We start from the raw sequence: 71,606 nt of genomic DNA, 5'->3' as shown, positions 1-71,606 counted from the left end.
TGGGAGAGCCTGTGCACATGGTTTTGCTTGTGCATGCATCTTTGCCCTGCTACCAAGTAAAGTAAAATACGAGCCAGCTCAACAACATCCTCAAAACGTCCTGGTTCCTGAGTGCATTTTACTGTCAGAGCATTGAACATAACAGCTTGTTTGCAGCTGGGACTGGAAACTGCACTGCTGCCTTGTGAGCAAAGCCCTGGCTGGTAAATCACAGCAATGAGAGTCGCTGATGCCTCCATCCCTGATGCTTCCAGCCCTGGCCCTTGGCTTCTCTGCATCCACCCACCTGCTTCCTCCCGGGCTCTGCTCTGCTGCCTCTCTGTGCTGGCAGCTGGGGCAGGGTTTGCTGAGTGAGATTGTCCATGGGAGAGGAGAAAAGCCAAAGACTGGGTCCTACACACAGGACTGTCCGACAGGAGGGGAACTGGTCCCGGACAAAGACCTTTGGGATCTGAGCTCCTCATGCTGGGCAGGCAGTCAGGGCAGCATAAGCAGGGAACAGGGAGACCAAAGTCCTCTCCTTGTGCTACAGCTGCCACCCAAGTCTTGTGCTCAGCCTCCACTCCAGAGCAGAGCAGTGCATTTGCACGAGCGGGCTGGAGCAGCTCAGTGTAGGCAGCTTACCAGAGAGGTCGGTGTGAGTTGTTCACTGTCTGTGGAACTAAGCATTTGCTCATTAAATGCTCTGCAAACCATCAGGCATGAGAGAAACAAGACCCAGAGTGGGTGGAGCTGGGAGCAGGACCAACCTGGAGCAGGCACAAGGCACACCTTTCTATAGAGAGAGGAACTTCGTGTTTTTAACTAATGATTTATGTTTTGTGCACAGAAATTTTGGAAAAAATGCTTTGATTTAAGCTCAGACATTGCCCAGGGAGCAGCAAGGACCTCAGGGCAGTTGGAGTACCCAGAAGGTTGGAAATGATGCTCAAAATCTTCAGCCTGACCTCATTTTGGAGGAGAAACCCACACCCAGGGCAATAGCTGCTGGTCCTGTGACACTGGAGATGTGCTGGGAGCAGGCCACCCAGTTTCATGAGGTGAGGACACAACATGCAGGGCTTTTTCTCCAGCTTAGGTATAGCCACGCTGTGACTCTAGATCCTCAGGAAAGTTCCTGTCACTTCTTCTGGGATACACAGAGTTGCTAGTGATTTGGGAACCGCTGGTTAAACTTTGGCTGTGAGAGAGTGAGGCGGCAGAAACCACTGAAGCCAACATAAGTGAAACCCAGCTACCTGCCCAACCTACCCTCTCCCTCACAGCCGCCGAGTTGACGGCTCATGAACTTCAGGAGCACACTCGACACCCCTGGTGAAAACATTTCCATATGTGTGAGGACAGCATGGTCCAATTTTCCAGCACCAGCGGCCAGATCCCTGTTTAATGACAGGCACATGTTGGGGTGGTGGCTCCCAGCCGCAGGCGCTTTAGTTCACGAGGACTGCCCTGCTGCTGGACTCCTTACGCTGAGACTCGCTGTTTGTCTCTTCTAATGCCAAGATACTTCAGCCCACGGGTTGCTCTCAGCCATCTTGGTGTTAGTCCATCAATCACAGAGCTTTAAGGTAGGAAGAGATTAAATCATGTTCCTTCCTGCAACTCAGCTGCTAACTGTAGGGCTGGGAGGGAGTAGGTCCTGGGGAAGGCCCCAGCTGGCCAGGGTTCAGGACCTTTCTCCACAGGGAGTGTGGGACCTTGAGCAAACCCTCTGCATGTCTTGCTTCTCCATCTGGTAAAGGGCTGCAGTAATTTCCTGCCATTGGATTTCAGCAGTGGCTGGCTGGTAGGGGGAAACAAATCTGGTAGCTTTGGATCAAAACACCTTCTTCCAGATCTTGTGGAGAGGCTCCACAATTCCCAAAGCATTGTCCATGAATAAGGACCTCCATAGCCCCTCAAGCTCTTCCTCCTCCTCTGCAAGCTATGAAATAGAAATGACTTTGTTTACTTGCCACGTTTAAGCGTCGTTCCCCCCTTAGCTTCCTGCTTGTTCAGACTGTTCCCTCTTTATCTTCCCAGACAATCTTCATTGCCTTTGTTTCGCTTCCAGAAAATCCCTGTTCTAACTGGGCAGGAGGAAAAGCAAATTCAATGGCTTCCTCTCACAAAGGAGGAGTGCGGAGAAGGCAAAGCCGAGAGCAATGCTGCGTGTTTTGCTCACGCTGTGAGCTGCACGAGTGGGCAGTGTTCAAACCTACCTGCGCTACCACACAGACGCTGTCTTGAGTGGAAGGGGGAAGAGGAATCGGGCCAAATAAAGCCTGCTTTGCCAGTGTGTAAAAATAATGTATGGATATATTTTTTAGAAGAATAATACTTACTTTGTCAGTTCTTCTGAGGGACTCTGAGCAGCCCAGAGATGGATTCACAGGTCCCACCAAAAGCTTCCCATCTGCAGAGCCTCCACCTGCTACTCACCACATGAGCTATTGCGCTGAACACTGCATCAGGCACTTGTCACCCCTGTAGGGGAAATTCATTAGTGCCTGGGGTCAGTCCTGTATGCTGGCTCATAATTTACTGGACTGGTTAATTTGTTAGAGCTATTAGGCCATTCTGCCCCAGGGCAATGAGGTATCTCCAAACCTGTTCCAGGGCATGGCTGGGAATTTACCCAGACCAGGTACTGTTGCAGCTTAGGTGCCGTCACCTTGCTTGGGGCTAGGAAGGGTCTCGCTGCAAGGGACACTCCCAGTCATGAGCCCTCTCCTGTTACTCCATGGTCTCGGTGTCCATGTTTGTTCCTTGCCTGCATCTTGTTTCTCCTTTAAACCATGGACTCGACTCCTGCAGCCAGTGCTCTTCTCTTCATCTAAACTGTCCAGATATAGCCTATCCTTCTTAACCTTCAGCTTTCCTTGTTAGACCATCTTGTCCCCCACAATACCATCAACATTTCCTCCCATCACCACTGAAAATAGCTGAGTCAGTGGGGGGAACAGATCCTGGTTTGTGGGAAGAGGAGGGGTTGGATCTATGAGGACTGCTGTGCTGGAGGGTTGGCAGGTGATTGGGTGGCAGGAAGATGTGCAGGGGTATTCTGACATTGTAATTATTTTTTTATTTTCCTTCTAATTACTGCCATGTGTCCAGTGCTCTCACGAGACATTCATTAATGCTGTGTCTGAATCCAAATCAACAATCATCTCCATTTGCCTCTCCCTGGACCCCTACATCTTTTTATCCATTACAATTTAACAGGCAGGAGGAGCTCAAGCCCTCTGCTCTGGGGGAGGCTGCGATGTCGGAAGGCAAGGCTTTGGCTCGCCTGTTAGCCCAAAGGAAAGAATTAATGATAGAATTTAACAGAGTAAAATGTGTTGAGGGATGTGAAGTGAGATACTTTGTAATACAGAAGCAAATCGGGGCAAAATTACCATCTTAATTGTATTAATGTTGCCAATTATAGACAGAGCCCATGTTGCTCAGCAGGAGCGTTCTGGGATAGAAGGAAAGAAAAATTATCTGCAAACTCCTTATTTTGTCTTTGTAAATTACCACCCCAAGGTACTTAATTGAATCTCCAGTCCTGATCAGTGAACATTGTTCAGGGAGTGAATTAAGGAAAGGCCCTACAGGCCTGCTCTGTTTTGTCCCAATTAACAGAAACACTAGATATCTCCTTTTTTTTTTTTCTTTCTTTTTTTTTTTTTTTTTTTTTTAATTGCTGCATGGCTAGGAGTTAAATTGGAAAAGAGAAGCTGGTCTAATGCATTTAATTTCTGCCCAGAGCAAAGCTGGACAAGTGTGTTGGGTGCATGCATGGCAGTCTGCAGTTTGTGCCACCCCTCTGAGCATCACAAAAATGGGAAAAAGTAGCTGGAAGCCCTGTTCAGAGCATGGATCCTCTTTATTCCCTCCTGGTCACCCTCCCCTAGATGACACCCTGCTGTCTCCCATGCAGAGTGAAAATGATTGGAAGGAAGTGTTGTCACTTGTGTAGGACAGCATGGTGCAGGATGGGACACCCCAGACCAAGGGTGTTACTGCCACCAAAATTATCATCAGAGTGAAAACGCTGCCCTTGGCTGAGCTCTGTCAGCTGTGGAGTTTGGTGCTGGTCATGTATCAAGTATTTTAGGCGGTAAAAACCCAGAGGGGATGCAACTGTCCATTGCTCTGAGCCACGATCACAGATAAGCACCAGCCTAAGCCAGTTTGTGGATGCGCACCACATGTCCTGCATACTTCTGGGTCCCCTCGCGTCTGTTAGTTCTAGGCAATGTTTAGTTTTGAGTGATGTCTTCAGAGAAAATTCCCAAAAGGACAGCCTGTGGTGATCAGTTCTTTTGATTTTATTGCACAGATTATACTTGGTGTATTTCTAGGATTGTTGCTTTTTAAAGTCTTTAAGTCTGTTCTTTTATTTATTAAAGAAAGGAAGCAGCCACAGGTGAGGTTTCTGCATGGTACTGGATTGGACCTTCAGGTACTGAAATGCTTTAAGTTTATTGAGGGTTTTTTTCTGCTGGAGCAAAATGTAGTGTTTTGACTAATCCAAGCTGTATAATTTGGTGTTAGTCCATTCTTGTATTGCTTCAAAAATATAATGTTTGGAGTGAAAAAAAAAGAAATAAAAATAATAATTAAAAAAAACCAAACAAACAACCAAGCAAACAACTGATGTAATAAGTTTATAAAGGCTAATTACCTGTATTTTACTTTGAAAGGAGGAGCTGGTTGTGGTCCTGGTTACCCATCCTTGAAAATCAAAGAGGTGGGATTTGGGATTGAAAGGAACCGACAGTTCTGGTGTGGGCTTGGTTTTATTATGGGGGTTTTCTCCTTTTACACACAGGGTCTTGAATCTGCCTAGAAAAGAGCTGCGCGTGTGCCAGAGCTGCCGTGGTCAGAAGAAAGCCTGGCTGCTGCTGGGCTGGCAGGGGCTGTTCCTCTGGGGAGGGGCGGGGGGGGGGGCATTACAGATCATTTCCACTCCTGCCCTTCATGGTCCTTCTGTGTCCTGGCGTGCCTTGTGCATTGAGAGTGTCCGTTTTAGCAAGGATCTTTCCTCTGAGTACAGTATCCAGCACGTCACGGTCTTAGCCAGATCCTGAGGGTTCATTTATAGTAATAATAATGAAGTGTTCAGCAGCTTCTTCTGGAATGCCAAGGAAAAAGTGACCTAAAGGAGAACTCTGAAGGGGATTCCTAGAAAGGAAGGAGATGATCCGCTGGAGCTGAGCAATTTCAGCCTGGCCACAGGCACATCTGTGAACTCTGCTGAGGGAAAGGAGGCTGTGTAAACAGGCAAGGGGGGAATCGCTCAAGTCAAAATAAATGCCATGAAATTCTTTCCATTGTATCTCACTGAATGCAGAAGCTTGGATGATGAAGCCATTAATTCCAGAGCAGGGGCACCTGGAACAGTGCCTGTGAGGAAGGGGAAAAAATATTGTAAAACATAATGATCAAACAGTAGGGGAGAGCAAGGACCATGAAAACATCAAAAGTTGTGGCAATTGTTTTGGATGAGAATGTTTTTAAGAGTCCCTGTTTATGTTGGACAGGAGAGTTTGCTTTGAACAATGGATGAACTTTTGCAAAGCAGGCAAAATTCACTCTACTCACTACTAGGAGTTTCTTTTCCTTCTCTCGGAAACAAAAAAAAAAAAAAAAAAAAAAAAAAGGATATGTTTATAAAACCAGTGGAAAATGAAAAGGTGTCTTAATGTTTTGCTGTCTTCCCAAGGTCTTCCTCACACACTGCTCATGGCGGACCGTTAGAGACAGGACCAGCCGAGATGCAGGGGTCATTTGCCCTAGGAGTGCCTGTGTGTTAGTTGTGTGGACAAATTCATTGGGTCCGTGCATCTCCAGGTTCAGACAAAGGCACAAAGACATGTAACGGGGGCCCCGATACCAGGGCTTTCTGCCTGTGCTACCAGGCTTATCTAAGGCACACTTGGGCTAGCCCATCCACCTAGCCCTGGACTATTAATAGGTATGGGAGTTTGAGCCCTGGTTTTATGCTTATTTTTAACATTAGGAAGGTGTCCAGGATACCTCAGACTTACACCTGTGGATTTCATTGTGATTACAAGATACTGGCACATAGAGATTCAGCCCTGTGGGTCAGGAGTGTGGATACTGCAGGCTAAAACAGGCTAGGAGAGGCAAGCATCACTACACCAAGGTTACGGCTCTCACTCTGGACAGGCTGCTGGCCACTCCTCAGGGCACCTGATGAAGGTGTCTGCAGTCCCCCCTCCATAAGGATAGGCTGTCATGACATGAACTGGGGAATGCTCTCACCCCAAGCCTGAACTTTCACATCTCTGCGTGCATTTGGCTTTGCAAACTGGTCTCACCTGTCCTGCTTCACAGAGAACGGCTGCTGCTGCTGGGCCGTTGAAGCCCAGGTGCCTTCATCCTGGGAAGAAGTGCACAGATGGCTACTGATGCAACACAATAGAAGAGCTGCTGTTTCTCGCCCTTCTAGATCATTTCACACAGCACTGTGCAGCAGAAGTTACAGCTGCTTTTTGCAGATCCATGACTTCAATCTGGACGGCATCTTTATCACAGCCAAACTTTTAGCAACAGCAACTGCTGGGACAGGACAGGCTCTGAGAAGCCCTGCTGGGATCAGATGCAATGCTGGCAAGTTGGTTCCAGCAGGAAAACCTCTGCGCTTCTGATGTGAGTTTTACTGGAGGTGTGACCCAGGTGCCAGATGCCAGAGAGTGACCAGAGGTCTGAGAGCAAGAGAGAAGTGCCATGACCAGCCCTGCAGCAGGATTCATGCAGACAAGGAGGGCTGGGCAGGTTTCTGTGACCACAGAGCTTGGCTGACTTCCATGGAGGCTGTCCCCAGGTGCTTCCCTGCTTAGCAGGGCTCTCACGAGGCATGCTTGAGCTGCTTGGTCCTGAGCATACAGCAGGACCACATGTGGCATCTTTTGCTTTTCCCTACGAAAGAGAGGAGCCATGAGACACTCCATCAGCTAGAAAGCATTCTCTAGGTGCTGATACATGTGGAATGTTTGCAGCAGCAGCCAGCAAAGGTGGCTATACAATCTCCAGAACAAACCATGCAGAAATTTGTGATTATTCTCTTGCAGACATCAAACAGAAACACAACAGCACCATGCTGTGCTGCAGTGTATACACCCTGTGAACTGCACCTGGCTGTGACACCCCTCAGGGAAAAACACCTTCACCTTCGCCTCTGCAAGGACCTCCTCACCTCGCTGCCCCAGTGCAAACAGGGCGAGTGACTGGGGCTGCTTGGTGGCCCTGCAGGACATGGCCTAATTCAGAGGGCTCTCCCCTGTGGCCCCTGGACAATGGCTAGCTGTTCCTGGAGTGCCCCATACATTCCAGGATGCATTGGGCCTCACAAGTTAAATATTTAGTCTTTCCTGAATCCAAATACTTCCCGAGCTCCTGTTTTTGTTGTTTTCATACATTCATCTTTGTTTCGCTTGATTAGAGTGGTGGGGGTTGTAGATAGGGACTCTATTCTTGGCAGAAAGTGGAGTATTATTAACATTCCTTATTGTGGGAGCGTATATTATTGTGTGACATTGCACAGAGTAACCTCCTCTGTCATTCTGGGCATTGTTTTGGCTGCCAGATACCTCCACAGCGGTGAGCAGGGACACCGCTCCCCAGGTTATCAGCTGCAACTTCCACTCCTTTCTTAAATCTGTGCCTTTCACTCACAAAAGGATGCAGCATCCAGCATTATCTCTGCTGGCAAAGCAGCACGGTGTGATTTGGAGCCCGGTTTCTAGCAAACCAGGGGTTAAAGCCAATTTGGCTGCCTCCTCCAGCTGCAGGCTTGCTCAGGGGAAGGGGTATAAATCAAGGGCTTTGGAGAGAGATAAGCAGTTTGCATATCGATTCAGAGAGTGCACCATCCAGGGTGCCTCCTAATCCCTGTGTCACCTTTCTGACACTCGTTAACATTTTCCCTGACCAGGGCCTTTGGCAAGGGCAGAGCACGATGCTTCCAGGCTTCTCTGGAAAATTTGCATTTGTCTCTGCAGAGTCCTCTATCTAGATTAGCAAAAATATGCGTGCAGGAAAGATGGAGCAGGCCTTACGTTTTTCAAGTTTCCCCCTTGAGTTTTGGTACAATCCATAAATCATAAGCTCCACATTAAAAAAAAAAAAAAAAAAAAAGTCTATCTTTTCCTATCACAAAGTAACTGTGATGCAGCCCTGTCATCTACCCTGGCAGAAAACTGTCTCCAAGTAAAAAAAAGCAGCACAGGCAACAAACAGCTCATGCACATCTATCCCCTGCCTAATTAGGGCTATTTAAATGCTAAGATTATTAAACAAGAGTAATTTCTCTTTCTGTCTCCTTTCATAAAAAAGTAGGAAAAATAAATGTCTTAATAGGGAACTGGGAGTGTGAATGTGACAGCAGCAGAATTTGCTCAGCCATGTTAGAAGTATAAAGGATTTTCTCTTACTGTTTTTCTGGGTCAATGTGCAGCTTGACAGATTGCTATTTACATTATAAACTGGTTGTCCCAACATATGCAGGAAATGCAGCCCAGCTGAACCAGCGCTGATGTAGCTGCCTTGCTTTGTGCCCAGCCTCAGTGCTGCTGGAACAGGCTTTGCATTCAATGAATGTGCAGCTTCGCCGGGAACATTTCTACTCTGATTCTGTCCTACCTCATCCTGACAAACTAATGACAATACATGGTAGCAAAATATCTCCATCACACTGTCACCTGTCTCATCAGCCTCCCTTTTGCCGGGAACTGGGAAACTGAAAAGCTGCCTCCTCTGGATGGTAAAGGAACAGAGCCAAGAGCAGTCTGCAGCAGAAAACCCTGAAGGAAGCTAATCTCCATCATCAGATCCATCCTTTTCTGTAGAGGAATGAAGCTGGGTTAATTAGCATTGATAATATACAGCTGTGGGCTGGCTTCAGGGGTGTCGGGTTGGCCGATGTAGGTAAAGTGCAGCTGTGGCTGGTTCTGTTAAGTGTTTGGACAGCCAATGGAGAGAGAGCAGGAGAAGAAGAAGGGGAAAGAAGAGAGAATGTATGCCCTGGATGAGGTGAAGGCAGCAGGGGGACTGGCATGAAGAGTATGCTGGTGTGAGATGGTAAAAAACCTTGTTGTAGCTTGAGAGTTTGGAGAGTGCTGCAATGCTTTTCCATTGCACTGCTGTTTGTTAGTAAAGCATCAAGATGCCTTGTGTGGCAGGTGGATTTGAGAGGAGAAAAAGCCTTCTCCAGACCTTAAATCCAGCCCTAAGGGGAGATTTTTCTTTGGTTATTTTCACTGAAGCTGGTCAAAAATAGGTAAGCACTGAACCTGTCAGGATGTTTTCTCCAGCATTTCTCGTTGGAGAAGTTGAAGTATTTCAGATTTTCAGACTTTCATGGCTGACCTGTATATACAGTTGTTGTGTGTTGGTTTGTTGGTTTTGGTTTTTTTTGTCTGAATAGGATTACCAGAGTTTTCAATAGCTCCAGCCACCCTTCCCTAGATCATTGTGAATGTAGGTGCTGTAAAGCAACAACAGAGCAGAGAAATTGCCCCATATGTGCAGATCACTGCCACGTGACAGTGCATGACAGAGAGGTAGGTAAAGGAGCGTGTTGCAGCCTGCATGCTGGGAGTGTGGTTGAAGTGATCTTGAAAGAGTGTGAAGATTCTTGTGTACAGGCCTGAAAGCCACTTCCTCGGTGCAGCAGCTGGTGCAACTTGCTGCCAGATCTCCTTCATACTAATTCAGGCTCTGGAGAAGCAGCAAAAGATTTCAAGGCAGCACTACAGAGAACTCTCAGGAGCCTCAGTGATGGGTAGGTGTTCCCCCAGGAGGCATTGCCCGCCCCAGGGCAGAAAAAGTCCTGGTGAACCATCTCAGTGGGACCACCAGCAGATATTAGGAGCAATAGCACTGAAACACACACTGTTGTCAGCACTCTCCCTGGAAGGCTCCTGAACCTTATCCCATAACAAAGAAGTCCGTGCTGGCCACCCTGGCTGCCAGGCTGAAACACAAGGTAGACAACGACACCTGAAGGCAGCAAGCACCAGTGCCTTGCAATCTTGGCAATGTTTTCACTTAGTCATCAGAGTGTGTTTACAAGTCTCTCCCACTATTCTCTTCCTGCCAGCAGCTGACAAGCATGTCTAGTTAAGCTTAACAGAAGTATGTTTAATAATTAGCAGAGCTCAGGAAGACCTTGCTTGCAGCTCTGTTGCGTGTGGAGGTGTTAATAAGAGCACATGAGGAATGAGAAATGGTTGGCATTTGCAGCAGCTGGAGGATACTTCCACCCTCTTTCCATGAGCAGCATCTCTCAGTGGCTCCAGGCTGATGTCATCAGTGCCCGGAGGCTCCTCTTGGTCTCTTCTTCACCATCTGCCTTTCCACTCCTAGGGATGAGGGATGCTAGGGACAACAAAAAGGGCTGCAGCATGTGGAGGGGACAGTCCACTCCAGCTCCACCTCTGCCAGGGAGCCATCTGCCCTTGCTCATTGCTGGCTCAGCTTCACCTGCTCTGTGCAGGCAGGAGCAGGCAGCCTCCAGCCACGTCCTGACATGGATTGCCCACTGCCCTGCTCTTGTTGAAACTTTCCTAGCAGGTGCCACCTCCTCTTTTGCACAGGCGTATATGACAATTCAGGCAGGGCTGCCCTGAGACTGTCCTCCCCACCCCTGCCATGCTTCCCACCTCACGGCTGTTTCTGGCCATCATAGCTCTGGCCTTTCCCACCCCCCATCTCTCCCCCTCCTCAGTCCCACTCACTCAGCCTTCTGGAAATGTCCCTCACCTGGGCATTTTATGAGCTCCATAGCTCTGGGTTGCAGCTCTCGGTGCTGTTACCCAGCCCGTCAATCTATTTCCCAGCTTATTTTCATCTCAGCTTCATCTATTCTCCATTTCAGTCCATCCATAACCTTCCCTGCTTCTAGACTGTTCCAGGCTGTCTCCTCTTCATGTACATTTGCTGCCAACCTTCAGTCTCCTTCACACTTCCCTTTGCTTTTATGGCTTTTTATGATGTTTGTGTTACATCAAGGCTCATTCCCTTTCTGCCCCTGGATAATTATTCTTCCAACCATGGCTTTTACTGCCTGCCTTTATCATGAATGTTTCTGTGGGTGACAGGGGTGTCTGGAGCACGCTTCTGTCTGCAAGCTGATGGGCAGCTCAGGTATGGGTCAGGACTAAATCAGCTTTGCTGATGGACCCTGCCCATTACCTGCCGGACCTTTCCTGGGCAGCCTGAAACCTCTTACTTGAAGCTACTATATCCTTCCTGGCTGAATCCGGACTATATCCTCCTCTGAAAGCCAATGACTGACACCTTCATGTGCCTTCTTGGCTGTCACAGTCATGGTCTGGGAGAGGTGACTACACCCTCTGCCATCCCTGCAGCCTCAGTTTCAGAGGCAAGGAAAGTGCCAGTCCTTTGCATCTAGCAGAGGCACAAGGTTCAGCTCTGCTGCGTGTGCACGGTGTGAATGAATGGCAGCCTGTACGGGAACGCTGATTTCTCAGGGCCCCTGTGAGACTGTCTGTCTGTAGAGCTCTGGATCTCTGAGCCACATCTGGAGGTCTCTGGCTCAGTTCACGTGTGATTTAAATGTCTGCTCCTGTCACCCTCCTGAAAATGGGATAGTGGCTGATCCATGGGCCTGCAGAGATGGGGAGCAGAGAGGAGGGCTTCTCTTTAACACTTAATGTCTCAACCACCCCCACAGCTCCCTCACCCAAACCAGGAATAAGGAGATACCATCAGCACCATCAATTAATTGATGTGCTTCTAACCTCAAAGTCTTGCTGATTTGCAGAAGAATTTAGCCTGAGGAAACACTGTGTCTAGCTGATGCAGGAGCTCTAGGTTTGCCCCTCCAGGAAGGGTGGCCAAGCAATGGATTTGCCCAAGTGAAGATGAGTGGGAAATAGGTACCGTGCTCAGAGGGAGTGTGTCTGTGTGGTCAGATCAGAGTAGCTCCACTCCCCAGTCACAGCAGCCCTGGAGATGATAGAGGGAAACGATCTTGGCAGGACAAGGAGCCATGATAACCTGTGAAGAGAAGTCCAGGCATGCCACCATGAAAAGCTCTCAGCACAAAGAGTAAGTAGCCCCTGAGGTGGGACGTGTTGAGAAATCATCCCTGCACAGATATCATGACAGGGAAGAAAAACTGCCAGGGCAGAAGTGAAGTGTTTCTCAGGTTAGAGCATGTAAGTGGTCACAGAGACGCTAGAGAAGTCAGACCATACTGAATCCTGCCAGGCCACCACTGCACAGAGCTACCAACCACCTTCTCAGAAGAAATGGGACTGTCTTCTTCGCTGCTTCCAGGCCTTCCCACAAAAGCATGAACACCACCCTCCAACTTCCAGACTATTTCACTCAGCCTTGCACTAGCACTGCTTCCCATTTCAGTCTGCTTTCTTTTCTCTTTCTTTGTTGGAGTGCTGACATCCCATCTCAGTGTATCTAAAGTGTCTTTATTCCCCCACCATCCTTGCTGTTCTCATTTATTCTTCCTTCTTATAAAGAAAATCCTATTTTTCTCAATGATGCTAAAGCCTGTATGATGATTTCAGCTTGCTACACAGCTCCAGTGTCCTGGGGATCTGTGCCAGCACCAGTCAGATTTGGAGGACTCAGTCCTCCGGCTGACCTGGGGGTGAAGGACCATACAGGGATCGTCTCCTTACAACACTTGTGTCCTGAGCAGTAACGTGCCCTTTCTCCCTGGATATTTTGATAGGCACATGCAGAGAGAGCTCTTTTGGGCAGGACAAACAAAAGCAAAACTCTCCAGTCAGGAGGTGATAGCAGGGACACATAAATCTTCAACTATTTAGGAAACTCAGGGAGAACACAGAGGGATTTAGAGGAGGAAGGGAAATCAGTGGTGAGGCATGGGGCAAAGGGTCTGGTTTTATTGTGCGGTCAGCTGAGGAGCATGGAGCTGAGATGTACTGAAGAAAGGGAGAAGTCCTCAGAGGACCCTCCAGGGGCAAAAAAATAGGAGGTGGGGGTGCAGCTTTTCGGTTTTTCTCTATTTCTTTGGCTTTCTATGGCTATAGGGCACCTGCAGCTCATCCCCTTTGCACAGCAGTGGTGCCTGCTGTTCCGTGTCCCAGCAGAGCTGAGCTGTAAAGCTGCCAGTTGGTGCCAGGCTGAGATACAGGTCTCCTGGGTGGGCAGAGGGAAGCATGACAGCCTTGCCCTGGGCTTACAGAGGACTGTGAGGTCTGGGCGAGCTGAGAGAGCCTAGAAGATGTTAACCCCTCATTCTGCCCCATGGTGTGATACGGGGTACAGCCAGGAGAACCTCACAGCTTCCCCCTTCCAGAGAGTAACAGCCAAACCCTTGTTTTTCTTTTTCTCTCATGTTAAAGCTCTTTCCCTTGCAGCTGCTGGAGTAATTTAATTAAATTGTAATGCTGTGGAGCTGGCTCCTCTCCAAGGGCAGGAGCAACAGCTTGCCACCTTGAGGGCAGGCAGGCTCCTGGGGAGCCAGTCACACAGCACCAATAACACACTGCACTTGACTCATAAGTCTCCTGATGGCAGGTTTAAAAGAAACCCCATCCCGCTTGAGCATCGTGCTGCTGAGCAGCCCCAGAGGCAGCCCTCTGCAAGGGCCCTGGCAGCTTCAGGCACTGCGGAGGGCCCTGGCAACCCTGCCCCAGGTGATGCTGAGCTCTCCAGAGATGTGCTGAGCTCCCTTCTCTGTCTGGCTCCCGCCGGTAACCAGCAACCCCATGTCAGCTGCCGGGCAGCTTCTTCTGCAGGAGTAGAGCCTGGGCCCGGGCTGTGCTGGGCAGCCTGGGAGACCCCAGTACCATCTGCTCTTGCAGGAAAGATGGGGAAATGGGGGTGATTCACTGGCCCCGGCAGGGCTGGAACAGAGCCAGAAAAACTGAGCAGCAAATCCTGGAGCAGAAGAGTCCCTTTGCCCTGCCAGCCGAGTGCTCTCTTGACTTTGTGCCCTTTCTTCCTTCTCCTCCCCTCTCAGCATCTCCAGCCGGCAGCCCCATTTCTCTAGACACAGGGAGAAATCACTGTCCTTGTCCTGTCTGCAGGCTGAGACATTACCCATGCCCCTTCCAGAGCACCCACCCCTCTGCTGGGCAAAATACCCCCCTGCAATCTCTTCTTAATTGCCCATCATCCCCACCACAACCTCTCCCTCAGCCTCCTGCAAGGGACAGCTGCATGGCAGGGTACACATTGCCCTGCACCGCAGATCTGTGCATCACCGCCACTCCACACGCCCAGCGTGCAGCCGCACACCCCCACCCCCCCCCGCCCCGCCCCTGCCAGCCAGCCAGCAGGCACCCAGTGTCCCCTCCTGCCAGCTGTAGCCAAGCCATAGCGTGCCGTGTGCTCCATCTCCTTGGCACCCCCGACAGAGAGGCCTGGAGTGAGCAGAGGACACATAGCATTTCTATTCCCTCATCTCTGCTTCCCCTATCTCTGCCTCTCCCAGAGGCAACCTGTGAACAGATGCAAACCCCAAGGAAAGTCTCAGATCTTTTAAAATGAAAGAAATCCCCTCTGGAAGGGAAAGACGCACAGAGGCACAGCTGCTGCCAGCAGGGAGCTGCTCCTCACGAGCATCTCTGAAGGCAGATTGCAGCAAGAATAAATGCTGACCTTGTGAGCAGTGGGCTGCTGTTGGTGCTGGGCGCATCAGCAGCATCTTAGGTCGGGCAGGGGTGGGAGGGCAGACGAGTGAAACCTTCCTCTGCTGTCACTCTGTAAGAGCTAAACTCCTGGCTGTTTTCCATGCATTCCTTGGGAAGCATATCCTTAGCAAAGCCCATATCACCTCCAGGAAAGATAAGCTCCTGGAGGAGCTCCCAGCAATAACCAGACAAAGACAAAGCCCATGAGGGGCAAACTTCCATTCAAACCAAAATGTGAGTGTATACTGGTGGCAAACAGATTGCCGTCACCACACCGAGAATGCTGTGGCCAGGGAGAAATGAACTTGCTGAGATGCCCTGGGCACAGCTGCATGCCCCAGGCAGCTGAGTCCTGTGACTCCTGAGACTGCCTGTGCTTGAGGCAGAATACAGAAGTCATGAAAAGTCTGTCTGCAACACCAGGAACAGAGATAGGGAGAAATGTCAGGATATTTCCACAGCTCTGGAAACAATCAACCTCGTAAACCATGAGCTAATCCCTGCCAAAAGGGTAGTGTAGCCCCATGGCTACGCAGCCCGGGAGCTCTTGCTGCCAACCCCTCATAAAGAAGGTTGCCCAAAGGAAAAGCAGAGGTCTCAAGTCAGCTTGGATGAAATCCTGATGCCAGAAAGATGACAGAAGGAGGAGTGGGTCAGGATTGCTGTAAAAGTGCTGGCCTCCAACGTTAAATTAATGTCCATGTGTCCACAGGTAAGTGTGTTGCATCTGTGTGCATGGGCGGCTGTGCATGATGGGGTGGAGGAGGGTGGGGAGGGCACTTGGGGAAGGCTGGTCTTTCCCCCAGCTGTGCAGCCATCCTGCCCACAAAGCACCTCACTGCCCAAGGACATCATGCTGTCCGCTGGGTCCCGCGGGGCTGGGGGTGGGGCTGTTGAAGCAGGCTCTTTCAAAATACGCCAGGGGAATGGCTGGGAAAATCCCTTCGGCACTTTGCTCCTGGCTGCTGTTGCTGCTGTTTATTTCATGGCCTTTTTAATCTGCTGGAGAGGAGGAAAAGCAGGAGAACATGTTCTGGGGTGCAGGGCTGGTGCTGGGGTGCAGAGGTCCCTTCCATATCTGTCCCCCCACCCTGTGCCTTCTCTCCCTGTCCCATCCCATCGCCCCCCCCCACCCCCCCCCCACCCCCCCCACCCCCCCCGTACCTTCCAGCACCTTGCCGTAGCCTCAGCACTCCTGAGGACAGCCCAGGACAGGGGCATCCAGGAGGGAGCGGAGCAGGGGCTGCTCCTCTGGGGATCAGTGTGGTCTAGGGCCAATGCCAGCCAGAGGCTCCTTTGCAAATCTAATGCTAAGTGCCGCTGGGTTTTTACAGTGTGCTGAGCCCAGGCAAATCCTGGGGCAGGTGCAAGGGGCCCATCAGAGCCTACATCGAATTCCAAAGAACAAAAGTACTTTATTTTGACAAAAATCTCACCCTTTTTTATGGTGTCACAGGATTTGTGCAAGTTTCTGGACAGCTTCCATGTATTCCTGCTGGTGGAGTGACTAGGATCTGGGTGAAGCCAATTTCCTGACCCTTAGGTAATCTTTTCAGGAGCATATACTATGTAAATAACTCAATGTGAATTTCTTTCTTCTTCAAAATTCAGTGACTCTCCGAATGCAGAACACCAGATGATCTGCCCTACACTGGATATTAGTGTCTGAATGGATTTTCTTGCAGGGGATTGTGTTGATTGTACTATAGAAGAGGTATTCTTAGTTTTACACTTACTAATATATTACCTATAAGAACAAAAATATCTAAGAGATAGGCTCATTTTGAAAATTTGGAGTTAAAATTCAATGTCACCAATAAGGGATCCCCTTCACCCTCTAAGCAGGCAGAGAATAAAGCCACAAAATTAAAAAAAAAAAAAAAGCAAGTGTCCCAGAAAGATTTGAAGTTTTATACGAATCAGTATTAACCTGTCACAGCAGAACCCTGGCAACCAAAAGCAGGAATTTGACTTAACATAACAATTTCTAGGTGCACAGAAGTTGCGTCTTGATTTGGAAATAAAACTAGCTCAACAAATGGTTCCTAGCCATCCTCTTACAAGTCCAAGATTTGATGCTTTTCCCTGGGAGAAAGCTGCCCATGGACCTGATCTGGAAGTATTTCAAACCTTGTGCAAGTCTATGGCCAGCTCTGCTGAGCCCAGGATCGGTGGGGGCTCTGGCTGTTCGATGCGGGTCCTGCGGAGTGGCCTGTTCAGGGCAGAAGGTATCTTGGTCTTTGTGGGTGTGCTTGCTGAAACACATGGTTGGCAGTGCACTTCTAAATGCTATGATGAAGTTCAAAACACATGGTTCATTTGAACTCTGGCTCCAATTTGCCTAAACGTGAAAAAAACAGCTGGAGAATCCCATGATCCTTCAGGTAATCCATGTCTAATTCATTGCCTGGGAAGTTTTTTCAGTAGTTAATTACTCTTGAGATGTTAAAAATTTGCATCTTATTTTACCTAGGATTTGCCTAGTTTCATATCAGCCAGGGTAGCTGGAGTTACATGGGCTGAATGTATTGCAGAGTGTTCTCTCTGAAATATTTACTCTGACCTTAGCATCATATATATGTTCAGCAATGTTAAGGTCAAGATTATCACCTCTTGATCTTTGCATTGACATACAGGTAGGGGTAGTATGCTCTCTCTGCTTTTTATATGCAGTGAAAGAGATGCTCAGAAGGAAGCAGAGCGCATACGTGGAGGGCAAAGGGGGACCAGACCTTATTGAATGAGAATCATTAATATTGCAAAATCAAGTACTCAGATGTTGGAAGCTCTGGGTTGCCTTTCTCATGGTGTTGGCATCAAAGATATATTAGCATAGCTTAGAGAACTGGGTTGTTTCCAGAACTGCGGGAGCTGTCTGAAAAGCAGGATTTGTTCCTGCACAAAAAGTTTTGAAGTCTCTTCTTTTTCACATCTGAAAAAATCAGGTAGAGAAGTGACATGGGCCAAGTCACCCACCTCGGGAGATCTCTGCATGCAAATGACTGTATGGCCTTCCTCCCTGGCCCTCCTGGTGTCACTGAAACCAGTGCATCCTCCCCAAGAGAGCTTTGTTTTCAAAAAACTGCCTTTTCTCTGGTGAGGGGGGAGCAACCCTTCAAGTGAAAATTTCCCGTTGGCTCAAGTATATACCCCAGGTATTTTTTCCCCCCAGCAATGTATTTCACTGAATTTGGCTGTCAGTCACATGGCCACAAATACAGAGTAACTAGCCTAAACCTGTGACAGGCATGTGCCTCGGCACCACAGTGACAGCAGCCATAGGAATGAACAGCCGAGATGGGGGGACAGATTCCTCCCTGCATGGAGGGGAACTGACTTGATGTTTGCTGCATGGCACAGTGATTTCCAGTCCCATCCATGGGCTTCTCCCATCGGTAAGGCAACTGTTTGGGCTTTTTTACATTCCTGACGAGATGTAAAAACAACAGCCTGCAACATTATCTTTCCTGATTTTCTTTATTGTTTGCACAGCACAGATTTCCCTTGATGCAAAAAGTGGGGGAGTTATTCTACCTTGAAAGCAGCCTGGGCTTCTTTTAGGGAGCAGAGGAGCATACCAAGCACTGAAATACATTTGTGAAGCGTGTTAACCTCCAGCTCCACTGCTCTGTCCTGGTGACCCCTCTGTCACTGCTGTGACTGTAAACCTGGGGCATTTCTTCAGTGGTCTAACCAGGATTTGCTTTGAAGTCAGGTTTCCTATTCCACTGGCAATGATTTCTTTTGGTCTGAACTGAGAAGAGAACAAAAACACAGGAAGAGGTCCTGTATCAGGATAAATGAAATACTCCATTTCGATGTAATCTCGATGTTTGGGCCCTACTGCCATTCTGTGCCTCATCATAAAAGGAAATTCTAGCAGCTCTGAAGTAGAGTCCTCTGACCTCACTGAAATACTTTGGTTCAATTTTTGTATCCAATACAGAAGTTTGTCAAAAGCAGCGCTTCCCTGGAGGAAAAATTCTACTTTGATGAATAGGCATTTTCCAAGAGAGGTACACTCCATTCACAAACATTCCCCAACTGTAAAAAAGCTGCTTCAGAGGATGTTATTATTCAAGCCCAGCTTTCCAGGCAGCAGATGTCTGTCACTAGCCTCTAGATAATTTGGGTGGATGATCACAGAAAGGCAGGAATGACTTGTGCATGACACATTTTGAGAAGATCAGATGGTTAGTGAAAGCCACGGATACCAGGGCAAGGTCCACGAGGGCCAGGCCTCCTACCAAACTCTGGCAAGGGGAAAAATTCACGGGCAAAGCAGGGTGTGAATGTCAGCTGTTTGGCACGTACATTGCTTCATCTTGTAATCCATAGTCCAACAGACTGTGAATAATCTCATGTGAATCTCATCTCAGGTGCAGATCTCAGAGCTCTCCTGGTGCAGCCTCAGTGAAGCCTTCTCCTCTCACTGACAAAGTCATCATGTCTGATTTTGGCAAAGAACAGCTCCAGCATTTGCTCGCTGACGTCCAGTGCTGTTCTCTGTCTCTCCTGATGCCTCATGTTTCCTGTTTCATGGGCTAAGCTCTGATGTGTGGCTCTTTTTTTGTATGCAATTAAAATCTGGAGCCAAACAGCCAATTTCCATGGGCATCGTCACATTTTGCTCTTCCAGAGATGTCTCATCAGAGAATCTCAGAACATTTTGCAATCATTCATTAATAAACCAGCCACCTGCCTTGGAAGACAGGGACAATTATCCCTTAACTGCATGTAAGTAAAATCAAGGACACAGACATTAGCTGGTTTGCCAGGGGTCATAAAAAATCTTTGTCCTTGCATGACCCTGGGCTTTGCAACTGATACCATCACAGAGTTTTTTGGAGCATTATACAGGTGCAGCGGCTGACAGTCAAATATAAACCAACACTGTGGTCTCTAGTTTGTCTTCTGACACTTCTTACTAATGTTCTGCCATCTCAGACTTTGGGGAGAACATCAGGACTTTGTGGAGATGGTCTCTTTGTCCATCAGACCTGCTTTAAACACCTGCAAACTGCTCCTCAGCCTCAGCAGCAAGAAGGGTGAGTGCCCCTGGCAGACGCTTTCGATGGGGAGGAAGGGGGCCAGTTACCGGTACCAGTTACTGGTGGACCACAGGCTGCAGGATGGCTTTGATCTCTGGGGACTTGACAGCAGCTTTAAGAAGAGCATATTTAGCTGTGCTGACTCTGCCTCTTCCTTCCTCCACTCAGATGTCTGCTTTGAACAGAACACCAAATGATGGTCATAAACATCAGAGGATAATTAGTTTCCTTTCTCTCCCAAGTTGGAGAGCTGCAGAGGAGATGATCCTTTCAAGCTGCTGTCTCTACCTTTCCCCTGAGAGGGCTCCTGCACTGGTCATTGGTGCATCTCACTGAGGCACCGCTGGGCTTGGCAGCCAGTTCCCTTCAGTAATTCATCTCAAATATTCCTAGTGCTGCTGTAGATTGATGATGTTTTCCCCTTTCCTTTCGCTTTATATTGTCACTTAACTGCTCCGACTTATAAAGCTGTTAATCTTTCACACGCATGCTTACGTTAAGCAGCTTAAGAGCACTGCAAACACTTCATCCTCATAAAGATTGAACTGCCCTGATATGAAACTTGTAGCTCTGGAATAGAACAAAATTTACGTACGCAAATAAAAGCTGAAGGTCAGGGACAGACAGAGAGACTGTAAATCTTTCTGGGCCCATATTTCAGAGGATTTGAAAAGAGGAGATGGGTTGATTGGCTCCAAGCTGCTTCTGTGCCCTGAGTCAGCAGGAGCTGAGAGGAGAGGAAAGAAGGTGCAAGGAGGATGGCCATGCCACAAGGCTGCATGGCCCAGACGGGTGACCTCCAGACTCCTGCTGACTCATCCCATCATAACCTGGCAGGATCATGGTCTGGGCAAGCTGGGGTTAGAGAGGCTCAGGAAAATCCCTGACGTTTTTTCTCCCTGGGATGAAAACTAAATGCAGACTTTCCTGCTGAAAGCTCCAAGGCAAAAACTCTGGAGTGAGCAAGATGCTTGACTGAGTCATTGGCTATCCCGGGGTAAGCACCTTGGTAGGCAACAGACAGAGCAAGACACTGCATAACGTGTTCTCTGCCTGGGATGTAAGAGCCTCACTGCAGGTTAGAAGCAAAGAGGGAGCTGTGGGTATGGTGGAGGAGGCTGTGTTGGAGGGAGGCAGTGCTGGGAAGTGATGTTTACAGTATGGTCATACTTGGCCATATCTTCTCCTGAGAACATCCCCAGGAGCACCAATCCAATTGCTTTGGCCAGTGGCCCCCCACCCATACAGAACAGAAATCCTACATGCACAGCCACCAGGTGAGACTCTACGGCCTCTGCTCTGTCCGTGCCATTGTGCCATTAGGCTGGCCCTGTGTGCCTGGGCTCCGGGTCACCAGCCTGCACCTTCGGAAAGGGTTATCTGCCGTGCTGCCAGGGGAGCCAGCCATCATCGGAGGCAGGACCAGGAGAAAGCTTTCCAGAGCTTTGCTCTCAAGCTGCTTGGATTCATCAAGGCTTTGCAAGTGCCAACACAGGCTCAGTGAGACCAGTTTGGGGATTAGGGGAGAAGAATGTGGTATCTCCCAGGGTGCAAGGGTAGCTCCATTCCAGACTTAATCATGGGTCATCTGCAGAGCAAACTTTTAGTGGTGTCACAGGGAGGATTTGTGGGTGAGGTGGGCCCATCATACCCCACAGTACAGGTCAGACTTATTTCTAAAGTGCTTTATTAAAGGTTCCACTTATTTACCAGGAGACCTGGTGCATCTGTTGGGATTTTCTAGTCATCTTCTGCAGAAGCGCTGTGCTTCCTGGACCAGGACAGGCAGCTGCTTCTAGTCCCGTTTCACATGACTCAGGTGAAGTTAAGACAGATTTCTTTCTTCTCTATTTTTGAAAGGGAGCTGATTCCGCCTTTGAAGGCAAGAGATGCAGTTTTGAAACACCCTGGCTGAACACCTGGCAGTGTTGGGTTGTAGCTGCATGGGGATTGCACCCTCTGTTCCCTGTTACATTGCTCAAGAGCAGCAGCACAAAATCCAGGCAGCCCTTGATGCAAGGATTAGCGATGGGCTTGGCCTGACCTTGATGCAGGACTTAACCTGTTACAGTGGCTGGGCACAGGTCAAGTGCAGATCGGGATGCCTTTGTGTGAGGCGCTGCGGAAGCAGAGCTGCTGTTAGCTGGTCCTGCTGCACCTCAAAGGCAGGCCTTGGGCAGCAGAGAGAAAGGCTCTGAAACACCTCATACTTGTGAAGAAGTGCCTGTAAGGACAGTGATCCAGGTTCTCCAAGAAGTGATGTTTCTGTGCTGGGCTTGCTTGTATGCTGCAGTGAATTCATCATATCTGATCCTCATCACGATACCCCAAGGCCCATGGGCTTTTGGGCCATGCACCGCAGATGCTGCAGGCTCTGAGTTGTTCTGGCTGTGGGCTCTGTCTGCACTGGGAGTTCAGTCCTAGTGACATTTGCTTCCCAATTCCAGCTCTGTAGAGCTGAAGGGGAATAGTATAAAGAGCAGCTCTGAGCAGTCCACCCATCCCAGTGAAGGGATGCGGGACCAGGATGGCTTCAGTAGGGCTGGGGTTGTGCCATAACCTGACCCGTGCAAGGTTGCGGAGCACACGATGGCCAAACCCAATGGGGCCCCAATACCTTTCCTTGATGTGCAGCTCTCCTGCCTATGGACACTTGACCCCATTTCTGTGTGTTGGGAATACACAGGGAGCCCTTCTGTAAATAGGAACCAGCCCAGCATACCGCTCCTTTCCTCCCCACTGGTTTTTACTGGACCTCTCTGGACTCCTCCAGCAGCGGTTTCTCTCTCCTTTTTTTCCTTCATACACAGGGAAAGAAATGGCTGTGAAACCCACTTGCCTTGAGATCTGCAGTGAAACAGTTAACCTTTTCCAGGGCTTGTGGTGGGGATGCAATTTATAATTGTGTTTTCCAAGAGAGCTATAAACTTGTCTCCTATCAGTTTTCTGGCTGAGGCGGAGAGTCATCAAGAGTTGCATCAGGGATGAGGTATAATTCAACCAATTATAACTGGCAGGTTATGCTGCACTTGTAAAGTACGGATTTTAAAGCCTGCAATTGCTGATAAACAGTATTGCAGGCAGAGCAGAGCAAAATCTATTCTCACTGAAAAGGCAAATTGTATAATTTAACCATTTCCTCTCAGGGGACCATTGCATCGTTGCCAAGTGATGCTCATGCACTTCTCTGCAGCAGGCACCATGGGGAGGGGGTACATTGGGCTGTGCAGGAGTCACAGCCATGTGGGCACCAGTGCAGAGGCTGCTCTGGGCGCCCATGCTGGGCAGGCAGAGGTGTCTGTCTGGGGCTGGAGTGCGGGGAGCCGCAGCGGGCTTTGAGTCAACGGGACGGGAAAGCCCATCTGCAAAGGAGGTGATTTACCACTCCACGTCTGCAAGGCAGGGGTGCTCAGCCCAACACATTCAGCACATGGGTGCTGCCAGGTCATGCAGCATGGAGTAGCCCTCGGGAAGTGTGTGCCGTCTTCCTCTGCCTGTAAATGCTTTGTTGTTTTATACTCCATTTAGACCCGAAAGGGTAATTGTTTCCCTTTAGCAGAATTAATTGTAATCTCACTATTAGATAATTGTCCTTTAGTCTGAGTGCAGCTGCTTTTGAATTACACAGCTACATCAGCAGCAGTGGCAGGGGGTGGCTGTGAGACAACAGCAGCCTCCTGCAGCGGGAAGATGTCTAACTTGAGTCAAACTTCAATAAACGCCGGGAGGGAGAGGAAAGGTTGCCTGGGCTGCAAAATAATTCCCCTTTCCTGCTGCTGCAGATGGTCTCCTCACCGCCTCAGCCCTCCAAGACCCCTCTTTGGCCACAGCTAACTGAAGCTTCTCAGAGCCACCCCAGCCAAACCCCCACGGGCGACGGAAGGAGGAAAAGGAAGAAGCAGTTCAGCTGGGTACCAAACACAATGAACTGTGGAAATGTGAGTGGCATGAAGTCCCTTTGTGAAGGGACGGGATTTTAAGCAGAGCTAAGCAGATGCACCTCCCGTTAACGTCAGCCCCAGCTGCGTGTCCCCAGCAGCTCTGGAAAATCATCTTTCCCAACGCACGCTGCAGCTTCGTGCCCGGAGCTGGAGGGACGTTTTGGGAGCGGTGCCGCTAGAGGGCGCTCCGGGACTCCCACACACCGGCAGGCAAAGCAGCGCCTCCCTCTCCTCGGGGTTTCCGAGGCTCCCGCCGGATCTGCCGCTGCAGCCGAGCCCCCCCGCTGCCTGGGGAAGGCGGGGGGAATCCAGCCCCTCTGTAATCTCCAGCCTGCAGTGAGTTAGAGCCATTTCACTGCGTGCTCTTGCAAAGAGCCGAACATTTCAGGCGGTTTTGTGACTGGCATGGCCTGCAGGCCATTCACTTCCATTTTCCCTTACAAGAAAAAAACTACGTGCCTCAGACACTCGGTCAGTTTTGGCCTGATGGTCCTGGAAGAGACCTAGGACAGCAAGTGGTGGGCTTGTGTCTACTGCCTGTGATGGCAGCGGGACAGCGAGGAGGGATCTGCCCATGCTGTACCCGCCCATCTGGAGAAGCTGCAAACATCACGAAGCCCAGCTTTGATGATGTGCTTCTTGCACTCCCGTTTTCCCCAGGCTCAAGGCAAGGAGTCTTTCTGCCATCTTTTATTCTGTAGATTTCTTCTGTGTTTCTCCCCACAAACTATCTCCATTCTTGTGCTTGTTCAATTTCATTGCTTTTGGCTCTCTGGCCCACGAGCAGAGGGACATTGTGCTCCTCCCTTCCAGCAGCACTCCCTGTTCTGGCTGGTGGATGGTACCTCAGCCAGGTCCTGCTACTGGTGCACCTCCCAGGGAAGACAGTGGGCTCATTCTCGGCCAGACAGCCATGACAAATGTGCAGGAGGGATGCTACTGATATCCCTGGGAGAGGTTTCTTTAATTTCTAAGACTCTAGTAATGGAAACTCCACATCTTCCCCAGGCAATCTATGCCAGTGCTTCCTTATCCATCCTGCTAGATGAGCTTTCCTGGTGCTACCATGAACCTCTCTGTTGTGCAGCTTCGGTTCATTCCTTCCTGCCTCACCCAACCCAGGTGGGGAGAGAACATTCTTGTCTTTTCAGCAGCAATCCTTTACATCCTTGCAGACTGATACCATGCTTCCTTCCTCTAAGGTAAACATGCCACCTCTTCCTATCTTTGGAGGATGTCTTTCCAGGCCTCTGATCATTCTCCTTGCTGTCCTCTGGGTGATCTCCAACTGCTTCACATCGCTCTTGAAGTAGAGGTCCTGAGCCTTGTCGACAGTACCTGCAGGCAATGTTTGCACATCTTATTATGCAGGTCACCTTCTTGCCAGCAAGATGGTCACCCCAATCAAGCCAGGTCTTTTGCTGCAGAACTGCTACCAGATCAGTGTTTTCTACTCCAGACCTTTCCTGTCAGTTCCTGCCTCGTTTAGTATTTGTCCCTCCTCAGCAGGGACAAACTGGCTTCGTCTCTGCATCCCTCCAGGTTTCTCACTGGTGAGGAGCTCAGTGAGGGGGGGCCGTGGAACCGGTGGTGTGACCCTTTGCTCCACCAAGAAGGGCCAAGAACACAGAACTTTTTGTCTCGGCCCAAATAAATGAGAAACAAATGGATGCAAATGGTACAAAAGCAGTGTCTGTGCAGCCACTGGTGTTCTCAGCTGTGATAATGCTGTGAAATGATGTCTGCTATTGTGAGCTTAGAGAAGAAAGGTCTGAGTGACTGAATAAATAAAAATAGCATAAAATGGTGCTGCGACTCCTTTTCAGTTAATAATCCCAAGTATCCAAGATTAGGCATTTCCCGTAAAACCTTCATGTTTTCAGTCATTTTATGAAATGACAATATAACAATAACAACATGACAATGGCTTTATAATAGGACAATAGTGTACACATCTTACACATGAGCAAGAACTATTTTTTATCAGTAAAGTTGCAGTGAATTGATCCATTAAAAAAAAAAAAAAAGAAAGAAAGAAAGAAAGAAAAGAAAAAGAAAAGATAAAAGTGGGGTTGCTTTCCTGAAGACTTTCTTAAGTCAAAAGCAAATGACTGGGTTCAGCAGAAGAGTCCCTGGAGGATATTCTGAGTGTGGGTTACCCAACACCTTCACTGGTGTCTCTTGGCTTAGAAATATTTGAAACAATGAGGTAATTAGAAGATGTGATAGTGTCTGTTCATGTTTTCAGTGAGGTTTAGGAATCCCAACTAAGTACTTTCAGGAATGAGCCCAACACGTGGGTGATGTGCTACAGACTGGAAAGGTATGAGGAGGCTTATGGTTCCTCCATCCCACCTGAGTGTGCGTGCACCTTGTGCCACATGGGGCTGATGCAGGAGCTGCCCTGCGGTCCCGCAGCCTGCTTTTGGGACAGTGGTTGGTAGAGGATAGAGTTTCACATGGAGTAAAGCAGCTGCATATCTGCTCTTGCTTACACAGCCTGTATTTGGTTTCGTGTTTAGGAACTGGCAACAGCATCTTGGCTCTTTCTTTATTCAGATGCAAAACCAATACTGAGGCTCCCAAAATGTCTTTGTATTGGCCAATGACAATAATATGTGGGACACTGAATTGTTTCTAAAAAATCAAAATACATAAGGAAGGAGCTAGATCATTTAAAAACTGAATTATTTGAGCCTGACACACAGCTAGGTGTGGAAATCCCATCTCACAGAAGAACTCAGCTGGTGGTGGTGCCTATATTATTCTTTGTCTGAAATGAGAAATTAAACCACTAGTGCTTTTTGTGAGTTGAGGAGAACAGTGAAGGCAGGAAACCCAAGAGGAGATCCTCAGGTAGAGGGTACCTCATGGCTGGCATGGGTCTGCTCATCTTTCCTGGCCAAAAGGACACTGTAAGGAGCCCTCCCAGAGCAAGGTGAGGGCCAGCACCAGTCTTTGCTCATGTCCTTTCTCCCAGGTACAATGGAGAAAGCACACAAGCAGGAGATGGAGCGCTGGGATTCTTCACACCATGGACCCTCCTCAAAAATGGTGTCAGGAGCAACAAGTGTCTTCATAAACCATAAGCATCACCTCTGTTTCCATGAGATGGATGGTCAGGCCCTGGTTTTCTCATTGCATGGATATTATCTTCACAGCCTGGGGTGTGACCTCTGTAAGCTTGTCCCATGAAACATTTTCAGGGGACTCAACTGGAGGCTCAGGCCTCCTACCGGAGCCACCAAAGAGTCACACTGGCAGTAATTTTATGGATGATGTCCCTGACACAAGTCAGAGGAGCCAAGGGACTCCCTGAGGGACCTGGCCATATTGAGCTTTGTCAGTGGGAAGCACTTCTCTGCTTGAGGAGCTCAAAGCTGCTCCAGGCTGAAAGGGGAACACATGGCTGGGGGCTAGCACTGGAGATGTGCCCTGTCCACAGGCAGGAATCTGACCGCTCCCATGTTCCCAAACGCTTGCAGTTATTTACAGCATAACCGGCAGGGCGCAAGTCCAGCAGATGCAAATTTCCTTGCCCCTGTCAAGTGATTGCATTAAGTGCTGCTCGCACAAGCGGCTCCAGTAGGATCCTGACCCAGCTTTGACCTCTACCATCTGGACCAGTAATCACCAGCTCATTAGACACAGAGATCAGATGCTTCCAGGTTTGACACCAGACAAACCGCGTGCTGAGCCAGACACTTTGGAAAGCTCTGATGGTGTCACAGGGATGTTCAGGCTGCTATGAGCACCGGGTAACACTGATCCCTCTTTAACACTGACACCAGGATGTCAGAGCATTGTCTCTGACATCTCAGGAGCTGCACTGGTGAGGGGAATGTGTGGGAGAGGAGGTCCTGGGCTGGTGTGTCACCTCCTGGTTGCTGCTTTCAGAACACACATTGCAATTATCGTGGAGGACTTTGAACGCCCAGCTTTTCAGCTGTTCTGTATTTCCAGGGAAGAACTTGTCCTGACGGGGACTCCTGGTTATCACCAGCATTAGTGAAGAGTCAGTGGCCCATAAGTCACATGGGAGGTCAGTCTCATACCAGTTTGGACTGAAAAACTAGGCAACAAGTTGCCAGTCTTGCATTCCTGCTAAGCCCTCACATGCCAGACCCACCTCTGCCCTCTTCCAGGATGACCTGGAAGCATCTGTCTCAACCAGCTGTGCCTGAGCTGTCCCCACATGCAGCCTGGGCTCTGGTTTCTCCTCTTTGACACAGTCTTTAGGGAGCACAGTTGCTGCCAAAGCAGCTTGTGTTGGCCTCACTCTGCCACCACAGCAGAGACCGTGGTGTGGTGGTCCATGAAAGGGGAGGATGCACCTGTATCCTTCCAAAATGAAATAGCAGTTGACGTTATGTGCTTAGAGCTGGGTACCCCTGAGGGAAGGACCATGCCTGCTCAGATGACTGAAGTCTTGACTGTCAGGTAACATGAAAACCACTTGTCAAGGCAGAAAGAGCTTTTTGACTGGCCAGATGGACCTCACTCAACATGCAGGGTGGGGTTCAAGTGGTGGGATCATACAGGAAAACAAATTAAGACTCCGGTCTTCTGGTTCCTCACTCTTCAAGCATCTGTGAGCAAGAAGCAGGCTAAGATCAGTTCCTCCATGGTGAGGGGAAAGTGAGACAAAACAAGAGGCTGAAGTGAGATGACAGAAACAAGAATGAAAGGACATATCTGAGACCACTGAGAGTCAGGAAAGCAATTTGAAGGCCAAGAGGTAGCAAATCTGAAGGCAGAGCAGAGAAGATCAGTGTAAGTGTATGGTGGGGTGTGAATGAAAGGTGGCCAGCAGTGAGCCAAGCAGAGCACCATCAGGTCTGGTGGGTCAGGCACAACCATGCACTCTGAGGAGCAGATTACAAGGCAACAGCTATTGATATGACAGGCACCGGAGGAGACTATCCATCTGAAAGAGGGCTTGGCTGAGGGACACTATCCCATTAATGTCTGCTAGACTGGAACGAGCTGAAAGGCAATACTCCTGCTGCAGAAGGTATCCGTCATCGGAAGACAGAGTAAGCACTTGGTAATGGTCTAACTGACAATGCTAGGTGGCATGCAGCCACGCAGAGCATGACAGAGCTGATGCTTTAGGGTCTGTACAGGGTCAGACCACCACTCTGCATATCCTGCCTCTTTCACCTGTGGAGGGTTACTCTAGTCACGCTCCCTGTCCTGGCCATCCTGGAGTCTATTTTGGCAGATGCTACTGGTACAGCTGAGATGTGCACATGCACTACTGTTCTGTGCAAATATTACTGCTGTTTTCTTTAGGGCTTTGGTTGTTATTTCTTCTTACTTGGCTCATTTCTTTTAAAATAAAAATCCATCAGGCTTTTGGACACAGTCGCTTCTCATTCTGGGGAAATTAATGGTATCCAACGCACATCACTACACCATGTTGATTTGGGTAGTGGATGTAAATACAGGGGCACAACTGCAGTATGGAGGTTCCTCCCTACAGAGACAGCCAGTCAAGGCTGGAGATAGTGCAAAGTATTTTGTCATCTTGCAGCTTCATAAGCAGAGACCAGACATCCAAAACTTCCATAAATACCCAAGAATTTCTGTGCCACCTAAAGAGCCAACACTTAGAGGTGGCTGCAGCCCTGCCCAGGGGTCTGCCCTCTCCTCCTCTGGCAAGCTTTCTCATTCAGGGCTCTGGATAGATGTGGAGGTCAACAAAGTTGACAGGAGTCTTTTGGCTGACTTCTGTGGCTCTCTTGGTTTGGGATGGGTGTTGATGCTCTGTGTGTGCTTTATTGCCTTGCTGTAAGGTCAGTTCAATATCTCTCATGTGCTGGCTGGGCCACTGCCAAAAAGTAATGTAGCAAGACAAGGACAGTGCTGAGATGAAAAGAAGTGGATGAGCTCAGTGCTCTCAATGTTAATTATCAGGCATGACTGGCCTTGCTAAAAACTTCCCAGGCCTAAAGCCACATTTTCTCACTTGGTTTTTATCATGATGGTGATGGAGAAATGCACGGTATCTACCAGGACCCAACTCCTCAGAGGGATGTAAGATGAATTTCATACTAAAATAATATTGTGATGTGCACAGGAGTTTGGGATGTGGTTTTCCTTTTTTATTTGACCTTATCTCTGCTCCTGTGCAGAGTAAACCCTGCAAGAGCCAGGTGTCACAGGTGCAGCCAGAGGTTGCCTCAGCCTGGCTGTGTAGCTGGGCTGGACTGAACAGCATCTGTGGAACTAAAAAACTAACTGTGTGCACCAGAAAGCAGGACATTTTCCTTGGATTGCTTTGTTTTACTGAGGTGACTCACGAAGCGATCCACTGTCCCACTGGAAGGGAAAGTCAGAACTTTGTTGGCACCTGCCCTGTGCACTTGTATGTGCGCGCTGTGATGGTAACGCTGACCTGCTCCTCCCTGGCTGTGCACTCAGGAGATGCCAGGCTGTTTGCCTTGCACTGCACCTGCAGGAATGGGAATAACTTCCTCCATGGAGGCAGCTGGTGAGATCATACTGTTGGTGTGGGACAACAAAGTCATCAGTCTGATAGAGACGTGATTTTCTTTCTTTTTCTTATTCCAGCAAGCCCAATGACGTGCTTTTTGGGGGCAGCAGTATGTCTTCTCATTTCATCATTTTTTACCTCTGAAGCTGGATACATCCCTCCACAGTGGGGCTCGTTCCACGTATCTTCAGTGCATCCTGGCAATGAAACTGACAGCCCAAACAGCTCTCTAGAAGACAGGGAGGCTTCTTTGAGTTAGTGTCTACTGTGCCATTAAAGCCTTGAGCTGACCATCCCAGCCAGTGTATAACAGTAACACTCTTAACTTAAAAAAGCTGGATTTGCTCAGTCAAAGCTTCTGCTTGAAACAATTGGCTCAACTGGGAAATCCTTAAACAGGAAAATAGGAACCTTCCCGGGTCAGTCCCCAAGCAGAAGACAGCATCTGGGGACTCAGTACAGAACTTAGGCTGAGCCAGCATTTTGGAAAAGACTGCAAAATATTTCAGGGGAACAAGAAGGAAAAAAATGCACGAGGGATGAAAAATTTTAAACCCCAAACCTCAGGATTTTGTTCTGCAGCAAGGGCTGTGGCACCTGCTAATGGATGAGGACCTTCAAACACCCCAGAGGACTGAGACCCCTGCAAGGTGGTGTAACACCCACTCAGAAATCACGGTGTTTCACAAATCCTGTGTTCGTAGCTGACGACCAGCATTGAGCCAGGCTGCTCTGTCCCAAGCAGCCGTGCTATGACCAAGCAGGCTCAAGGCCATCCTGCTCCAGCTTATCTCTGCTCATATGACTGATGGGGACAAGGTGGGACAGGGAGGTGGTCACGGTGTGCAGTGGGATCGGGAGGTGTCGGAGGCAGCAGCGATTCTGGAGGGGAAGCTGGGACCACTAGAGGGAAGCATGAAGCCGCTCACACTAATGGCTTCAGAGGATGGAGATGCAGAGCCTGATAACCGGCAACAAAAGGAAAGGAGCTGTGGGTATGGGGAAAGACAGCATCATCTCCTAGGATGCTGCTGCCCGGGGAGCTACCTCCCGTATGTCCTGGTAGGTCCGGCTGAGCAGGCAGGAGTGCAAATGCAATCAGCTATCTCCAAATGGTCCAAGTCCTTCTTGGTTCTCCAGAAGGCGACAGTGGGATGTCACCATCTCCTGTACAACCTGGAGGCTCCCCAGGAGCAATGATGTGTCTCCTGCTTTAGCATGTAACTAAACACATGGTAAAAGGGGGAAAGCATCATGGGGCATTCCCAGCTGAGGGCTGCTCCCTGGCGTTATAGATAGGGTGAGCTGTAAGGCTCAGCTGAGCTGGAGCGAGTCAGCTTGATGTCCAAGGATGGAGAACAGTAAAGAGCCAGTTCCCCCGTCCTGTGCCAGAGCATTGCCCAAGCTGGAGCCAAGGGGCCTGGTAAGAAAAGTCAGCTCCTCTGCAGTGGAGGAAAGAGAAGGGGACACAGACACCTTGAGGGACAGCTGCTCTCATACACTGAGTCCCCAGCCAGGTTTTGGGGCGTATTTGGATGCACAGCACAACAGCCAGCCAAGCTTTCCCCTCCCTGCCCCCAGGGATGTGACTGTCCTCCAGGCTGGAGGTGCTAAACCAAGGTTACTGCCCTACTTTCACTTTGGGTCCAGCATAGTTCACAGTGCCCACTCAGGCCCTCACCTCAGTTACACCAGCTGTCAGGGTGGAGGCTTCCCCCCAGCACCCTGGCCATGCACCCAGCAGCATGCAGCCAGGCTAGCAGGTCTCTTTTCCAATTGGGTTTTATATTTTCAGGGAAAAATGTCCTTGTCCCAAGCCCCTGAAGGTGCTGTGCAGTTAAACTTTAGCAACTCGTTTACCTCAGAATGTTTCTCCCCAAAGCACCCAGAGGCCACACCATCTCCCTCTTGCCATCCCTCAGGTTCATCTTACGACAAGAGGAAGATGGGGAGTGTGAAAGCCTCATGTTAGCTGAGATGCCAGACGCCCCATGGCCGGGCTCCAGGACATCCCACACCTGTGAGCTGCTAGAAAGCCTACAGACACTGAGGACAGGAAAAGCCTTCTGTCCTGGCTGAAGGGGACAGAACACTGCAGGTAGTGTCAGATGCTTGGCTCCGCTGGGCTGTGTCCAGGGACTCCACCTCCTGGGCAGAGGCATATCATGGGGATGCGTTTGGCTCCAGGAGGGCAGCTCTCCGTTTTGTTTCCACCATACAGCTTGGGAACAAGAAGACTTTGCCCAGGGTCTGCAGCTGACAAAATCTTGGTGTCAAACATCCAGAAATCAGCACTTCACAAACAGATGACTATAAAGGTCTGAATCTCCACAGCCCCAACCCAACCCAGCCCCGAACCTTCTATATAACTATATAACCAGTCCCGCTTCTGTCTCTGCTCCCAGTCATCCCATGAGCCAGATTATCTATCTTCCAGTCTCCCTGGAAGTCCAGAATAACATCCTGGCAATGGCACAGACAGGAAACAGAGCCAGGAATTGAAGCCACAGAACACTTGCCTGGAGATGCCTGCAGAGCAGTCATCTTGTATTTGAACAACTGAACAGACCTAGACCAGAGCAGAGAGACACAGCGACGTGGGTCTGGTCAGGAACAAATCACTGCGTTATAGTAAACACTTCTTGGAGCTGTGACAATCCCATAGTGATGCCTTTGCTGGGAATACCCTTATCAAAGTGCCTGGAGAAAGCAGTTCCCCTTCCCTCATTGCAAAAGTATATGGCAAAGGGTGTGAGACTCCACTTCCCTTACCCACAAGAGCTCAAAGAGGAGGTGGCTGCTGTTACAAGGCAAAGTCACAGCAGTGCTGCTTTCTTTGGGCACAGGCATCACAGTACACCTGGCTGCAGCTCTTCTGTGTGTTAAGTCTTCCCTTCTTTCAGTCTTTAAACATCTCATTTTTTCTGGAAAACTCTTCTAGAAGAATATTTTAGATCCTATTTGAACCATCGCCCGTGAACTGTTCTGTCTCCACTTTCTGGCTGAAAAAATGGGGGTCTGAGCCCATGTGCCTGCATCTGTTCGTGGGAATGCCTTGAGGCATTTCATGTTAATACACTCACTGCAGACCACAGTCTAGCATTTCTTAGTCGTACTAAATCACAGAAAATGACAACATGCTCCATCTGCAAGTGAACAGAGACATCTTTATGCACTGACTGAGCCAGAGCAGAGGAACGTCTCACACTGCATAAGGTGAAGGAGCCTGCAGTGAGGGTATGGGGATGACCCCTCTGACTTCTTCCCAACTGTAATAAGAGATTGAAGATCTGGGATTGCTCCTCTCAGATGTCCTTGCTGGCTGTCTGGGCTGTGCTGGTGCTCCCTGGGTCTGCTGGGATTTGCTATCTGTGCAGAGCATCATGGCACAGCTGAAGTGCCTGCCCCTGGGCAAGGCTGTGTGCTCTGGGGGCTCTCACTACAGCTGGGTGGTGATGGGGAGCACACAGCTCTGCCCATGGCTCCTCTGAGTCTGCAAACCCAGTGCCAGCTCTGCTCTAGAGATGTTTTACTACCCTTCGTCCAAGAATATGCTCTTCTCATGGACTTGCAAGTGGATGCCACACCAGCATCGATTAGAGCTGCTCAGCCAAGTAACCACAACAGGATTCTGGAGTAAACTACAGATAAACACTGCTGCTCAGTTTCCTGCCTTTAGCTGAGGTTTTTCCCTGAGCGATAGCTGCTGTGTTCATCACTCAGCAGAGCTGCTTTTCTGGCTGTGATCTTGCTTAGAGGGTCTCTTCTTTTGGGGGAGAAAGGATGCACAGCAGTGTTCTGGCTTACACACAGCTTGTTGCAGAAGCGCCTCTTATGTAGGATACTTGCACAAAGCTGGAATGCTTTGGTGTGCAATTTACTTGCTTGCCCCCATTGTAGCAAAGTATTTAGTCTTGCACAGTGCAGTAGCGCTGCCCCATCCCCGCTGAGCACCACTGCACGTCACACAGTGACCCTTTCAGCCTCCACAGCATGGACACACTAAACCCAGGAGGTGGAGAGAATCTAAAACAGCAAAAATCCAACATAATGAGGCTTTTCAAACCAAAAAAAGGCCAAAGGTGATTGTTGCTTCTAATTGGACATGCCCTGATATCGGGGTGATGGAGGTGAGATAAAGGCTTCAGGTCAGGAACAGTAGGTTGAGTGTGCTCCCTGCATCCCCTCCCTGGCTCTGTAGGGTAGCAGGGCCAGGCGAGTATGTCAGCCAGCTGCACTGCAGGGGAAAAAATCTCTCCGAGCTCCAAACACTTCCTTGAGGAACAGGAGATGGGTAGGAAAATCCCAGCAAATACACCACCAGTTATATTTTTTTTCCCACCTTAACCTGACCTATTGCTCCTAAGGAAACTGGAACTTTCAAAGGCTGGAGTGGAAGGAAGAATATCAGTTACCCAGTCACCAGCTCTGACTCTGGCTCTTGGTACCATCCCGGGCATGCATCCTGCCAGCTCTGTGCTCCAGTGGAGATGAGCCTGTCAACCTTCCTTGCCCTTCCAGGAACAGAGAATCTATTCAGGAGCATCAGAAGAGCTTTCAAACTGCGGGTAGGAGGCTGTGAGAGAGGAAGATGCTCTAACTTTCAGGGTCTGAAATTCAAATTAATGTTCCTTTTCAGTTATCCCACAGCCTGCCAGGCTCTGACAGGCTGAAGCACCAGGGAAGAGGGTAGCCTAAGATGTATGGCAGTGCTGCCCTGAGCAGCTGCCTGCAGCTGGGACCACTCTCCAGCCAGGGACTGGAGTTCGTCCTGGAAAGGCTGGAAAGAGCTGAATTGGCTGGGCAGGAGCTGCAGCAGCCAGCGGGACGGGCACAGTCTGAGCCTCACATGTAGCAGCCATCACCACATGCTGCCACAGAGATCTCCAGCTGCTGGTGGGACTGCACGTCCACCCTGGTCGGCAGGGTAAAAAACAAGACTGGAGGAGTTCAGGTCCTGTAGCTTCCCCCAGAACATCTATAATACTCCAGCCTTCCCTCCTGCACTCCCCAGGTCTTCTGAGAACCTCTTAGCAGTTGTAGCGGGTTTTTAGCATTCCCATATGCTCCTGGTGCTGCAGCCTGGGTCAGGGATCTGTCAACCTGAAACAGGAATGTATGGCTCTGTACAAATTAAATTCTTAATGATACTGACCACAGCACTGGATGGGTTTGCCTCACACGCCCAGTACCAGGTCTGTATCCCTCCTTCCAAGCCTCTGCAAAGTGCAGGAAGGGCTCTGACCCAGCCAGCCAGACCAGGGTTACTCTGCTAGCCACAGGAGAGCTGCTGCTGGTGATGCTCCCCCAGCAAGTCTCTGCCTTGCCAGCCGGGCTAGTCCTGCTCAGGCAGGCACAGGCAGGCTCTGATGGATGCTCTGCTGGTCTCTAAGCATGGGAAAGTACAAGCAGCAGGGAATGAGGCGAGCTGCTGATGCCTGGGCACTGAAGTACAAGCCCTTTTGAATGGCCTTATCAATTATTCACACAGCTCACAGGCTCATTGGGTCTGCCCGCAGGTCTCCCTTCCTCACCTCTCCTCGTGCTCCACGCTCTCTGACACAATGTGGTTAGCTGGCTTTTTCGCACAAGAGCTGATTTTGGAAGATGTCTCAGGAAGATACCTGAGGCACACAGCATGCCCACAGGCTGGGAAAGAGCTGGAGTAAGCTGTGCTGCAAGCTATGGATCAATTTGTTGGCCAACCTGCAGCACAGAGTTATGGGACCCTTTGCTAGCAAAGGCTCTGCTCCTTGCTGGGAGGCAGAAAGGTTGGGAAAAGGCCAGGCTCTTTCCTGGAGACATCTGCCCTGCTTTGAGATCATGAGTAATTGCAGGCTGAGGCCAGGGGAGGATCTGACCACCAGCCTCTCAGGGTGGCCTCCCTGGAGCAGGGCATTTCTCACAAACCCCTGGCTGCAGTGAGGAACTAGTGAATGAACTGTGCATGTTCCTGCAAAGTGCTGTCCTGGCAGCAGAGCAGGATTGGCTCCAGATGTGCTCCAACCCTTCTGCCCCTTGCCCTGTTACTTGCTCATCCTATATTAAACCTGTCTCCTGTCTGGGATGTGGGTACAGGGAGTTTCAGTTTCTCCTGTTCTGAAGAAGTCTCATACAATGGCTGTGGGGCCAAGGCATTGAGAATGGAGTGTATTATTCGTTTCCCTCTTCGCATCTATCATACACAGACCTCTGCACTGCACGTGTGTGTGTATTGCATGCTGCTGGGGGTGGCACCACCTTTGCACAGGCATGTTTTGTGCTCCTGCACCAGCCCAGACAAGGAGGATTGCCACTAGCTCAAACATGGGGGTCTCTGTTATTCATGGAGGAGCCCAAAAGGTCTGTTCCTGCTGCTGTGATGGCCATAGTTCAACATGACTGAGCAGCTGTGGGTCCCCAGCAGATGGGCTGGGGGCATCAAGGAATGTCGGGGTGAGAAGCCAGGGTGCCAAGGGGATCAGGGCCTTTCCTGAGTCTATGCTAGGCGTTTGCCTTCTAGCTCCCTGGGTATCAGGGGGAAAGGTGATAATGAGGAGCCAGCAGATGCAGTGAGGCTGTAACTGATGTGCGGCAAATCCTTCCACCCAAAAGCCAGCCATGTGCAAGCTGGGATGCTCCCAGCCTTGCTCCAGAGACAGCCGATGCTTGCCAGTCTCCAGGTGCATGTCTCCAGACTCGATCCCTTGCTCTGCCAGCCTCCATGATGTATCAGAAGGTCTTTGGTTGCAATGTTCATAGCAGCCTTGTCAGTACTGGGGCAAGACAGCTCAAGAGGTTTTAATTTTGGCTGTGAAGTGGGTGAGGAGGGATAAAACTGTGATATAAGGAGAGCCATGTCAACAGGAGATAAGTCTGGGCATTTGCCCCAGCCGGCTGGTGCTCTGACCCCACTGCAAGATGCTGGTGGCTTCTCCTGACCGGAGGTCTTGCTAGCAGGGCTCTCCCCTTCCCCTCTCCCCATCTGTCCGATCTTGGCCATGCACACAGAACTGGCACATGCCATCCCTGGGAGTCTCATCATTCTCACAGAGGGGTGGGGAGGTGTGAAGGGGTATTTCAAGTGGACTGGGATGGAGAAGGGGGGTGGGTGACATTTCTGCCTGCTGCCAGGATGGAGCTGTAGAGAAGAGGGTGCTCACTGATGGAGCTGGGCAAGGGCTGCCTGCTTTTTGCCTGCAGCCTGCTCAGACATCACTGCCCCAGGTCGCTGTCGTGCTGGGGGGGAGCAGGACCCCACTGCCAGTGCTTTGGCAAGAGCTCCGACCTGGGCTGGCTGCTCATTTGTAACAGGCTCCGCATTCATGCTGTGGTCTCCATCTATGAGCACTCAGCTGCCTTGTCATCAGCCAATTCGATCCATCAGCTTCTTGACAGGCTTGGAGAATAAAAATAACCACCCATTTCTAAGTGCCTATTATGGCACTTTGAAAAATGCCTCCGCAGGCGAGCCTGAATTATTCCCAAAGTACTCATTTTTTAAAAACGTTATTTTAATGTAATAAATTATTTGTACTGAAGAGTAAAAGATTATCCATGCACCCTGATAGCTCTCTGCACAGCGAGGGGTGTGGGCCTGTGCCTCTCATGGGGAGGGTAGTGCTGTTAGCTCTGGGGCTGTGGGGAGCAGAGGAGCCGTCTCAGCCACCTGGGAGCCACCGCAGATGGTCTCCATGCTGTGGGGAAACACCAACGGGAGGGAGACCTGTGGAGCTAACGCTGCCTCTTTAAAAAACCCCACATAACCCAGGGAGGACCTTTGAGGCAGCCCAGAGTGATGCAGCATCCTCTGGGTGAGGAAGGACAGCCTTGGCTGGCCTGCACAGCCCAGGTCCATGGGATGGCAACTGCCCATGGACCAGCCAGCTCAGTGCTCCCAGCAGAAGGGGTCTGCTGTCTCTGTGGCTGGTCTGAGGTGGGCAGTTGCCAAACGCCACCGCAGCATCCATCCCAGAGCTGTGGACGTGCTTAGGAGTCTTCTCAGCAGGTCTACCTATTTCACAGGAGCACCATGGCACAGGGATGCTCGAATGTCTGCACAACCCTCTGCACCTTCGTGTGCTGGGCTGCACCTGCCTGAGTGAGCCAGGTAGCTGGTACCTTGCCTGGGCTTGTTGTGGGTGCAGGCAGGGATGGGATGGGATGGGATGGGATGGGATGGGATCCCTGCGCAGCCCAGCCTGGGCAACAGGGCACCGCACAGCCCAAGGCAAAGTGCAGGGAGCGGCTGGTCAGGCTTAGCAGAAGGAAGGGGCTCTGCTTGCAGGGAGGCTTGTGTGATGGCAGGCTGAGGGAGCTGGGAATCCTCCATCTCCCAGCCACCAGCCACGGGGAGTACTGTGCCTTCTCATCCCACAGGTACCCCACCGCACTGTCTCGCAGCTTTTGGTGCACAATGCCTGCCATGAGCAGCACTTGCTTAAGGATGCCACAGTGACCTTCTCCCTGGAGCACAAGTGCTCCAAAAAACTGTGGGATTTTTTTTAGCAGGATATTTTAAACATCTTCAGGACTTTTTTTTTCCCCCCTGTAGTATTCCATGATATTTTTAATACCTTTTTTATTTTTTTTCTTAAAACTGCTTTGGTTTAAGCTAAACCCTGAAATACTTGATCTTCACAGCCTTGTCTTGGTAAGAAAAATAAAGGAGGATGAAACCTTACTTTGGATGAATGTTTTGGATGAATAAAAAAAATGGTGGTTTTTTGTTTTGTTTTGTTTTTTTGTTGTTGTTGAACAGCAGTTTGTAAAATATTAATTGAAAAAGGAGATAGGCTGCAGCTGAAGTTTCAAGCAATTCTTCTGTGAGAAGCCAGATCCCCACCATCGGCTACTGGGCTGCTCCAGATCGTGGGAAAGCATCACTGGTGAAGACGCGAGGACACGGTGCAGGGGGGGAGGCTGACTGCAGCCTCAGCCATGCCGCGGGGGAAAATGCTGGTGGGCACCGCTGGGAAGGAGACCCTGGCAGAGGACCCAATGCCAACATCTGCCTCCAAGAGGGGCCGGCGCAGTGCGGGGGCTGCGTGCTGGCGCCCCTCCGGGCTGCCCCAGCTCTGCGCTGTCCCCAGCCTCTGGTGAGCTGGCGCACGGAGCCAGGCGGGCTCTGGAGCCGCTCTCTGACAGTCCTTCCCCGCTGGGGCTGGAGCCCGTCACGTCCCGGGGCTCTCCTCCCCGCCAGACCGCCCCTCCCCGAGCGTCTTGATTATAGGGTAGCCATTCAAATCATTTTAATGAGCTGAGCCTGCTGCGGTGAGGCACCAGTAACTATGGCAACTCCATTCAAAGGTGGCGTGCATGGTGGCTGTGTCAGGATTTGTGTTTCGGGGAGCTGATTGGAGGAGGCGGGTGAAGGTGGGGGTCCTCTGGGAATTTGGGCTTGTTTGCACGAGGGCTTTCATTTAAAGCAGTGACAGGTGGCACTCTTGGGTGGGGGGTGGGGGGGGAGCGGGGGGGCAGAGGTCCAAGGCAGACAAATCCCTTTTGGTCCAGGGACCTACGCCCGCGGTCCCAGGAGACCCGGGGCCCTACGCCAAGGCACAGCAGACTGCAGTGGTGTGGAGGGAGGTCTCCTCTTCATCACTGCCCCAGCCGCCACCTTGCAGGTGTTAGCAAATTAGTCTTGAACCCTACAAAGAGCTTGGCCCTTGCTTTCTTCTGACACCCAGGGAAAACATGTTGTCACTCCAGGCTGGCAGTGGAGCATTGCCAGTCTGAGAGCAGGATCAGGCCCACGGTCCCACCTGAGGCAATGCAGCTAAACCCTGTACTGTGCTGCTCACTCTTTGCTGCCCCAGCTATGCTGCTTGTCTCGCTTACACCCAGGGCAGTCCTAAGGCACTCACAGAAATTATGGGGTTTGTGTCTGCTTTATATTAGCATCATGGACAGCCGGAGAAGGCATGTTTTCCTAGTAAATCACTGCCATCCCACTCTGGGCTGGCTTACACAGGGCATCGGATTCAGAGGGGAAATAATTCTGATGTTTCAGTGCCACTGGCAACCATAAAACTTCTGTCCAGCTGCTACAAACCTCTGCAGGTAAAATAAACAGGGCATGGGCAGCATCACTACCCAGCAGGTTAAGCTGTGGGTCCAACCCTGCATGGCCTTGCCTGAATCCAGCTGGTATTCTCCCACAGCACAGCTCTGGGGAGGCTCTTTCCACATGGGAAGCACAGGGGAGGCCACCTTGTTTTGCAGGAAATTTCTGCGTGGATGCACGGGGTGCTGGGGAAGGACACCGCGTCCCTCGGTGCCTGGTTTGCTGAGCACTCGCCCATCTGCCCCTGGGTAGGGCTTCCCAGGCGAACCCCTGGCACTAGCACAAGGTGGCTTCAAAGTCCTCCCTTTGGGTAGTGCCTGCCTGCACTGTGCCACTCGTGGTGTGAGAAGATGCCACAACAGGTAGACCCTCCCAGACCAAAGCTCATCAGCTAACCCTGTCACTGGCATTGCACGGAGCTTGCCACAGAGCTTTGCTTGCTTGTACCAGTGGCCTCATTTCCCTCTCAGTCTCTTTGGTACAAACAAATCCTACAGAAACCAGAGCTTTTCTGTAGACTCTACTTTTAATACACCATTACATGCCCACTGGGAATCAGGGTGGCAGTTATTCCAGGCTCACACGTGTGTATCTTGGATCCGTGTCTGGTCCCAGATGAATTGCTCAAGTTAAGACTGTGAGGTGTAAGGATTTTTTTTAAGCACCTCCTGGATTGCATCAACAATCAATTTGTGTTTATAGGCTCGGTAGCTGAAGCCTGCTTTTGGGGGAAATGCAAATGGATCGAGAATACAGGCCGGGTGGGAAATTGGGGATTTGAAGGGTCACGGGTTGCAGCAAAGCGAGTCCTCCCTGTGAACACTGCACCTTGAAGTCTGCTCAGCCTCAGCCCTGTAGAAGTCAGCGAAGAGAGAAATGTTCTCAGCATATCTCTGAATCTGAAAAACAGTTTCCCGCTCAGGCTGGAGCTGTTCCTGACTCTGTCTCCTTGCCCATTTTAATTAATCCAGCTAGGATCACAGTTACTGGGAAAGCAGAATAGGAGAGGCACATAGACAGGAAGTCAGGATGGAAGCATGGTAGGAATTTTTGGATGAAGATTGTTTTTTTCCACTGGAAAATGCTGATTTTTTCAAAACTGACACTTATTTTAAGAGAAGGTCGGTTTTGATTAATTTATTGAGTCAGAAAAAAATTTGGACTGAGTTCTGAATTTGTCAAAATGAAGTGTTTTGACATTCTCAAAGGAGAGAAAAATAATATATTTTCCAGTTCAGATGACCTCTTGTTTTGAAATTTAAGCTAATTATAATTAAACATTTCAAAAAGGTGAATACTTTGAAATCAGACTTGGAAGGGAGACTCAGCTGATGAACGTCTTTAAGATCTTGACTTTTCAGGACAAGCTGTGGTGGAACCTTTGTGCAATCTGAGACATTGGCACTCTCTCTACCTTGACTCAGGATGACACACAGGAAAATGCAGCCTTGTCCTGCGACCTGGAGTCATCTCTTAGGCAACGGTGCAAAAGCTTTTCCTCCTTCCAGGTTCACAGCAGATGGACCAGAATAGTTGAACTGGGACAACGGCAGCTGACAGCGGTGGGCAAACAGCTCTGATGGCACAAGTGGGACAGAGCTCCCAGAAAGATGACTTTTCAGGTGATCCTGTGCAGACCCTGCTTTGCAGAAGGGAAGGAGACCCCCCGCTCCATCGCACGCAAGGTGCAGCTGCACCCAAAGAGCCAATGGCAGTTGATGGTCCAGGGGTTTGGAGAAATAAAGTTAGCTCCCAGCTTCAACACGCAAGATCTTAAAAAGCTCCAAATCCAAAAATACTGGGTACCAAGGTCCCACTGGCGCCTGTCGGGTATGAGATGCTCCCCTGTGCTGCCGGCTCTTCAGTTTCTGCCTGCGAGTGGCTGCTGCGCAGTGGGACAGCGGCACCACTCACTGCATCTTGTCTCTTGGGCAGCGGGCAGACTGTGAGCCTGAAGTGCAGAGGTGATGTGAAGGTGTCTGTAGCTGAAAACTTCATCTGAAAACTTTAGCTGCTTTTTTGGGGCCTGTACAAATCTAAGCTTCTTCCCTCAGCCCCCAGCCCCAGCTGGTAGACAGGAGCCAGGCGGCCCTCACAGGCTGAGGATCAGGAAAGTCGATGGACAGTAGATCTGTGCACAGCCTGGCTTGGCTATGTCAGCAAAGGATGGTCCATGCTCTTCTCCTGGCCTGGAGCAGCTCCAGGCGAGAAGCAGGATGGGTGGGAGCTGCCAGCTTCTCTGCTCCCTTCCAGACTGGGGAGAGACGCTGAGCACACATGGCCTCAGGGCTCTATAATCTCTAGCCACAAAGCTCTCCTGTAAATTGCATTTGTGCTCATTGGAAGTGATTACATTTTCCTGGAAGGATTTGACCCTCTGGCCGCTGCCTGCGATGGCAGCACTTCTCTGAACGGCTGCTGGCTGGAGGCTTGGTGGAGTGACAGCCAGCAGGAGCTGGGAGCTCTCTGCCATCCCATCCTTGGAAGCAGCTGTGGAGGCTCCTGGCTTGCAGGAGGGTCAAATGGGCAGAGCGGTACTCCAGTGTGGAGGAGGAGGTGTTTGTCCCCCAGGAAACAGCATGCAGGAGAAAAGAGCAGAGGACAAGGAGGAAGAGTGGTGCAGATAGTCTGCACTGGCTGCCTTGCCAGCCTGAGACAAAAAACAGACAGGATGGAGAATGTGACACCGTATCACATTAGGCATTTATGCAACATCAGTGCTGTGGGACCAGCCAAGGTTCAGGGGTTTGGAGGCTTGCTCAGAGCCAGGAAGGCTTCTCTGGACTTGCCTGGGAAGTGGGTGGGTGCTGAGCTGGGGGAGAGATCTCCAGCACTTCATGCCAAGCAGACTCATTGCTTGGCTTCACAACCTGGCAAAAGAGCCGCAACCAGCACCTTCTCAGGGAGTGAGGCTTGTCCATCTCCAGCCCCACAGAAATCCTGGGAATGTCTCAGCAGTTCAGACAGCAAAAACATCCCCTTAACTTTGCAGAGCCCAGGAGCAGGAGAGAAACTCACCTCTTCTCTTTGTTTTGTGTGCAGGTCCCTGGGAGGGTCTAAGGGAGGAGCCACCAAGGGTGCTAACAGCAGCGATGCACACAGCTGTGAGGTGCACAGCTGGAGACCAAACAGATGTTGTTATTCTGGGTCTTAGGACATAGGTGTGATTCGCTCAGTGCAACAAAGGTTACTTTTAGCTCCAAAGCCTGTTGCTGTGTCACTTCTATTATTCCCCCTCCCCAACTTCTGGGTATTTCTCTGCACCTATTTATAGGAGCAGAACAAAGTTATGGAGTATCCAAGCTGCTGGCATCTGCCTGCATTCCTTCCTCCTGGCCACACTGCCCTGTTCCAGGGAGGGAGATGGAGCACAGCCCAGGGTCTGTATCCCTCCAAGTGCCCTTCTCTTCAGGAAGTGTCTGTGATGGGCCTGACCACATCGCAGGGCCAAGAATGAGGAGGACAGGAAAGGAAAACATCTCTTCTTGTCTCCCATATAGGCCAAATTAAAACTGAAGCATGGAAAGCACTGTAACACTTTGATGAAAGTTTTTGGCCAATCTGCCCATGTTTCCTGGACAAAGAAAACATAACCATAAAGTTAAAACCACACAAAGTGCAGAAATTTCATAGTACTCTCTCTCACTTACGGGTGAGACAGAGTCAGCCAGGTTCAGTACATCTTCTCTGCCAGAACATCCCCAGGGTCCCAGTGCTGATGCCTTCATAAGCAATGATATGCTGCCTAGTGCCAAGACTGATCAGAAATTGTCAGGTGTCCTTGGTACACCTCATCCACCAAAACACTGAAACAAACCACTTTTACAGCAGCAGCACCAACTTGTACAGATGTATGAGGGTCCCTAGAGCAGAGAGAAGCTTTCAGCACAGCCTAGCCCTGATGTTGTCTGGAAGGAGGGTAGAAAACTCATTTTTGAACACCCCAGCAGAAATCAATTTATAGGCTTTGAAGAGAGAGAAACAGTCTTCAAATGAAGTCCCAGCCGCAGACCTCTCCAAAGAGCAGAGGGACAGAAGCCTTAATGATTGCAGCAGTCCCTGTGGTTTTCAAAGCCAGGATTTCCCTCTCACCTAAAACCCAACTCACCTGAAGTTGAGTCAAGATGCAGTTGTTTCCTTGCAAACTCTCTCCATATTGCTTGGTCACCCAGCCTGCCCTTGGCCATGGGAGAAATCATCTTCACAGCATGTGCTGGCTTCATCAACATGTACTAAAACAGCAAAATATTCAGTACTGAAAATCACATCCCTGTCTGAGATAGATCCTGCCATAAATTCACAGGTATTTCTGTATAGCTGGTTTAGTGATTGAATTCTTGCTATTCTGATCCTATCTTAGGGTTTGCGCCAGACTGGGAGGAGTCTGCACTGCCCTGCAGCTCCTGTAACATCCACCATTGGGAAGAACCTGTTTCAAGGAATGCCACCATGCAAACACCTTCTCCCTGTGCTTCTCTCCCCGTATAGCTGGACATGCACCCCTGGACATGCAGACTAACCCCCTGCCAGAGAGTCCCATGCACTGAGCCAGGACAAATCTGATTATTCCTGATGTGTTACCAGTGGGAGGCAAGAGGAGAACCAGATGTGAGGGCTGGATGCTGCTGTCATCCTCTGTCACTGTAGTCCAGAGGACAAAGGCAACCCCGGCCAGCCATCCCAACAGCTGTGGGGGCTGCCAGAGGGGACCCTCCAGACCCCTGGGGGGCTGCTGCCCTCCGCCTTTCCTCCAGCCTGGGCAGGCAGCTCCAGGCAGGTGCTCTCCACAGGTCCTGGGAGCAAGCTGTGGGGAGCGGGAGGGCTGTAATTACAGAGATAACTCACACCATGTCACCCAAAAATGATACATGAAAATGCTACATAAACCCGTCTATCTGGTGCTCTCGATTTATCTTTCTGCCTCTCTATTTATTTCATCCTCCAGCCTATCACTGGGTACTGTGCAGGAACTGGAAATGCCAGCTGCTGAAAATGCAATTTGTTTTGATTCACCAACATCTCCTAAAATATCTCTGTGACCTCTTGAATTTTTTTGCAATGAATTATGATAATGATGATTTTTACTTACATTAACAAACCGCAGTAGCTCAGCATGGCCAACAAATATACACCCCACCCCACCCCCAACCAAATATACATATATTACTTTTTCTTTTCTTTTTTAATGATGAGGCCTTAAAACAGTATCAAACAGGGGTGGCTTTTCTCTCTTCTCCTTTTCTATCAGGCATCAGCACCAAATTTCTACCTTAATTATAACAATGCTTCTCCTAATGAAAGAATTCATTTGACTTCTCTAATCAGCTGGCTGGCTTCGGAAATTGCAGCTGATCGGTGTGGAGGAGGGGCTGCAAGAAAGGTTTGGAGGAGGCAACTCTCAGTTTCCAAGGTAGCTCAGAAATTAGGAAGCCACATCCACAGGAGGTGTAAATTGGCAATGCTGCTGGGAAAACGTGGCAATGCTGGTCGGTGCCTCTCCAGAGAAAGTGGCGCCAAAGTCCCGGGGACCCCCTGCCCTTGCACAGCCCCACTCTGCTTCCAGTAAGACGCAGCCAGGGGTGGAGAGGTAAAAACACTGTTAATGAAAAGTGATTTCTAAGCACATTAGCCTGTTCTTGTTTCTTTTTTTCATGGGGAAAAAGAGAGATGCTGAGCTAAAAAGGTGGCTTCTCCCAGTCCCTGGAATGCCACAGGCAGCAGCAGTGCAGGCACAGGGAAGCCCAGGGGCTTTGGGGTGTTCCTGCTCCCTGTGCAGGGCTGCACGAGCCCCACGCTGGCTCCTTGCTGGGTTTTGGGGTGTTCCTGCTCCCTGTGTGCTGGCTCCTCGCTGCGGCACGGTGGGGCTGCAGGCTGCATGCTGGTACACCAGCAATATGGGACAGTTTCTCACTCTTACACCGCTTTTGGACAAGGAGCAAGGGGGCTCAGGGGGCCTATGCGTGGGACAGTGGTGTGCATCCCCTCACTGAACCCATTCTCCTGTCCTGTCACAGTGGCGCTCTGGGTCCTGTACTTCACAGACTACACCCTGGAGCAGAGCACGAGCTCCTGGGGGGGCCTGGGACAGCCCCCAGCTCTCCCCTCCTGCTATAGGAACCCCACACCCCATGTGCCCAAACAGTCCTTATGCCAAGCTCCATCCAGGTGATTTGTGAGGGCATGGGAGATACAAACCAGGGGGACAATAGGTACAATGGTCCAGTCCTTTAAGACTTTTAGGGCCCCAGGTGCTAATGTGCCTGAACAGAAGCTGAGCGTGTATTACCATGCCTGGAAGCTTAAAATGGCCAATGGACATTAGGAATAGCTCATGATTAACTAATTCCATCTGTGACTAGTGACAAAAGCCCTTACAACATGATGAAGGCTGTCTCAGGGACATGGTCTAGAGGTCTGAGTGATGCAATACTTTGCACGGCCCTGGCTGGGACCCACTTTCTGCTGTCAAGCAAGTCACTCACGCCCTGTGTACTTCTGATGCCCTGCGATGATGACGTTCAGTGTGGTACAAAGCGTTAGGATATCTCATATGGACCACCACACCTCATGTTTCTTGTCTTGTAGGTGCAGTCACAGCAAAGTAGTGTTGGAGCCACCTCCTACACTGTAGGAAACTCAGAATTTCCACAACCAAACAAGCTGTGGTTAGAGTCTCATACTCATGGATAAAGACTTACTCAACAGGAAAAAGCATCAGGCAATGTAGGACCACTTCCAGGGTATGGATAACTGGGTAGTCATAGGAGCAACTGGAATTTAAGCCCTGCTCTTACAAACCCTTGGGAGAGAAGAGAATCTGCTGATGGGTGGTCCAAATGCTCCTGACTGTGAGGTTGACTTTGTCTTTATGGTGGGAGGCATGTGGGCTTAGCTGCATGCACCAGCCTCGCGCCGCCAAGCAGCACAACAGAAAGTGCCACGTTCATGTAGCTTTGTACAGAAAATCTGCCCAGCAGGGTGTTGATTTCAGCAAATGTGGGCCTTCTTGTGCCTTGGGATATGAGGAGATGGGTTTTTTAATGTCCCAGGACTTGCCTGTCCCTGGGAAACACCCAGAAGCTCCACACAGCCCCGCATAGAGTGGTCCTCACAAGACATCCCCACGGCTGCTGCATCCACATACACACCAGCCCTCCTGCATACCCATGCAGGTAGAAGGACCCCTCCCTGGCTGAGCAGGCAGCCTGGCTCCAGCGGCACACACGGCCGCAGTCCCAGCTCTCTGGTACATGCAGGGATGCAGGGCTCACCGGCTCAGGGTAGCACTGTGGTGGCAGCCAGCGAAGGCAGAGGATGAAGGATGCTCACATGCTGAAGCCGTCAGCGCCATGGGTGCTCATGTGACAGTCGCAGGGTATCTGTTTTCCCTTCAATGGTATAAATGCTCTCTTCAGAACAGCACATTCCCCGCCACCGCTAATGAAAACACATGGTGCATTTATGCAAAAGCTCCTTCTCATTCTTGGTAATGACATTGGTGGTGGCAGCTCCTGTCTCCTCCTGCTGCCTCGCTCCCTCCCAAGCACCCTTGTCATTTCCCTTCCCTTTATCGACAGCCTTTAATGGGATGAGTCTTTTGCCAGCAGAAAGGAGCCAATGTGTTCTCAGCGGCTGTCAAAGGCACTTCGACTGCATAAAGAGCCTCCCATGTGGTCTCACAGTTAAAATATATATACATACAACAGACAAAACTGTCATCAACGTGCCAGAACCATCATTAGCACTTGATCTTCCTAGCACAGAGGACATGCCTCAGCTAGTTATTTTCATCCTAAATCCTTTTCTTCTGTTTTCGTTTTATTTTGGGAACTGGGTTGGGGAAGGGTATTTTATTTCCCCTACACCGCATGGAAGAAACAACACAGACCTGGTGGGCACATTATGTTCCCAGTAAGGAGCTGTGGCATCTCTATGAGGTACTTTCAGAAAGCGTCAGACAACCTCCCAACCTGCCTACCCCCCTGCCACCCTTTTGTTAAGCTTTAGATGAGACTAAGCTAGCTGAGAAGTGCAGGAAAGGGAAAAACCGCACAGCATCAAGAGGGAGAAACAACACAAGGATGAGCAAGGAAAGGAGCCGATTTCTCTACTAAATCAGCCCATAAGGGCCCCGCACCACCTGCTGCTGTCAGCAAGGAGCTTCGCAGGCAGACCTGGCTGTCTGCAGCTGCCGTGAGTGGAGGGAAGGTGCCTTTCCGCCAAGTCAATGCTAGTTGTCCCCCTCACATGTCTGCTGCAGGTCGGATGCATCTGGATCTCTCTAGGGTAGAAGTGATTCAATGGATCGATCCTGTCTGCTGTACTGGGGACACTGTGCAAAATGAGCAAGGCACATGGGCTTGTCACAGCAGCAGCAGGTTCCTCGTCTCTCTGCAGAACATCTGTCTGTGGCCTGTCTGCTTTCCAGCTGTGCTTATGGTCTCACCCCTGAGGACAATGTTGCCCATTTGCACACAGTATCAGATGCTGGAGAAAGGAGCTGGCTCACCGGGAGGCACTGAGAGGTCCTGTGGCAGGTACCACTCCTTGCCTGTAGGAGAGGAGCTCTGCTGGCACCAGCAGCAAGGCATACATGTCAACACAGCAAGCCACTTACAGGTACTTCTGTGCCTTCTGCTGTCCAGACCTCAGCTCCAGAGCACCCACCCAGAGATATGTTCCAGCAAATCTTCAGGGAAGATCACATCCATCATCTTCTCCACACAGACATGCCTTGGGAGGGCAATTCTCTGTGCAAGCCCTGCGCTTACTACCATGGACTTCATCTTGCCCCACTAATGTTCATCTTCGCCCAAGCGAATGTCCTGCCAACCAGCTTGTTTAGACACAGAAATAGAAAAAGGGACCCAGGTACCAAAAGGAAATTTTCTGTAAGAACTAGAAGAGACCCTGACAGGAAAAGTTTCCTCTGGCTCCCCAGCTCTGGGAGCACAATCAAATAAAAAAGCCACTGACCGCAGCCTGCAGCAGCCGCTTGCTGCTGCCCGGGAGCAGCCACTGGTGCAGTGGCGGGATGTTCAGGGCTGCAGAGTTCAGAGCAGGGCTTCTGCCTCCCAGCCAGCTTTGGTCTTGTAAAGCAGCGCCAGCCAGGGCACCCCCGGGGTGGGACGTGGGGAGTGATGCAGGCGGCTGCAATGCTCAGCTGCTCCCCTGGGAATATCCGCACAAGCCACCTGCGTCCCAGGGAGCTCGGCTGAGCCCTTGTGGGAGAAATGGGCAGAATCAGACCAGAGTGATGAATATGCTGGAGGATGCCCTGCCGTTTCACAGACAGAAAGAGTGGCTAAATTCATCTACTAAATTATTCACTGTGAATTTTTGCTCTGTTCTAGCAGACACACATCCAGCAGCTATATAATAGGGAAATTCAGTATATATCATAGTAGTTAGACACGTATCCATTACGCACAGCAGTTGTTAATCTTCAGTGAACGTATTTAATAATAGCTATTTATGTAACATACATTAACTACCCCTTTTAAGCTGAAATTGAATGCATATTTGAGAACCTTAATTCAAAGCACTACTTAAAGCTGATTCTCTGAGTCAGGGTAATAAGGATTTTGAAAGAGGGGTGTTTAAGTACTTTGGAATAAAGAAAACCTTTAAAAATCCCACCCAAAGAGGTTTGTTGCACTTGAAATCCCTCTGAGTGCAGACTGGAGCCATGTGGCTGAGAGGGGAGCCGTGGGCAAAGAGAAAGTGTGGAGCTGACACATGGCTGGTTATTGCAAGCAGGAGAGATTGCTGAGCGCCCTGGAGGCACCGGAGCCCCAGGGACTGCAGCCTTTCATGAGGGACGAGCGGGGCTCTGCAGCTGCCCACGGGCAGCAAAGGATGCCCCGGGCTGTGGGAATCTCCTGTTGGCAGCACTGCTGCTGCGCAGAGCCCAGCTGCAGCCCGTGGTGTGTGGGGAGGGTGAGGAAGCACTGTGGTACCTCCAGCCTTGCAGCTAAACCCACCACAGATCTTCCTAGGAAAGGAAGGAAGAAAAAAGCCCAGCTTCACGCAGCACTGCCAGAGTCCACCCATCCCCAAGGGGGTTCCCATGGTGCTGGGGGTGTGGACATCCTGTGCTCACCAGCTTGGGGCCAAGGATGCTGCTGGGCTAGTACATCCTAAAGCATGCAAAAAAACATCCCTCTAATTTTTTTGTTTTAATCTACTCCTCCATCTCTATGCAATACTTAATCATTAGACTAGACAGAGGTGGGGAGGAGAGGTGGTAGCAATACAGGATCAAAGTGGGACCCAGTTGTGAGTCAGGGGCACTGGAGCTCCTCCCTAGACAGCATGCATGGTCCTTCAGCTGCCTGGTCACCCAGAAGGCCAGGACCAGAGTGCTTTCCTTCTGCCCAGCACCGAACTGCTGCTTCTCCATCCTTTCTGCTCCTTAACAGCCTCCAGCCCCTCCTGCCACCCCCCCAGCTCTTCCCTGCCTCCCCAGTTTTTCCCCATTTTGCTGGTTGCTTCCTAAAGTAGCCAAGCTAAAATGAGTTTTCCTGTGAGCAGTGAAGCCATGGCACCTGCCTTTCTCTGGCCTCATATCTTGAAGAGCGAGATATCAGCGAAGCATCTTGAAGGTTGGAAAGTCTTAGCTGGACTTCTGCATGGCCATTCTCTGTGGTCCAGTGCTCTGGTTAAGATCCCGTTGTGATGCTTCACTTTGTGAGGGCACTGATTTGAATTTCCTTTCCTCTTTTATTAAACCTTGTAGCCTCCCAGCATCTGTCTTGTTGATTCAGATTGTCATCTCCCTGAGTCCAGGACCACCAGTTTCTTTACTCTTCGGGCAACAGCAGATGCTTGAGGCAGTATGTGAGAACAGGGCAAGCACATAGTGATCCTCTCCTGATGTCCAGCCAAAAGGCTCCTAACCCAAAGGTACCTTTGAATCTAATGTTCCTTGATGAATCTTCCTCTTGTGAATGCGCCTGTGGAGCTGCACGCTTTCTATACACGCTGTTTGAAGTGCCACCTCCTGTTTAACATGAACATGGTATCCATCAGCTCTGTGGGAAGCCCCCTGGTCCTTGTCCTGGGAAGAGAGAAAAGCCAAGATCAGCCCATCCTCTTGGGGCCATGCACGATTTTACCAGCTCCTGTCACACTCCCCTTCACATCCCTCTGGAGACAGAGCCAGAACTGCCCACGCTTGAAGGTAGAGCCCACCAGGGATTTACACAGGGATAGACTGACAGCTTCTGGTCTTTATACTTCTGGTCTTTATTCCTTTCCTAATAATTCCTAACATTTGATTTGCTTTTTCTAACCACTGCTGAGCACAGAGATGACATTTTCAAAGATGCATGTATTATAACACCAAGATCTTGTTCTTTAGCAATGACAGGCAGCTCACGGTGCTTTATTTAATACATAAAGTTAGGGTTGTATTTTCCCATGTACATTAGTTTCCATTTATCTACACTGAATTTTATCTGCCATTTTGTCATCAGTCACTTGATACCATGAAGTCTTTCTGCAGCCTTTCACAAGTGGCCCTTGTCTTTACTACCAAAATAATTCAGCATCTCCAGTTCTCAGCTGTACATATTATTGCAAGAAAGAAAATTGATGCTAATAAGCCATCTGTGGCAGCATTCAGCACAGCTAAACCAGGTTGGCTTCAGAAGGGATGTGGGAGCCAACCTCCACATAACCCTCGATGGGACACAGTGTTCTCAGCCAGGTTGAACCACCTCTCTCTGCCTTAGACTCAAACAGGGAAGGGACCTTCTCCACCACAGGTTACGTGTGTGTCTGTGCTGTAGGAGAGCAGCCTTCCTGGCCTCCTCTTTCCAAAGACCAGGCCAACAAAATCTGCAAAGACAATGTGGTTTGATTTTCTAGCCAGGAGGAGAACTTCACCCCTCTCGAGCCCAGGGTTTCTGCTTGATCACAGCAGATCCTGCAGCAAGATATCCAAGTGTGTGAACAGCTTTGAGTGATGGAGACTCCACCACGTGCAAGAGCAAGCTGTTCGAGGGGTTTATCTCTCTGACTGTTAACACTGGCACTCAGCTCCCTCTCCCAGTTTGTCCGGCTGTACCCTCCAGCTGCTAGCTGATATTCTGCCTTTGTCTGCCAGCCAGTTGGCTTTTTGGTATCTCCTCGTCTCAAAGGCACTTCTAAACTGAAATGAGTCAGATATTAATGTTGTCTTGGATTTAACAGTGCTGTTAATACCTTGATCTTCTTACCCCTCACATTGCACAACAGATTTCCAACACCTCAGACCACCCCTTGAGTTATTTTCTGATGTTTTCCAAATTTGCCACCATACTTCTAAAAATGTGGACCTCTGGCACCGACAGGGAGCTGAGTCGTTGCCTCAGTAATCCATGTCCAAAGGCAATGCCGTGTCCCTGCTGCAAACTGGTATTTCCCTGCTTATGGAGCCAAGAGCTGTTTCAGGTCTGGCAGCAGCATAACGGTGGCTTCTGGTTTGTTCATTATCTACGACATCCGTTTCAAGGCTTTTACTTTGTAGCATGCAGTCACCTCTCTTTGTAAAGGCCAGATTGTTCCTCAGATTTGGAAGGGGTTTTTGGCCTTTTTTGAAAACCCAGAAAATGAAATGTTTTTTTGCAACAAGAGCTGCATGGGAAAGAGATTTCTTTTAGTTCATTTGCAAACTGTGCATTTGTTTGTTTGTTTTTAATGTTATTCAAGCTTGGAACAAAGATAAAGGTTTTCCAAATTATTGTCAAATTGATTTTTAAAGGGTTTGGAGTCAACATTTCATTTGACAGTATCGGAATACTTCACTTCAATCAAGCTTTTGGATTTTTCCAAATTAAATGAAAGGGAGTTTTTAAACTGAAGAATGTTTCAGACCCAAAAAATCAAAACATTTCATTCTGAACATGTCAAAACTGGCCGTTTAAAATGTTTTCACATGTTTTTTTCTCCAATAAACAAAATTGGGCAAAACCACCATAATTTTGCAAAATACTTCAGCGCTGACAAACTTGCGTTTCTGCTATAGAAAAGTTCCACAAAACAAAATTCATTGGTCTCCAGTCCCAGAGTGGCATTCAGGGGAAAAAAGACCTCCAAAAGTGAAAACACTAGAATTCCCAGGCAAAAATTAATTCATCCACTCTCTTTATAAACAGCATTTCCCAATCCTAATTTCTGTTGATAAATTGCAGCTTGCCCTATCAGCATGTGTGGCACACAACATGCACAGGGTGCGATTTCTGCCCTGCTCACCCACCTGCTGCAAGGAAACTGCGTAGGTCTCTACTGGTCTGCAGTGTTGTGAACTGGGCAGCATCCCCTGTGTCAGCACCCCGGTTTATCACGGTGGATAATTGCCCTTCCCTTCCTGGCTGGGAGCTGTGAGGAGTCCACCAGCCTCATTTCACTGAAAGCCTCAGATGAGACATAAAAACACCTCGGCACAAATCTAAACAATGTCTCTGCTTAATGGTCGCCGAAGGGGCATTTTCCTTCGGAGCAAATCCATCACCGCGGCGAGTGTCAAACTCCAAAGGTTGGCTATTTAGGCTGATAAGGCTCTGGCAGGCTCCGCTCTGCTCGCCCACTGCAGCAACACCCACTGCTGCTCTCCTGGGGGAGACGAGGTTTGTATGAGGTGCAGCTAAGCACCCTCCAAATATTAATGCTGCAAGTCTGAGGTTAATTAGTCTCCACAAATCAATACTAGGCTAGTTCTAGGCACGGGAGCAACCCACGCCTGCTCTGCAGTGATGTGTTCCTGCTTTCTCCCTCTGGGCTCCTGCCAGCACCTCTTGGCTTGCACAAGGGGCAAGTTGTGGCAGGGGACTAAGACCCCCCCAGCACCACACCCCTCGGCACGAGCTGCCCGGCTCTGCACCACCAGGGCAAATGGAGCTGATTTCCTCTGCTCCCCAGCCTCCTCGCTGATTGATTTATGGAGTGTGAGATTAAGGGATGGAGCTGGTAACAGGGAGCTTTGAAATGAATGAAAGTGCAAAGAGGATTTATAAGTGTAACTGTGTTGCTCTGGCAGCGACCCCAAGCAGGCACTTTGTGCCAGGTGGGGGGGACTGAGGAGCAGCAGGGCTGCAGAGAGGGCTGGCACCCATCAAAGGGCTCACGTGGCTCGCCTGGGGCAAGCGGGCTGGACTAGCAGAGTTTCATCCTTCCCTTCCTGTGTGCAGTAAATGACCCATACAAGCAAGAGGGTGTCACGGGAGCATCATAGTCTTGCCTCGACTAAGGCGAGGTGACTCAGCAGATGCAAGAGGTTCTCTTCTCGAGGTTTTCATACATCGATTCCCTGCTCTGCTGTGAACATGCTACCCATGGGCATGAACAGCATCTGCAGGTTTGGTGTCATCTGCACATTGCGTCACTTGGGTGGACAGTCCCTGCATCACTGCAGGTCAATTAAAACATCACAAAGCAATTGCAAAACACCTTCAGCTGTCTGCTTTCTTGCATGTCCTTCTGATACCTGACCCATGGCCCTCCATTGGCCTTGAAGCTTCCTGATGGCTTCCTTGGAGCAGTGGGACACCCCCACTGCTCATATTGGGGCTCTCATTTCTTTACCACCCAGGAGACTTTGCAGTCCAACAGGGAGGTGCCAGTGCTACAAGCATCTTGGGTCAGGAAGCTGTGATAATGGGAGGTCTGGCTCTCTCCCTTACATGTCAGTGATTAGATTTTGCCCTGAGCTCATCACAAGCTGCCAAAGTAGCAATGCAAGTCTGAGGTGGGTTTGTGTTACACTGGGCATCTGAATATGTGCGTGAGGTTTTCTGCATTATTTGAACAATACCCAAACCCACCATTTCATCACTTCTGGTGCACTCTGCTGTCTCTCCTAAACCACAGCAGCAGCAGCCCTGGGATTTTGCCTCGCCCATGGCCTTGAACTCCTGTGGATCTTGCAGCAGCATGTAGATAGAAAAGCAAGTGCATTTAAATACTTGCAAACCAGTGACAAGGAAACCCAGTTAGCCCTGTCTGAGCTTCTGGCACGGGAAATCTGTTGCTTTTATCCTTCTGCAGCAAATCTCCAACACAGCGGGTGGGAATGGCTGGTGAGCAGCGGCAGGACCCCACGGGGGTCTCAGGGCAGAGCAGCAGCCGGTTGAGCAGAGGGAGCCCAGCCCAGGGACAGGCCAGAAGAGTGATGAACGTGCTTTTCATGACAGCTAGCTCGGCACCGAGGCAGTCACACACCAGCCCTTGGCCAGCCCCAGCACAGCAGGACACGGCTGATCGAAGCCCGATGGATCGAGGAACATCAAAGCTCCCCTTTTATCTCAGTCTCCCTTCTGCCTTCTTCCACAGCTGGAGGGCGTGTGTTCCCCTTCTTTGTAGATGCTCCATCCCCTTCTTTAAATCTTCACTTAAAGCCTTCCTTTCTTCTCCAGCATGCAGCTGAGTCCCTTCCGAGTGTGCTGTTGTAATGCCCATGGAGGATCCTATTCTAGAGGCATAAATTACACTGCACCGTGTCGGCTCCCTCTCGCTGAGCATCGTTTTCAGGTAACGGTTTGTGTTAAGTGCACATTAACCAGTCCTGAACTGCTCCAGCATCACAAAGAGCAGCTCAGGGGGACACCCCTCTGCCTGGCGTTCATTAGAATCAATGTCAACAGCACAGCCCAAACCAGGATGAAGCCTGACCCCCCCTTTCTGCTGCCGGGGCTGCCATTACCTAATTGGATCCAATGTAACGTATTAGAGTACACATTATGAGATGACACAAATTGGGTTTGGCTCTTTCTCAGCAAACAAAGGGGCCTCAGTTATTGTAATGAGCACAGCGAGAAGGAAATGCTTGGGCGTCCCTGTAATCTCCCGTCTAAGAGAGCCCTCTTAGACGCACCCCGGCCAGAACAAGTCGCACACGGCTGCTGCCCCCTTTAACCTGCAACACAGGGCAGAAGTACCGTTTGGGCAACCTCTTGCAGCTGGCTATGGCAGAAGGGCTCAGGTCTTGAAGGCCATCCCAAATCCCATGGGTAATGAGGGATGCATGGATCCATTTACAGGGGCCTGGCTGTCTGAGGAAAACCAGGCATCCCAGAATATAACTGGTTTTGGCACTGTGGGCTTATGCATGAGAGGTCAGTTCTCCATGAAGTGGGACACCTTGCAGGGTTGCACAGGTTTGCTGCTGAAGTCCAAAAACGCTGAAGCCAAGCCTCAGCCGTGCCTGAACTGGGTGAGTTCCAGAGGACTCTGTTTCCAGCCTGCTCAGCCCAAGAGCTGCTACTCGTCACCTCCTCCTTGGCCTTGGCCCTTTGTCCAGGACCCTGCAGATCTGCTCAGCTCCACTGGGAAAATGCACAGAGCACCTCCCCACTGGCCCTCCTGCCTGGGTCCCCAGCAGAGACAGAGGGCCACCACATCTGTAGGTGCAGGTGCTGGCCACAGGGTTTCATCAGTTCTTAACCCTGCCAGTCAGCGTTGCCCTCCAGTCCCTCTTGAAGAAGCTATTTGCTAACCATGAGCACAAGAGTGGTCACTCTGTGCTGTGTAGAAAGAGGGTTAAAGTGTTTAATGTTTACTGTGTTTATAGTAACTGCAGATGATGGTGTTCATATGCGAATCCAACCTATTTTAATATCTTGTGGCAATAAGCTCCACAGATTAACCACACGCTGTATAAAAATTTGTATCAGTTTTGAATTTACTGCCTTTTAATTTCCTGCATTATGATTTTCTGCATTTCCCGAGTCTGATTTCTTGCAATCCTTATCTTCTCATCATGCTCCTAGATCAAATCTGGGGTATTTTCTTCTTACCACTGAGACCACAAATACCACACAACCAGCAATTCTTGCAATGCTTTGCCATTTGTACCTTCAGTGGGGCTTTTCTGCCCCCGCCCCCCCCCCAAAAAACCAAAAACCCAAAACAAAAAAGTGAAGCAATATTGAACAGTCCTAAGCAAAGCGGCAGATTGGGTTCTCAAAGTGGGTGCAAAATTGGAGTTTCTGCTTAAGATGTTCCTATTTGAGCAACAAAATAAAGAAATTGGTGGCACAGGGAGTGTTTTGAGCAGATACACACTACAGGGACCTGTGTTTCTTGTCTGAAGGGAGTCAGAGGTGCTGGGGGAATTGGCACCATCAGAGCTGCTGGAGTTGTAAGAAGTCTCCTTGATCTACAGCTCTTTCCACCTCACTTTCTGGCTGTTACCCTCACAGTCCTCCACTGAGATGAAGTCTTGGTCCAAGATGTAGACGGAAGATATGCCCAGAAGAGACAAGACTTTCCCACAGTCTGTGCCCCAGAGAGGTGAGCACCGGCCAGCACCAGCCAGGAAGGTGTGAGGCTTGTCTCAGTGCGACCTGGATCCTGAGCGCTTGCAGCAGCTTAGCACATGAGAACCAGGTGCAGGCAGATGCCAGCAAAGGTCCTTGCAGCCAGTCAGAAGAACCATCAATGCCTGGGCACCCAGCGCTGCAGATAGCTCAACCCTCTCACCGCTGCTGCTCCCAGCATCACCTCACCAGCCAGGTTCCCTCCTTCCCTCAGCTTTAACAGAGGAGCATGAAGTGACAGCCCCAGTGTCATCCCTCTTGGTGCCGCAATGGTCTCACCGCCCTGGCTCTGGTGGTCATGGAGCAAAGCAGGGGGTGGGTGCTCTCCACAATGGGCCCAGGACACAAGGACCACAGTGAGTGGTAGCACAAGGCTGGCACAGGGCTAGCGGGGGCAGGGTAGCCAGGCGATGTAACACCAGAGCAATCGTGGGAGTTGTGAACTGCCAGAAAGGCGCAGGCTTGGTCTCAATCTTGCAAGACCGGGCTGAGAAGCCGGTCCTGGATTCTCGCAAGGAAGATGAGGGTCTCCCGCTGAGCACCGTGACACTATGCTAAAGTGTTCAGAGAGATCTTCCTTCCCAACCCAGGCAGCTAATGGCTGGTTTATGTCCTGAAGCGTGAGGGTTTAGGTCCCCCGCAGATTTTTATCCCATTTAATGTAACTGTAGATATCCTCTGTATTCATATAAATGAATAATCCTTTCTGAATCCTTCTAAGCACTTTGCTTTAGCAGGCTAGATATTATTAATCATAATGCTCTGCACTTAGACAGCATTTTACCTATTCATAGCACTGAACAAACACTGGCTAATTAACCCTCCTCATGCCGTGGGAGGCAATTATCTCCCTTGCTGCCTGGAGGGGAAGGTGGCACCAAAAGTGGCCCTGAGTGGGGATTCAGGGCCAGTGCTGCCCCTTCTCCCACAGCGTGGTGGTGGCTGCGGTGGACACAGGCCATTATTTCTATGGCTATAGACCTACTTCAAACTTAGACGTCCTTCCTGAGAACTGTGGAAGAACATAATTTTATTCCCCCTACAACTGATTGGCTTTTTGCACTGAAAGTGCAGAAAACTGAAAACTAGAACTAAAAACATTTAATTAACTAAACAGAAATCAACATTCAGGGAAGAGAGATATTCTTGGGGGCAATTTCTGTCTAGTCAAAGCAATGGGGAGTTGGGGTGGGTGGAGGGAAATGCCACCAGAGCAGCTCTGGATGGTTTTGCTGTGCAGCCACCACCAGCTGCAGGGGAATACTGATAATAATAATAATGATGCTAACGATAATATTTCTGTGCCTGGTTTCCCTGCAGCATCCTGCACAGACAGATCCCAAAGCACATTATAAATGGAGTTGCTGTTGTCACTGCTCTTGCACAGGCTGGGCTATTACAAATGCCACGCAGCCGAGAGCCAGGCCTGAGCTGCCTTCTCACGAGGCAGCTGCTAGGGGTGGCTGCTGTCCCCTGAGGGGACCGAGCCTGTGAGCCCCCCACTAGCAGGGCTGCCACTGTCCATCTTCTTTCCCTGATGATGAGGGACCTTGCACACCTTCCTTCTATGTGCTGCTCCACTGCCAGATGGACCATGCTGGTGGAGGCAAGCCTTACTCTCCTTTTGCTCTTTGCCCCATCACACACGATTTATTAACCCTTCCACTCCTAGAGATAAGGCCCAAGGCTGTGAATGAGAAGGAAGCACTCGGTGGCCAGGAGGCTGGCAACTCATCACTGGGGTCATCTCTCCAGCCTTACAGCAAAGTTCTCACTGCAGGATGGAACAAGACAGGCAGGATCTGTCCCTCTAGACAAGAAAGGAGCTGCCAGGGAAGGCATTATCAGGGTGCATGACTTGGGGCAGGAGGGTGGGCTTCAGGAGCAGCAATGGGCAGAGGGGCTAAGTCCTTTTAACCCTTACTGGGCATGGATATGCTCTTCTTCCCTGTTAATCAGGCATGGGAGAAGCACCCTCCTGCCGGCCAGTCACTGGAGGAAAGGCACCACGCTCGGCTCTGCATGATGCTCCTCGCTGCGGTGGCTGCACGGCTCGCTGGCAGGCTGCGGCAGTTCCCCTTTCTCGGGCTGCCTTTGCCTGACCACCTTGGAAAGGAGGTCACGGGGATTTCTCATTCAGCCAGGAGGACAATGCTCCTTCCCAATCAGGTTTCACCTCCAGGCACATCTCCAGCTGAGCTAAAACTGCCCATTACTTTCCCAGCTGAAGCCCTCATTTTGCAGACAGAAGGCCGTTTATTGCCAGATAAATAACGCTGCAGCTTGCAGAGCTGGCTCAGGGCAGCACAGGGACATGGAATTGCGAGTCAGGATAATCACAGGTGTATATCATATCTCAGGGGGATATTATATCAAAGGCATGCTCCCCTGTATGAAGACAGCAGCTTGGATTTGACTCAGTTATCAAGCGCTCAGTGAGCGTGGCATGTCTACGCCTCTTCCCTTCTATCTGCTGCACTTAGCTGCCCTCTCGGTGGATTGCTACTGCCCTTATCTATCCCAAATGCTAATGCACCAGAGTATATTTGTATTGCCCCGATGTCAGTTCTGTGGCTGGCAAATGTGATAGATGAACTACCCCGCTTGTGCTGCTAATGGAAACCCAGCACAAGCAAGAGCCAAGAGAAATAAGTCAAAATAGATGCCGTAATTTTCATTTTGGTGCCTGAGATTCCTGCTTCCCTCTCTCTGATCGAGGAGAGGGGCTTCATCTACAGCTGTTGGAGCTCAGTGCCTGTGTGTGAGCATGGTGGGGAGCACATTCTGCCGGGACCCAGCCTGGAGCAAGAAACAGCCCCTTTCCCTGAGCCCAAGCTGGGCTGGCAGAGAGAAGAAAAGGGGTTTGTAGCGCTCTGTCTCTTGCAGCAAAGGGAAGGGAGGAGGACTTCTCTGTGGGGTTTTCCCCGGGTGAGTTCTTGCTCTGTCAGGGGGGCTGAGGAAGTTCCCTTTGCCTCTGGCACCCAAGGAACTCTGGGGCTTTGCTTTAATCCCCTGCCACACTTGAGAGATGAAGAATTGCCTCCTAGCAGGGCATCTGTCCCTCCTGGTGTAGCTGGCCACTTCCCCTTCCCTCGCTGCAACGCCAAGGCACAAGGAGGCTTTGCAAAGCCCCTGAAAGCCAAGGGCTGGAGCACGTATGTGACCCTCTGGGCAGACGTTTGCTGTCGTACCTCTGGCAGCACCCTGAGCCAAGTGCCCGAGGTGCTGTGGATGCTCCATATCAGCCCATCAACAGCTGCTGGAGGTTTGTGCTGTTTGTAACCAAACCTGCCCAAGGGCTGGGGGATGGAGTAGCTCAGTGCCCATTCCTGCTATGCTGGATGATTTGCAGCAGTAGCTTGAACCCCACCTAAAGGCTACCTGGAGGAAAGGTGTTTGTCAGCCAGGATACCACTTTAATGTTTCGGAGACCTGAGTTCAAACCTTTGCTTCTTTTCAGACTTGCAGTGGGATCTAAGGCACATTGCTTTTGTTTACCTCAGTTTCCCCAAGCCATGACATGGGGTGGCAGCTGTGCACTGCTTTCCAGAGCCCAGAAGGAAAAGCCATTTTCAGAGGCTAACAATGCAGAAGTGCATGGTGTTTCTGCACCACTTCTCTTCCATGCCAGGGAATTTGCTCGGGAAGCCTGCACAAGGGAGAAATCCCCTCTCCCCCTTGATCTGTGCAGTTGTTACCCTGGGAGAGCTCTGGTAGGTGATGGATTGCTCAAGTGGGAAGGCAGTGGTGCCCTTTCTGTTTGTGTGGAGTGTGTCTAATATACTGATACATGCTGCATTCATCCCTTTTAAATATAAATCAATAAGCTGCTATATTTCAAAAGAGAAGAGAGCACAGGCCAGTCAATGTGCAGTATAAATGTCTTCATTCCCCAGGGTCTTCCTGGCTGGCCTGGAGGGCCATAGCACGCAGCCACCGGGGGAGAGGAGACGTGCTCAGGCCTTTCCAGCGAGCTGTGCCAAGAAGCGAGTAAAAACAGGTCAGGGTTTTCCCTGTGACCTGATGCTGCCAAGATCCTCGGCAGCAGCCATGAGCCGAACCAGCCGGATGGCTGGCCTGCAGGGAGGCACCTGCACTCTTGATGACCACACTTGCCCCAGACATGGGGCCAAATAGCTCAGTATCTCCTTCTGCTCTGCAGGTTGGATCATTTGCAGCAGCCTGAACACCATGTTTCCATTTTCCCTTACCTTGGTCCAGCGGATGTGGGGCACTGTGCATGTGTGTGTAGTGCAGGACCTAAGGTGTGATGCTCAGTTACACCAGCCTCATGCTCCGGAGGAGTGAGGGCAGTGCCTGTGTTTATGTCTAAGCTGTTGGAGCATCCATCCTTTTCCTTAGGGTACACATGCATTTGTGGTTCTGGGCTGTCCTTTCTCCAGAGCCCATACCCCCTCCATCCTTTGCCCCTATGGCTTAGCCTGGAAAGCCTCCTGGGCATGGGCTGTGGCTGCACCTACACAAGACCCTGCCCCCCAGGGCAGACCCCGGTGCCCCACATCCTTCCTGGCAGCTGAGAGTGCAGGAGACCAGGATTAGCTGGGAGAGTGTCCTGGGATGAAACATCTCCCTGGCCCCAGGGTCAGGGCTGGGAACTGGCACCCACGGAGCAGGGACGTCAGCTCTTCCTGGCAGAAACATATTCTGGCTCCGATAGCATGTGTAGTACAGTCAGATTTTCCTTTTATTTCCTACCACTGTCATGCCTGTCTGTCTGTACCCACGCAGGGGCTCTCATCTGCCACCAACAGCGCTCAGCAGCTGGGGGATAAGCTCTCAAGGGTCAGCACAGTTAAAGCAAAACCTCTCAGCAGTGCAGGGAAGGTGCTAGCTGATGCCTCCAGCCACCATTGCTGGTGCACGAACACATCCACTCCTTCCTGTCTGTTAGCCTTGAGGAGAGCTGGGCGGTAGCTCTGGTGGTGTTAACATCATAGTTTGAAAAAAAATTAAAATCTACTCTGCACAATTGCAAAATGGTTGCAGATTCCGTAACTGTTAGTTATACAGCAGTTCCAGATCTAGACAATTATTTATGATAAAAAAATGTCAATTTATATAGACTCCAACATTTCACCTACTAAAAAGCTCACCCATTAATTCATGTTGTGTTTAAATGTTCATTTTAGGCCAGATTTCTCTGGTTAATTCACACGATTCTCTTTCAAGTCCTTTGGAAGCCAGAGTTGAAGTTGAAAAGGAGAAGTGACCCCTTTTCTGGAACCTTCTGCTAAGAGAAAATGTTAATTATCTCTCAATATTTTATTAATAATCAATTTCTTATGATTATTTTTTTAATGAGATGTCATTACATAAATGCCCTCATTTTCTGGAGTGCATTTGGTTTTTGTAAGAGTCTGCGATAGAGTTTGCATGAATAATTCCCATTCAATTGACCATTCCCAAACTATTCACATCAATCCTCCTCTATTTATTACTTGAGATGTGTGGTTGGCCACTCTGCTTGCTGGGTATTATTGCTAATTAGGTGACTGTAGTTTTTCAAACAAGAGAAATTTAGGGTTAGTGGTAGCACAGAGGAAAGCATGCAACCACCAGTTGGCAATGTGGGTAAATAGTCAGATCTGGGAAATTTCAGGATCAGCAAATGTTCTCCTAAATTGCTGGGTTTCATTTGAATGGTCACATCCAGAAAACTGCCCACACCTGGGCCAGGAGAGCCACAGCAGGAGTTCTCTCTGAAGCGGTTTGCCCGTGTCATGCAATAACTCCAGGAGTAGGGACTTGATGGCAAGGTCCAAAGTTCCTAGCCTGAAGTAAAAGGAAAAAAAAAAAAAAAAGCATTTGGTGATTTGTAATGGTATGGATCCTTTCAGGATTGTGTGGCCCAATGTAATAATAAAAATAATAAAAAAATACCATTATGTAAAGTAATAAAAGAAAATTAAGGATTTATAAAGACACAGATCCTTTCAGCACTGTGTGATGCAGTTGCAGTTGTGCTAGTGGGCATCCTGATAAGGAAAATCAAATTTTACACTTCAGGGCATGGGGGCACATTTCTTGGGGCCAGGAAGCACCTTTCCACCACCAGCTGAGGATGGGCTGGGTCTCAGTTCATCTTTCACTAACTACAAGGTTTCCAGCCATTCCACACAGGCCAAAAGCCGGTGACCCTGCAACAGCTGCTCTGACACCAGATCAAGTACCTCTGGGTCACCTCCTTGAGCCAAAGCCACCCGCTGCAGGAGAGAGCTCACGAGGGAGCACCAGGACAACTGCACATCACACCCGCTGCGCACACTGCGCACAGGCGTGCACGAGGCACCTGCCACGCTGCCGGCGGTGGGAGGGAATCCCCGCATTTCTGCGGGGCGGGGGGAGTCAGGGGTGATAAGACACTGGCAGCATTCAGTAAGTCTCAGAGTCCGCTACCTAAGTGAGACGTTGACAGAAACAAAAGAAACCCCATTAGGAAATCTCTCTCCCTCCACCTGGAAGAGGGCAGGGGTTTGTTCGGGGCCGGGGGGTGGGGGGTGGGGGGGGCGGGGAGGGCGGGGAGCGTGAGGTTTGCATACATTTCAAGCCTCAGCCGAAATACAAAGTGCTTTTTGTGAACGCAAGAGAAAAGGACGTGAAGCAGGCAGAAGAGGAGGAGGAAGAGCAGGGGAAGGATGCCTCAATACAAAAAAGCTTAGCCTGATAAAATATTTAGGACGGGCTCACACATCAGAATATTAATGCTCTGCATTCCTTGTGCTTGCACTCTGTTGATCTTCATTCTCCAGTGACCTTGTTTACAGTATCTGAATTTGCAGTCTGCATTTTAATAAGGCCCTGAGAGAAGGTCTGAGACACAGCGTCTCACTAAACCAACTTCAAAACCCTCCTCCAACTGGCTGAAATTCTGGAGGATGGGATCTGGCTCCGGGGTGCCTGGTGCCTCACACCCACTGAGGGCAGACCCTCCGGAGAGCCCGGCCGCTTCCCACCCCGGGTCAGCCACCACCACCTTGGGCTGGGAAAGTGGGGCAGCATGGAGGGACTCCGCTGTGCAGTTAATTAATTTTCCTTCCCATCTTGCTCAAAGGCTTGGTGGAAGCTTGGCCTCCTCCACACCATGCCAGCAACCCCCGTTCAATGGCTGGATCCCTTCCTCTTCCTCCTGCCATCACCAGGTGACCCACGGGAGATCGACCAGCTGCTCCCCACGAGCTCTGCCAGCTAGCACAGAGCTAAGCAGCTGGAAGTGATCAGGAGCCACGGTCCCCTCGGCAGGCACAGGAGAGGTCTGGAGGCAGCCGCTGTCTCCTGCAGCCACCGGGAGAGTGAAGCGTGTTCCCAAACCTGAATTGCCTAATGGGCTGTGAAGGGGTCTCAGCAGGCAGAGCCCAGGCTCGGGGGGGATGTGGGGGAGAGATCGTGCAGTCAACGTGTTTGTCACATCTGTTGGCTGCTTCCACGGAGATGCTGTCGAAGATGGGAGCGTGCAGGAGGGCAGGGAGAGCTGGGGAGCTTTCCCTGGGGATGTGCCAGCATCCAGCTCTGCTTGCTCACAGACTGCTAGGATCTGACCTGCCTCAGCCAAGCTCTGGATGTAAGACTGCGATGGCACGAGGCCCGTCCTGCTCTGGTCCTTGTCCACCCAGCAGAGGGTGGTGGCTGCCCATGGACATGCTGGTTGTGCAGCTCAGGGCTGGCTGGTGCTGGAGATGTGCGAGGACATGCTGGGCTGTGCATGGGACTCCCCGGGACTGGTGGTGTCCTGTGCAGTAAGGCAGCAGCTGGCAGCTCCTGCAAAGCCTTGCCGTCCCCAGGGACAGCCCTGCCCTGTTTGTCTATGGTGCAACATGCTGCGAGGTTGGTGCAGTGCCCAGGCACAGCACAGCGGGCATGCTGGCACCACAGCACTGGGTGGGAGCAGAAAAATAAGAACAGAGCATCTGGGGGTTTTAGAACAACCCCCTTGAAAGCAGATACTGGAAATGAGCTTAATGCCAGTCACACCCTTTCAAATATCCTGATCCAAACCATTTAGAGGGTGGGGGAAGACCCTACCCCAATCCCATCCCGCTCCTATCTGTTCTCACATTTAGAAGACTCAGGAATGCCCCGTGATTTGAAAAAACATCATCCCTCCTAACCACCCACACCATCTTTCCTTCTCACCCTCACCAAGGACCGGTTCCATGCTGTACCATGCCTGGTGTGTCCTTGTGGTGCCACAGTCAGGGGACTACACACAGGAGCATCCTAGAAAGACACCCCAGGGCATGCTGCAGCATGGCCAGTGTGCCAGGAGCCAGGAGGTCCAGCTTGGCTTTATATTGGCACAGCGCTTTGCATGTTTTTGCTCTGACATAAATGAATGAATCCTCCAAGAGATTCTGGGAGGGAAGGGTGTATGGTTTTTTTCTGGTTTACAGATGTGAAGATACAATACGTAGTCACTGGCAAAGCAGAGATAAGAACTTGGAGTAGCTTCCTTCCAGCCCTACCTCTCCCACTGTGATAATGCCTCAGCATCCTCAGGGCCATGCAGCTGGCTGGGTGTTTCTGTTCCTGCACAGCACTGTCCAGACTCCTGAAGGAGACCTTTACTGCTTCGCTCCTGCTTTCCCCTGGGAAAAGCTCATCAAGCCTCTCCCCTTTGACTCCTCACAGAGAAACAGCTCAGGGCAATGCATCATCTTGCCTGAGGAGTCATACGGCCCTGTGGTACCCAGGGTCCTCTCTTGGGGGGACAAGGATGAGCTCCACTGCCTGGTGCTCCTCCCCCCTGCAAAAACGGAAGACACTGTGTGGGTTTGGGAGGGCTCTGAGGGCTATGCTGGAGCTCTGTGATGGCCAGCAAAGCAGGGAAAATGTGCACCTCCACCTCAGGACATAGTCATTGCCCTGACAGAGGTTCAGAGATTATGCTCAAGAGCAGCATGGGATGTATCCTCCTCCCAAGTGACCTTTTTCCCTTCTCTGAAGAGCTCCAGGCACAGAAGTGTATCGTGTACCAGTCCCTCCTCAGCACATCCTCAGCTTGCTTGGCTTTGTGTGCAGCACAAGCACAGGCTCGTGAAGTTTGGCCCTGCAGCTTTCTGCTTCCTAGACAGCCGCTTACTCCCCTCCTGCCACTTGCCTTTTTGGGATTCCAGAATTTAATTTGAATTTCAAAATATTACAAGAGGGTTCTTGTGCATTCACTTGTTTTTCTGGCAACAATTTCCCCCAGTACCATCCTTGCCACTGACTTCTGCACACATGGCTGTAAGTGACCTTCCCAGCAGATGCCAAGAGCTGAGCTGGGTGTCCGTCATGGTCAGCAGAGACCTGACCAGTTCAACCACTGACACTTAGAGTATGGCTCAGGACCCATTTCCCCTTGTGTTGTATAGCACACAGTGCTGGGAGGCTCAGATCTCTCTTGATTTAATGCAGATAACCATACACGCACTGGAGCAGGTAAGGCATTGTTTGGATGGGGTTTGGCGATCCAAGCAGAGGGAAGGTGTGGTGAAAGCAGTTACTGTGCTCTGAGCCTCCATAACAGCTCAAGCCCACACAACCTGCAGTGGTCACTGGTGTTTTGCAGAGGAGCCAGAAGTGCAGCTGGGATGTATATCCAGTGCACTGCAGACTCAGAGGCAAATTCCCTCTGTCATTGCTTCTGTGCATCAGTTATGCTACAAACTGAGAAATGTTCAAAAGGCAGCTGAGTAAACCTTAGCACTTCTAAACTACATTTTTAGAAGCCCCACATGGACTGGGACCCACAGTCAGGCTGGGGATGGACCGAGAAGACCCATCCAGTCCCAGCTTTGAGATGACTGGAAAAAATGATAGAGCTTTGCAAAGCTCAAGGCTGACTTTGTTTGCCAGTTCAGAGTCTCTGGCACAGTCTCGGTCTCTGTTTCCAGCTTGGCTGTGCACCATCAGAAAGGCCAGAATGTGGCTACTCATTAAAGAAAAGTCCAATTCTCCCTACGCTCAGTAGCTTGGCTTTCAAAACAGCAGACTGACAACATCAAAATCCCAGGAAGGTGGGATCCACCGGGAAAAGCCAGAGACAGTTCACAGTGAGATTCAGCATCCTCTGAGGCTGGGCTATGCAACCAGCCTGCAGCATCCCGCACCAGCCCCACTGAGCTTGCTGCTCCTGGTAGAAGGGTCTCTGCTCTGAGCAGTTTCCACTGTGACCACCACTTTCTCCAGAGAAGAGATGTCATTTGGAAGAGCAGGATGAGGCCACTGAGTACCTGGGCTTTGGGTGCAGGGATGTGGAGGGGGAGGTTGATGTGTTGCTGGAGCCTGTGCAGGACCTTGAGCACAAAGGTGTCCAGGGAGGGGCTGCGGAGTCCTGTGGGGATTCCCAGGCTCACTGTGCATCTGCTGAGCTCTGGGAAGCATTTTTGGGGCACAGAAGTGCAATCTCCAGAGAAAGAGGTTCAGATATTAGGGTAAGGGTTGGCCACACTGCCTGGGATGCCAGGTGTGTAAGGGATGACTGCTGGCAGCTGGTTCCCATGGCTGCGGACAAGGGTTCCCACCAGCAGAAACCCTAGGCGGCAGGCAGGCAGCAGGGAGGGGGAGTGCTCCCCTTGACCTTCCAGCACCAGCACAGCACCAGGTGTTAGGAACAAAACCCCAAAAGCAAAGAGTTCCCCAAACTGTCACTCTGGGGACACTGGCCATACCCTAAGGCAGATTCAGACCTGGAATGGGAATGGGAAAGAGGCATGGGGCAAGTCCTGGCTGAGCCTCTGCCTCTGTATGGACTGCTCCAGGCCACCTGGGAGGATGAGTTTTGGGATACTTCTTCCTCCTGCCACAAGGAAGGATGTGCCCCACCTCAGTGCATGCAAAGGTGTGTAGAGAAAGTGGTCCCCAGTTGAGACATGCTGAGCCCCAGTGCAAGAAACGCAAGGAGAGAGCCATTTCCATAGGAAGCCTGGAGAAATCATTGGGAAACAGCACCTTTGCTGCCTGCTGTGGGCTTATCCCTGAGGCAGAAACCCCATGTAGTGAGTGCACTTGGACCCAGTGTGGCTCTGCGCACGCTGGTTCCCTCACGACAGCTCTCCAACTCACTCTCCTCCTCGCCCCACTCCCCTGGAGCTGGCAGAGCCCTGGGTGAGGGATGGTGGTGATTTATTTCGGAACATTTCTTGCCTGTTGAAAGCCTGACCTCAGATATGGAGAGACGACGTGGGGAAGATGTACGAGTGTCTCTCAGCAAAAGTGCATCAGAGAAATTGAGCATGAGCTGCCATCAATCTGCCCAGGTTCAGCGGCCCCGCGCAACAGCGAGGGAGATGGGGACTGGGAGGGATTCTGCGAAGGTCACCTGGGAGCTGACTCAGCCTCCGCTCCCCGCTCCTGCCATCCATCATGCCCGCTGGGGAAGAGGCAGAGAGCAGAGGCTGGAGGCAATCTCCTTCTCATCCCTCATCCATTCCCCTTTACAGCTTCATTTAGGCGACTGAAACGACACACAGGCACAAATGTCACTGGGGGCATGGTCAGCGATGATCTTTCGGTGGCTGTAACAAGCCCTGACAGGCTCCACTGGGAGAGCCATCGCCCCAGCCAAGCCTCCTGCCCTGGGGGCCCCAAGGCCTGGAACAAGGACAAGATGGATAGAGACACAGGGACAGAGGTGACAGGCAGGATTTTTCCCTCTCAGTGGCTCCAGCTAGTACAGCACCGGCATTTGGATAACCTGTAGAATCTCCCCTAAAACTAGTGAAGACTAGAAAAGGGTTGAGCTCTTCCCAGCAGCCGCTGGAGTCGTGAGAATCTGAGCAGCACTGTTTCTGCCCATGGGGAAAATACCACAACATGTATTTGCTTCACCAAACGTCTGCAAACTGACTTCAGCATCCTGCCCGCAGGGGTATGTTGTATCATATGTATGTACATATTATACATATATATTTATATATATATATTATACATATATATGTGTGTGTTGTGTCATATGTATGTATATATGATATATATATAACCCAGGAAGTCCAGCCTCTACAGGGAACCCATACTGCCTCCCTGAGCCTGTGCTGCTGGGCTCAGGAGAGCAGGTCAGCAGGGCTTAGGCAAGGGACTCCCTGGGAAACATGTCTCCAGACCAGCGTGAAAATTGTGCAAAAGGCTCAGGTATGCTTACATGTGGCCACAAGCGTTGGTGGGTGCGTGGGGGTGACTGTGTGATGCTTTCTGCAGAACATCTGAACCTCCTTCTGGAAAAGCTTGTCAGAGGGTGGCCTGGAGAACCAGCATCCGAGTTCAAACCTCCATCTGTTTTTTTGCTGATCCATAGCATTCTCGCTAATTCCTGCTCAGGATCGTATTTCTATATGTTGCGGTTAAACACATGTTACCTGCCTGCCCAGATGAGCACCAGTCCAGCAGTTCCCATTCAGCTGCCTGCACTCCTACTCCATGTACCTGCACTGATTTACAGAGACTCCTCCAGCAGAGCTGCTTGGAATATACAAGCAGGGAAATGAGGCTGGATCCAAACGCAAGTGCCACAACCACCATGCCAATAAATGTTTTTTTGATTTTGACTTTCTGCAGAGAGCTGGCCCTGACGTTAACGAATGGACGGCTTCTCTATAGGAAGAAATGCACCTTCCTTGATTTCTAGATCTAAACAGAGGACCCCATAAACAGGTGCTAAACTAAAAACCACCAGTAAAGTCCATGTAATGCTGCATTCTTAGACCAGTAAAGTCCATGCAATGCTCTAGAACACCAGTGTGCTCCCCCAGTGTTGTACCCCAGTAAGCTGTAGTATCTCACAGCCTGGTATGCAGCCAGTACCCCATCCTGTATCCCAGTTCCCAGCAGCGCCGTGTGTGAAAGGAGCAGCAGAGATCTCGGCACCAAGGAGACAAGAAGCCCAGTCCCCCACCTAGCCTGGATTCAAGCTGCTCACCTGGTTGCAGCAAACTTAAAAGATTTTTTTCTGCGTGTGATTAGGGACAATTGACAGTATGGGCCATCATAAGACTTCCAGAGCTTCTCAGCCTAACTTAGAGGGTACATCCCATTTTCTGGAAGGACCTGGCCTTGTCTGAGCATGAATCTCACAGACTTTTAATGAGTGTCTTCGGAAAAGTGCAAAACAATACATCTGCAAAACGCATTTGGTGATTTCTGTCAAGTGCCTCTCTACAGCGTCAGGCACATTAATACTTCTGTGAATCTGGCCCTAGATTACCTTAATATCTTTGCAGATTGGAAGCTGTGAGAGTAATTGATTCTTCACTTCATTAGTTAAACTGAAAGAAGAATTAAGAGTTACTGAGGATATGACAAACTGGTTGACCAAACACCACTTCTTATGTGAACAGGTAAGCTTATTTACCTTTTCTTTTTATCAAATGTGAATGATTTTGAGAAGAAAACACTAGGATTTAAAAATGGGAAATCAAAACCTCATTATTTTTTAGAATGTCCTGTTGCTAAAATGATTCAAATTTTCTGTTACTTTATGGAATTTTGAAAACAGATTCAGTAACAGCAAAACTTTCTTTTTTTCTTTTTTTTTTCTGGTGACTAAACTATTCAGCCAAAAGAAGCTGTATGAGTGCCAAGGTAAAGCCAAGAGGCCCTTAATTCACATAGGACCTTTGAAAATATTTACTTTTGGGTTTGTTCTGTGTTCCAAAGCACTGGTGATTAACACAGCAATTCCTCCAGGGTCAGGCCAGGAGCGCATTGCCTTGGCAGCATCCAGCCCTTAGCCTGGAGGAGGGTCCTGTCACCAGGAGGTTAAGTGGAGGGAAAGGTGTCCGGCAAGACAGAGGAGAACATTGCATTTTCCAGGGACTTTAGCACATGGGACTGAGGGACCTGAGCTAGGAGCAGGAGCAGAAGGGGAGGGAAGGCTCTCATGCTGTGGGTGTGCATCCCATGCAGAGCAGAAATGTGCTGCTGAAGAGACAGCCCCAGAAGGGTGATGCAAGGCAGGTGGAGACAGGTCACGCAGTGACATGAGTTGTCACTGCGTCTCTCTGAGAGGTGTGGATGCACCTCCTCAGTGCCCGCTCTCACCCACTGCGTGTCAGCTTCCCACATGCAATTTCCAGTGTAATTAGTCTTTGTGCTCCTACACATCCTCTGTGGAGGAGGGTTCCTCTCCCTTGGC

Source organism: Falco biarmicus, chromosome 3, assembly GCF_023638135.1.
Source record: "Falco biarmicus isolate bFalBia1 chromosome 3, bFalBia1.pri, whole genome shotgun sequence".
NCBI lineage: Eukaryota > Metazoa > Chordata > Aves > Falconiformes > Falconidae > Falco > Falco biarmicus.
This window is presented reverse-complemented; position numbering follows the sequence as displayed.